Source organism: Sus scrofa, chromosome 5, assembly GCF_054392235.1.
Source record: "Sus scrofa isolate SSC_HxYL_T2T_F1_AM1 chromosome 5, Sscrofa_HxYL_maternal_Yorkshire_Landrace_v2.0, whole genome shotgun sequence".
NCBI classification, from domain to species: domain Eukaryota; kingdom Metazoa; phylum Chordata; class Mammalia; order Artiodactyla; family Suidae; genus Sus; species Sus scrofa.
This window is the reverse complement of record NC_139387.1, coordinates 68,615,039-68,675,986: the sequence shown is the minus strand read 5'-3', so window position 1 is coordinate 68,675,986 and position 60,948 is coordinate 68,615,039. Positions and strand designations below refer to the sequence as shown.

The window sequence follows — 60,948 nt, the reverse complement described above, 5'->3', positions numbered from 1 at the left end:
CCAGTCATACATATATAATATATATTCCATTTCTTATCTTCTGTCATGGGCTATCCCAAGAGACTGGATATAGTTCCCCGTGCTGTACAGTAGGACCAAGGTTATGACTTTGAAGAAGCAGCTGTAGATGTGTCACCTTGTCTTTTCCTTTCCAATGGCTACAAGTAGGAGACTGCTGTTTTACAGAGAAGAAGGAGTCCTGGTCCCATTTGAAGGGAAAATACCCTCTAACCAGGATTACTTGAGCTAAAATGTTACGGGATGGAAAAACAAACTTTGTGTTAAATGAGCAGTCTTTTGAAGTTTACTTGTCACAGCAACTGCATCACCCCAACCAATAAAGTATATCCATTTATCTTAGGGATGCAATCCCTTCCCACCTTTCTTGTTGAAGTATACACAGCGATCTACAACTCGTCACACGCTGGTGTGTCCAATGTGAGTTCTCCTGGTATCTAGGCTATCGAGGTCATCCTCATGCTTCATATTCTCTACCAAATATAAGCACATTCTTTGCACTTCTGGCCTTTCCCTCTTAACAGTAATCCAGCGCTATCCCCCTCAACATCCACTCCAGTTTAGAAACCAGAGTAACAACTTATTCTATCGCTGGCCATTTTCAGTTCAGTTTCTTTCTCATTTCCTTCTTTACCAAGTTATGCTTTGGCTTCCACTGCATAAACTTCTGCTTTCTGGATGAAGATGCATATCGATTCTATTCCTTAAACTCAAATGTATTTCCCCACCGGTGTGAAAGGGAAGCTGATTTCAGTTCTTTCATTAATCTGCTCCTGAGTACAAAAGGAGTTTTCTGTCTCAGCCTCTCACGGGCACTGCCTGACCCACTCAAAGCATCTCAGACATGCTGGAGGAAGAAAGAGACACTTCTTTCCAGTGGGATAACCCAACACAAAGCCCTTACCAAAAACATCTGTTTCCTACCAAAAATTCAGGTAACCAGTTCTAATTATTTAGACCAAGACCTTGTGATTTATGGGTTTTCTTTTTTCCTGTTCTATGAAGAGCCCAAGGTGATCTTTCTAATCTGAGATAACCCACTTAAGAGTATTATAATGTGCATAATAGGCTAACATTAAAAAATGAAACAAAGTGGAGGAAGAATAAGTCAAGGTGAAAAGGAAAAAGAGCAAATGGGCTTGAGAAATATGTAGTACATTGGTTTTTGGTTTTTGTTTTTCTCTTTTTCTTTCTTATTGGAAAGATAAAGAATTCCTGGATTGGGAACATAAGTGAAAGAAAGCATACATTTTGTATAATATCAGTTCCCACATAAAAACGCCCTTCAAATTATCTGATAAATACCAAGAACAAAAAGATTAAGTATAAGTTGAAAAAACTGGCCAATGCTCATCAGCCTCAATCAGTTCTGTCTTTATTATTTAATATTTGTATGCATTTTCTATTGTTTAGGTAATAAATTCCGACAAACCTGGGGGCTTACAACAACACCAATTTATTTTCTTATAGTTCTGGAGATCAAAAGTCCAAAATGGGTTCCACAGGACTAAAACCAATGTATTTGGGTCTAGAAAGGCTCTAGAGAACAGCCCACTCCCTGTCTTTTCCAGCTTCTAGAGCTGCATTTCTTGCTTTTCTTAGCCCATGCATCTGTTTCCATCTCCTGAGACAGCAGCATAACATCTTCAGATGTCTCTCTGCTTCTTTCATCACACGGCTGTCTGTTTCCCTGGTCTATGTTTCACTTATAAGGACTCAGATAAAACAGGATAATCTCCCTATCCCAAGATCTTTTACTTAATTTTGTAATTAAAGTCTCTTTTCCACATAAGTTCTCTTATGTAGGTTCCAAAGATTAGGCTGTAGGTATTTTGGGCAGAGCCATTTTTCAGCCTACACTATTCAGAGATACATTTTATGCATTTTCCCTGACCAGCATTCAGAATATGATACATCGCTTGTTCTTCCTTTTCTCCTCTTAAGTAGTGGCAAAATTACCTTTAAAGATGTTCCCCATCCAAAATCAGAAGTTTAAAGGGAAATGTCTTTGAACCAATCATGGTCAAGGGACACTGATAAGATATGGGGAGCTTTGAGACAGCATCTTTGCTCTCAAAAATTAAATCCAGCTGCCCAGTTTGTCAGTGTCTCTAAAAGACTGTTGGAAGAGAATATATCTACCTTGTTACAAAGTCTGTGAGAACAGACAAGAATAAGAGAATCTACTGTTAAATCTTTCAATTTGGCATTTTTTCCCAAATCAAATATTTTCCAAATTATAATTCGCGTTTCAAGGAATTTGAGTTTGCTCTTCCTGTTACACAGAGTTCCAAGACCTCAATGATTCTCTAGGAGGACTGCCCAATGTTAACTCCTTATTGTACTCAGTCCAGCCCTGTCCTGACCCACATTTTTCACCTACTTCCTCTAATTATCCCAATTCCTTGTTTAGGAACATGGTGCCTTGTGGTGGTGATTTCGTGTATTTTTTGCATGGACTCATTAGCAACCTGTATTTTCTTGGGCATCAAGTGTAAGTACAAAAGAATATCTTCAAAATAATCAATAGATTACATACCACATATAGCTTTCTATACAATTACATGTATGTATATTATTATAACAGAACTTCGTAAGTAATAAATGGGTAAACAAATCAATTAGAAACATCTACATGCACATAAATGATATAAAATAATGGTTTCCTAATTTAAGTCATAGAACATTTATTTGCTATTACTGTCTAGGTACTTGGATTGACAACGTTCATTGTTCAATTACATGTTGTTTAACTCAAACCTAAAGCCATAGGTCTTTTTGGGGAAAATAATGCAAATAACTGCTTATGTTATGATTTCATTTGTGTATCATGATCTGATGCCAAAGTATGCAGTTTGAAATATTTCAGCATATGCCCTTCCTTTTCTAATACACATTTGTTCTACACTTGACTAATGACGATTATTTTAACGTGAGTTTTTCATTTTATAGTCGGCAAGTTACAATTTAATATGTTTAATGCAAACATGAAAACTTTACTCTGGCCATATTTAACCACATTTCTTTATTCTTTTCAGCCCCAGTTTGAGACATGTTTCTATATCTAGCAAGTGAATTTTTATAAAATGTAATGATTACAGCACTGTAGGTCCTAGAAAAAGGAATAAGACCCTTTATTATCACTCGTGCTAGCACTAAGAGATATGCTTAGAAAGACAGAGATGAAGATTATTGTATGGATAATTCTTATTTCTGGTATGCCTTGGCAAAACATTTTTCTATCTAGGAGGAATTATCTGGTGAGGGAGAATTATGAGTTCTGAAACGAGGCGGAGAAGGATTCAAGGTTTGCTTCCACAAAGTACAAGAAACTTGACCTTGCTTATGTTAGCTCCGAGCTTATTTTTTTGGTAGTTCCGAGAGGAATATTTTAATAGTTACTCAAAAAGGGATTGTTACCTTCTCTGTCTCCTCAAATAAAATTTCATAGCCTAGCATAAATGTTGGAACTTCCAGAAAGCTTTCCTTATCTCATCCTATCCTCCCTCTGTACTTTATTTTATATATATATATATAAAATGTATGGTGCATTTTTAAAGAAATTCACAAATATCCATTTATCAAACAGATATACTAGAAGCAGATTGGCAATGTTGAAAGCAAACTACCAGATAAGGCAATTAACATATAATAATTCAATTTCTTCTGTAAAACCTGGTGACTTCAAATGAGATATTTCCAAGTTCCATTCCAACCATAAGAATCCATATTTAACTGACATTGCAAATATCAAAAGATAAGGTTAGGTATCAACTCAACTGTATATAACAAATTTCAACATTAATTTATAAATATTAACTACTGGGGATAAGACGATAAAGGAAACGAAGTACTAAAAACACTTTCAATTTAAAGCAAAATCACAGAAGATGCAACATCTTGAGACAATGTTGTCAAGTGAATGGAATATAGAATTTATTTTTTACATAAAAATAAATCTATAGGAATTCTCGTTGTGGCTCAGTGGTTAATAAATCTGACAAGCATCCATGATTGTTCATCTGTACCTTTTATCATATCCTTTAATAAACTGGTAAACTCATTTCCCTGTCTGTGAGCCACTCTATCAAATTAATTGAACCCAGGAGGGAGTCATAGGCACCTCCAATTTGTAGCCAAATCAAACAGAAGTGGTGGGTAACCTGGGGACCTACTTCTTGCACTGGCATCTGAAGCAGGGAACAATCTTAAGGGACAGAGTCATTAATTTATGGGATCTGGTACTATCTCCAGGAAGACGGTGTTAGAATTGAATTAGCTGGTGTTATGGAAAAGGGGGATAGGGGGAGTTCCTGTGGTGGCTTAGTGGGTTAAGAATATGATGTAGTGTCCATGAGGATGTGGGTTCAATCTGTCACCTGGTTCAGTGGGTTAAGAATCGTCATTGCTGCAAGCTACAGCCGGCATAGGTCACAGATATGGAGGATCCGGTGTTGCCATGGCTGTGCGTAGGCCAGCAGGTGCAGCTCAGATTCAACCCCTAGCCCGGGAACTTCCATATATTACAGTGGGGAGATGGGGTGGAGGGACCATACATTTCATGACCAGAAGCATCAGACATGCGAGTGTGGTAGTGGTGTAAATGAAAAGGAGACTCACAGGAGAAAGCCTTATAAAAGGAAACTCGGTTTTTCCTATACAATCTACATCAGCATATACATAAGGTAATTTGGAAATATCTAATACAATTTAAAAGCACAAAAACTTTGGCCTATTAATATATCTTACATATATCCTTGCACACATGTGGAACCATGTATAACTAAGGTTCATTGTGGTATTTGTTTCTGTAATACCAAAAGATTACAAATAGTCTAAAAGTCCACAGAGAATTATATGAATACTTACACATATAATCGAGAGAATTAACTTTCTTCTAGTGGATACCATTCAAGTAATCATCAATGAGCGAGGTCAAAAACCTACCATAGCTCCTTCTCATTGAAATTTAGTCAAGTAGGGAGTTCTCCTTGTGGCTCAGTGGTTAATGAACCCAACTAGTATCTATGAGGATGCAGGTTCAATCCCTGGCCTTGCTCAGTGGTTTAAGTATCCGGAGTTGCCATGAGCTGTGGGGTAGGTCAGAGAGGCAGCTCAGATCTGGAGTTGCTGTGGCTCTGGCCACTGGCTACAGCTCCCTTTTGACCCCTAGCCTGGGAACTTCCATATGCTGTGGGCTTGGCCCTAAAAAGACAAAAGATGAAAAAAAAAGAAAGAAATTTATCAAGTAAATGTTTAAAGAACTGTAATGTTTTTAAATACAATAGACTATTGAAAGCATGAGTTAGGCCTGCCTGTGAGCCATCAACCTTAAATGAGTGACAATATCCATTGTGGAAACCATACAAATCCAGCAATTGTCATCCCTCAGCTGCCATTGTCAACACCACTTGAGCTAAAACTTTAATAATATCTGGGATATTGATTAAAGTGTATTTCAAATGAAAGATATTGAAGACCCTTAAGCAACCTGACATCTGGCCATGGAAACCGACAATGAACTATTTGTGACCCTAAGTAGAAGGCTTTTCTCCGGAAACTAGAGTTCTGAAAGTTTCAGTATCTTTCCCTCGATAAAACTGTGCCAGAAACATTTGGTGAAATTCTTTCCCTTTGGTTCTCCATTAATACATCTGAGCATCCTCCTTTTCTTTCTTAAGACAGGTTCCATAAAACTGGTTAAACATCATGGCTTACTTCTTTGTTATATCAAAGCCCTAGAATAAACATATTGGTCACTGGGTTTTTCTTCAATCTTCCTTACCCCATCATTTCAACTCTCTCCATAAGGTGCATTGTTTGTTCTGTTTTACGGAAAACATTTTCATGTTTAACTCAGAATGTTAACATCTACTTGAGGCTTACTATTCTACTCACCTAAAGTCTCAGTACATTCCCAATTAAATTTGGCCAGTGAGATTAATAGACATGAAACAATAAGCAAACAAATGAAGATGGTAAATGATGCAAAGTTAAAAAGAGGAAAGATTTGTAAAAATCGGATTTTATAATAAATTATAAAAAATAAATAGAATTTATTATAAATAAAAAGTTTTATTATGAATAAAATAAAAATAATTTGATCAAAATAATCAGATCAATTATTATAGAAGAGGAACAATTTGGGGAAAGACCTTCTAAAATTAATTTTATCTTAAGCTAATATTTAGAGACCTATTGCATTTGGAAAAAAGCATGTAAATCTTACTGTACTCAGCCTCAAAAGTGCTGAAATTGGCAAGTCTTGCATCATGTAAAACAGTGGGTTAGAGAATTCACCTTCACTGGGAGTGATGCAAGGGGTTCTTTGGAGGAGATGTGCTACTAATAGTTTTGCAGTAACTCTAGTAAAATGTTTATATTCAAAGCTTGTAACTGCAACCCTTGTCCAGACAATTGGATTCAGAATGAAGAAGGTTGTTACTATGTCTTTGAAACTGGAAAATTTGGCACACCAGTAATGAGGATTGTTTAAAAAAGGGCTCCAAGCTTCTACAAATAGACAACAAGGAAGAAATGGTAAACATTGTTTTACGGTTTCATATCATTCTGAAAATACCATATTACCCATTAAAATAAATGACCGATTCTTATAGAATTCCTTGATATTATGTAGCACTGGTATATTTGTAGAAAACAAAAAAGATTTAACACAAAGTAGGAATTAGCATGGCTTGTTTTCCTCTTAACTGAAAAAACAAAAAGTGGGATGGTTATTCAGAAATCAGTGATAATGTGTTAGCTCTATGTCCTTTGTTAATCAAAAATGAGACAGGGTAAGGGAAATACCATTCTGTGATATAATAATCCACTCCAAGCTATGCGTACGTTAGAATTATACATATGTTTTAAATGTATTATTTTCAGTGCTGTAGGGAAGCATAATACCCTTTCAACAATTTTGTAATTATCAAAGAAAAGTAGAAGTATAGAAAGTGAGGTGACATCATGAAATGGAGAGGTCTATGAAAATAAGAATTTTCTAAATAAAATGTTTAACATTAAACTTAGTTTACTAACATCTTAATGAGAAAACAAGAAAAGGTTCCCCTGAAATCATTCTACCATAAATTTGTGAACTGGAAGGCATAGTTACATGTGTCTAGATTTATTAAAAATATGTATCTGCTGTATTCAATAATGAGTCAACGTTCACTTTTATAAAAGTACTAGGAGAACACTTTGTTATGGGTATGCAGTAAAACAAAGCAACTTGGACTAAACTTATTACAATTATGGGTTTGTACTATTTTTGTCTGTGCACATTTAGTGACAAAATTTAGGAGTATTTCTTCTACCAAAATATGCCTACAGTTAAGTGGCTTTTGGAATCTTCTGAATTACTTCTCACCTTGAAATATCCTAGGAAAGACATATACCATCTGATAAATTCTGAATCTGTTAAAACTATTTCGATACTAGATGCTTATTTTTTCCACAGTCCTTAACATCACATTGATCATTTGGCAACAGAGGGAAAAAAGTATCCTTTCTTTTAAAAACTCTCTTTCTCTCTCATTTCTCGAGTTCCAATTATTTCCAAGTAGGCAAAATACTACACTTTATAGTTGATGTAGTTTATTGGTTTTTTTTTTTTTCTATTTTTCCGCCCCCTCCCCCCTGCCAGTTCACTATCAGGTCTTATTTCTTATAGAACTTTATCACTGGCAGCCTAAGGAAGATCAAAAGCAGCTATGGTTACTGGGTGGATCTGTCTCAGGACGGGCCCAGCCAGCCTTGACTTTGGCAAGATGGCTCCTCTCCTTCCCCTGACCTGTAAGTCTCTAAGGGGAGTGTTCCAAGAAGAATTAGACACATGAGGGAATCCAAAAGTTCATTTTATTCTGTACCTTACACTTCCTCCAGGAGACATAACTGGTGTGATCACTTTACAGGCTTCTGACTGGAACCAAGCCAAGATAATTTAAGAGTAGCCACATGGTGTATATGTAGCACATCTTCTTTATCCACTCATCTGTCAGTGGACATTTAGGTTGTTTCCATGTCTTGGCTATTGTGAATAGTGCTGCAGTGAACACAGGGGTGTGTGTATCTTTTTGAATTGTAGTTTTGTGCAGATATATGCTCAGGAGTAGGATCGCTTGATCGTATGCTAGTTCTATTTTTAGTTTTCTGGGGAACTTCCAAACTGTTTTCCATAGTGGTTGTACCAATTTACATTCCCACCAGCAGTGTGGAAGCATTCCCTTTTCTCCATACCCTCTCCAGCCTTTGTTATTTGTAAACTTATTAATGATAGCCATTCTGAGGTCCTGCTGTATAGAAAGCACAGGGAACTGTATCTAATCAGAAAATGATAGAAGATAATATGACAAAAAGAATGTGTGTATATGTATGACTGGGTCACTTTGCTATATATCAGAGATGGACAGAACATAGTGAATCAACTATACTAAGTCTTTCACCTTCTCAGCCCCACAGCCGTTACCCTGTAGCACATTCACGTCAACATTTGAGAGTTTGAATGAACAATATTATATGCAATTATCAAGTACATTTCCTTTGAATTGTTTAATGGATAGAGAGTGCTAAGTGCAAGAGATTATCGTAACCATTAAGCGATTTCCTTCGCAAGCTTTCAGAAAGAACTGGGGAGGCTGGTCAACTCAATCAGATGCCTTCATATTTTGAGAATTAAGAGTCAGAAAAAAGATTCAAAATTAGAGCCTATCTTTGTGTACCCAAGCTAAAAAATAGATGCTACTTGTTGAAATGATATTTATATATTTTATTAAGAGAAAACAGATTTTTTATTGTTTAATTTTTTTATTAAAGTATAGTTGATTTACAGTGTTGTGCCAATTTCTGCTGTACAGCAAAGTGACCCAGTTATACACATATATCTATACATTCCTTTAGTCATAATAGTTCTGTTATTGAAGAAGGAGGACAAAACTACTACAGGAGGGTGACAGACTGAACAAAACAAAAAGCTGTACACCTCTCATTTGATTGTCCCAAAGAAAATCAGCTCAACCTCACACCTAACCTCAGATGCACTGACCTGCTCTCCAGGTCACCAATGCAAGAATGCCAATCAATCAACTAGGCCTATGGAAACCTCCAAAACATATTCCTTTATTCCACAACTGCAGCCTTTGGAAATATTTTATCTGTGAGAAGTATGCATTAAGATCTTCTCTCTGAAAGAAATTTTGCTTGAAGTGATTTCCCTATTATGATAATATTTGCAACAGGTTGTTGGAAAACCTACCACCAGGAGCCAAAGAGCCAGTGCAGAAGTAAACCAGCGTGAGGGCTGTGAAACCAACTACCTGAGACACAAAACCTAGCCTTCATTTACGCTTGGTAAGATTCCTCAATACTTACCAAACATTCATTTGACATTGCTTAAATGAACTCCCACGAATAAAATTGATGTAGAGCGACAGAGGACAAAACCCTAAAGAGCTGAGAACATGCTGCAGAAAAACAATTTCCATTTGTCATTTCTCACTCTCCCTGTCTTTTTTTTTTTTTTTTTTTTTTTTTTTTTTTAATCTAGAATGACTGTAAATTCTACAGAGAAATCTATAAGACACTGAGAAGATGATGCAGTTTTATCTGGCTGATACTCTTAATGTAGGAGAAAATGTCCCAATAAAATGTAGAAAGGAGAGACCCCAGCCATGATGACTAAGCAAAGTCTAGCCAACTGCCCCAACCAGTCCTCCCCCAAGCATCTGCTTCTGTAAATTTGTTTCCGCATCTACTACCTTGCCTGGCGTCACTCCGGTCCAATTAGTCAAGCTTGGACCCGGAAGACGTAGCCCATAAAAGCCTTGTGAAACCCCTCTTCGGGGCTCAGACTCTGGAGAGCGATCTCCTCTGAGCCCGCCGGCGTAATAAACCTGAGTTCTCCAACTCTCCGAGTGCTCGCTTGGTTTCTCGCCGGGTAAAAGAGCTGATCCACTGCAGCCGCAAAGCTGCCGGAGCTGGTACACTACAGCCACGGGGCTGTCGCCAGAGCTGATACGCTGCAGCGCAGGGCTGCTGGGTATCTGCCGTAACATTAATAAATAAATAAATAAATGTGATCTTTTTAAACTCACTGTTTGCCAGGTATTTGTAGGCAGTTGCTGGGTTTCTGGGCATTATGCTATCAGGCCAGTAGGATGGGAGGACAGAGATGAGGACTTTCAAATAGGAAGGAAGACAAGCTGCTATCTGCTGCCTGTAAGACAATACCATTCTTGGAGTTCCTGCTGTGGCTCAGGGGTTGAGGACGTGACATTGTCTCTGTGAGGATGAGGGTTCAATCCCTGGCCTCGCTCAGTGGATTAAGGATCCATCACTGCCATGAGCTCTGATGTAGGTCACAAATTAGGCTCAGATCCTGAGTTGCTGTGGCTGTGGTGTAGATCGGTAGCTGCATTTCTTTCTTTTTTTTTTTTTTAATTTTTGTTGTTGTTGTTGTTGTTGTTGCTATTTCTTGGGCCGCTCCCATGGCACGGTAGCTGCATTTCTGATTCAGCCACTAGCCTGGGATCCTCCATATGCTGTGGGTGCAGCTGTAAAAAGAAAGAAAGAAAGAAAAGAAAAGACAACACCATTCTTAGGACTGTAGAGTTCTATTGGAGAGAGGAACAACCAGAGGTACAAGGAAGTGGAAGAAGTAGTCAGGCTGCTGATATTGACATGCCTCCAGTAAAGATGAGCTATGAGTTCCCATCTCACTGACCAGGCCCACCTCTCACAAAAAAGACTCATGACCTGAATCCTCAAGTTTAAGACTCCAGCACTTTTTTTGTTGTTGTTATCCCTGTGGCTGGTAGAAGTTCCTGGGCCAGGGATCAAACCTGCACCACAGCAATGGCAATGCCAAATCCTTAGCCACTAGGCCACCAGGGAACTCCGAGACTCTAGTACTTTTAACTACATCTCTTTGTGCCTGAATTTCCTCATTGTGAAATAATAACAGAGCTTACTTCAAAATACTGTTGGAGGATGAAACCATTAATATATCTAAATGGCTGAGAATGCACTTTGCATGGAGTTTCACATTCCATTCTCTGCTTGAGTAGAGAGTAAATCATCAGTCAGCTTTAGGCATCAACCTCCTTTGTGTGTATCAGATAAAAATGACCCTTTTCCCTGCTCGTGTTATAAGAATATTGGAAAGATAGAGTTCGTGCGTAAATTGTCATCAACTATCTGGAGAGAAGATCTGCTTTAAAGTTAATGAATCTGTAGATAATCTTCACCCTGGGTCTGCAGGCTCCTTGAAGGATGGACTAGCCTGTTCCCCAGAGAGAATGGATGTAAAAGTGTGTTGTGATTTATAGCAAGGAAAATTCACTAATTATTATTACAGTACTTTTCTAACACTTACCTACCATCTCTAGAACAACACCAGACCAAAGATTCTCATCAAATACATGCTAAATTCAACACAGTTTTACTTACTCTTTCATGTCTCACAAGGAGTAGCTAAGATACATTAGATTCTCATCTTTCTCTCCTTATAATAAGCACAGTGCTAAAAATAAATGAAATAAAATCAAACCTAATTCATGTAGGCAATACAAAGCATTTAATGGAACCTGGAAGTCTATTGTGAAAAATGACCTCTAAAAGGAGAAATTCCTTCAAGGATGGGAAGAGCCTGTTTTTGTGTTGTGTCTTTATTTACCCTTGGAGTTTAAAACATTGAGAATTTCAATAAAAGGGATTTTTCTTTAGTTTTCTGCTGAACCTATAAAAGGAAAATAGCAAGGGAAACACAGTATAGGTGTCTGCTCTGTTTGGTTTTTGCAGCTGTCAGCTGGCTACTCAATATAATAACCTGGAATAAAGGAGAAACAATAGCAAATTTTAGTAGTCGAGACTGTTTGTCTTCAAGATTCTTCCAAGTATTGTCATGGAGCTGTGTTTAGAGAAAGGATAGGAAGCATTTAAAAATTCTTTTTAAAAGAAGCACAATGAAGCAGGAGGCAAACATCCTTGGGCTGATGTCATCTGCACACATGGGATACAGTATTTACAAGCCCGAGTTTTATCTACAGAGCGGCTGGCGTAAACCTCTCCAGATCTCATCAGCAGTATTGCTTTCTACACAGATGGTCTGGGTGGAAGAAGTTTCCTTGCAGTTTGCTTTTGGCCCAAAATAGGAATGCATTTTTCAACACAGTGAGAAGAACCTGGACCTTAGCATTGAGAAAACCAGTTTCAAACCTTAGACTCATCAATAATGAAAGGGGTCTATTTGATCCCCCTCAATGAGTTCCAGATTTAGCTTTTTGTTTGTTCACTTTTTTCTATACTCAAGGCATGTGAAAGTTCCGGGGCCAGGGCTCAAACGCGCACCACAGCAGCGACCTGAGCTGCTGCAGTGACAATGCTGGATCCCTAACTTGCTGTGCCACAAGGGAACTCCCTAGATTAGCTTAAAAAAAAAAAAAAAAAAAAAAGGAAGGGATAGGAAAAATAAATCTCTATCCAACAAATGTAAAGATGTTATTTACCATGGTCTGTTCAAAGGACATTAAATGTATCAAAAGAAAAAACATAAAATAGTAATATTGATAGAATTGTTAAGTATCATTAGATTCTAAAAGTCTAGTCATACAATGAAAGTTGTAAAAGAAGTTATATACACTTTAAATCAGATCACGCTGCTGTCTGTAATCTTTAAAAACTGTAAGAATTCTATTAGAAAGGATTTGACTCCCAAATATTGAGGCCAACCCTGAGGCAACATTCTAGACCCTTCTCCTTATTTCATGATCAGCTTCTATCTGCAAAGTAAAAGCTCCCAGCACACTTCTCACATTTCCTGCTGTTACAGGGCTCCTGACCTGTTTCCTGTTGATAAGTTTTAAGAGCTGGTTCAATATCCTCAGGAAAAGAAATAGCTCATTGTGTACCCTGGGGAACTTCGATCTACCAGGAAAGGCTATGTTCCTCGTTTGACTTTTCCCCGCAATTTCTTCAGAATTACCTAACACACAAGAGCCTTGAAGAAAAAAGTCTATTCGTGATGGAAAATCAATTCACAGGATGCTGCCCTCTCTGCTTCGCAGTGGAAACTTGTTCTCAGAAAGTCCTATTTTCAAGTTCATGTTATGATTATTTCCTAGTCTTAAAAAAAAGTTTGTGGAGAGACTTCTGTGCCATCCTCCTTTTTCTGTTCTTTTGAAGTATTTGCTCACAGTGTGATCAGTATCGTGGATTTTGTTGGATGAAGGAGGGGAGTGAGGACAAAGATGGGGGAGTGGATAAACTTTAGACTAACCGATGCCAAATTAATGCTATTATCTTTCCTTCTCCACCATCTGAAGCGACACTTCCCCTTAGGTTGCAGATTTGGACAGAGATCAGTAGTCAACACTCACTAACTAGGCAGTTAGACTCATTAAAGCAATGGCATTTAGAGAGACACTTGTCACGTAGCCCTGAACTAGTCTGCTGTTGTGTCAGACACCAGGGGTCAAGGCTTAAAACATGCTGACTCATGTTTTGTTACTTAGTTAACAAAATCATTTGACTTTCTCAGATTAGCCTACTTTCTGCAGTAGCAAGGAAGGTAACACTTACTTAACCAAAGGCATGATCCATGTCTCTTGCTACGTCTTTATTATATAAACCACATTCATGATACATCAGTATCTTTCATAAGAAAATATCTGGTAATATCCACAGCTCCCCAGAGCAGGTGCCTCTCTACAATGTCTTCATGAATATGGAGCTTCAAAGAAAGCTGCGTATGCTCGTTTTGCTCCCCATTTAAAAAAAAAAAAAAAGCAAAAAAACCCCTAATCTTCTTCTCTGCTTTTTTAACATATTTTTAGTATCCCTTACATTTTATATTTCAATATAGATTTGCAGTGTAGATTATGAAACTAATTCCACATGGACCTCATTTCAGTTAACAGTATCACCATGAGAACATTGTAAATAAGTCCACTTTATAGTTAATGAAATAATTTTTATGAAGTAAAGGTATTTGCCTGATAATAAATTAGAATAAGGGATCTCAAATTCTCATTTTATGGCTACAAATGCAGTTCTATTTGCACAACACAATAAATCAGCGCAAAATTTGTTCAACACTGAATAAATTTCCTAACTAATCAGCAGAATATTGAAGAGAAAATTCTTTTTTGTTGTTTTTTCCTTTTCTTTTCAGGGCCGCACTTAAGGCATATGGAAGTTCCTGGGGCCAGGGGTCAAATTGGAGCTGCAGCTACTTGGCCTATGCCACAGCCACAGGAACACCAGGTCTGAATAACATCTGTGACCTATTCCACAGCTTGCTGCAACACTGGATCCTTAACTCACTAAGCAAGGCCAGGGATCAAACTTGCATCCTCACAGACATGGGTTTTTAACCAGCTGAGCCACAACAGGAACTCCTGAAGTGAAAATTCTAAAGAAATCTACAAATAGGGATTGATAAGTGATAGTCTTAAGACTATAAGCAAACATCTCCTCTTTATCATGTATTTGCTAATTTAACATCATTTCATCATCGATAGATGTTTACTGAAAATAAAACTGAAGCATCCCAGTTTTCACTTTTGAGAAATAAAGAATTATAAGAGGAGTTCCCGTCGTGGTGCAGTGGTTAACAAACCCAACTAGTATCCATGAGGATTCGGGCTTGATCCCGGGCCCCACTCAGTGGGTTAAGGATCCAGCGTTGCCATGAGCTGTGGTGTAGGTCGAAGACATGGCTTGGATCTGACGTTGCTGTGGCTGTGGTATAGGCCAGAAGCTACAGCTCCAACTCAACCCCTAGCCTGGGAACCTCCATATGCAACAGGTGTGGCCCTAAAAAGACAAGAGACGGAAAAAAAAAAAAAGAATTATAAGAGCTTATCCTTTCTTGTGTTAAGCCCCCACAAATGATTTATCTATAAGCCCACAAGGTCAGTGACTATGATGGTGTTGTTTGTGTGTGTGTCCTCCAGAGAAAGGGCATTTACATAAGAAGCAGCTGTGTATGCAGATGTCACAGTCTCTTTCACTTGCCATGACCTGACTGGATAACTCACCCTTCATTCGGGTAACTCATCTTCAGTCGTGTATTGATGACAGCATGCCTCCCAAGATTTAAAATTTAAAATGCTAAAACCATCCCCTTGAAAACAGCATGCCTCTCTGGCACCTGCTATTTTCCTCAAATAATGAAATAATCAGTACTCTTGTAGAGTCCCTACAAATTCTCAATAATTAGACACCCACAACCAAAACACTGATGGCTATCATATTTTGAGGAGCACCTTTACACTGAATTTCCTCCCCCTGAAATCGCAAGTCCATTCTAAAATCACAAACACTTCACATTAGTTACATTTATTATTATTAAATAGTCAGTACCTGGAAGGTATAAACAGGGATTCAATGGAAGAAAATAAGAACTGAGATCACCAGGTGCACCCAAAGAGATGGACTTTTGTTCCGCAAAACAAAATCTTCAGTTTCTCTGAAGGGAGCTTGCAGTTGTGGCTGTTGCTGGGGAATCATCCGCCCCACGTCCCAGCTCAGAGAGGCTCCTAGAGCCTCTGCAGCTTCACTGCAGCCGCTGTTCTTTCGCATGCACACCGCCTCAACTCCCTGCAGTCTTTGGAGAAAGCCTTTCCATTGAGGATGGTCACGCAGTCCCTGTTTCTTAGGCTGGTGATGTCTATTATAATCTCAAACCTCAAAAAATGGAAAAAAAAAGTAAATTTTATTATAGTCTATGTCTAAAGTGAAATTCTAAGTATCCAGATAATACATAGAGCGTGTCCTTAGCTTGACAAAGTTATAGAATCGACACCCAGAATGAGTTTACTGGAAAGATGGGGCCACCAGCCTCTTTCCTCTTAAGTCTTCAATTGCCGTATGCATTCTTAGAAGTTGCAGGTCACTCCAAAACAACAAAAACTCTTTCATTTTTTTTGGCTGCACCTGTGGCACGCAGAAGTTCCTGGACTAGGGATTGAACCTGCGCCACAGCTATAGCAAGAGCCACAGAAGTGACAACACCTAATCCTTAACCCACAGAACCACAAGGGAACTCCAAAAAAACTTTCTAACTAAAATTAAAGTACACTTTATGGAGTTCCCATTGTGGCTCAGCAGGTTACAAATCTGACTAGTATCCATAAGAATGTGGGTTTGATCCCTGGCCTTGTTCATTGAGTTAAGGATCTGGCATTGCTGGTGAGCTGTGGTGTAGGTCTTAGACACAGCTCAGATCCTGAATTGCTGTGGCTGTGGCATTGGCTGGCAGCTGCCGCTCCAATTTGACACCGAGCCTAGGAACCTTCATATGCCTCATGTGCGGCCCTAAAAAGACAAAAAGAACTTTTTAATAAAACACACTTTATAATCCAACTTATCATATGATTTTACTGCCATCATCTACCTTCTCTGTAACTCGGTTATTTAATTATAAAATAAAAATAATTATGTTGACTATGTACTATCTTCTGGTAAAATAAATCCTATATGGGTATATAGAAAGGTGTCTGTTCAAACATGGCTTTAAATTGTATACAGTTTGAGGAGTTCCTGTTGTGGCGCAGTGGTTAACGAATCTGACTGGGAACCATGAGGTTGCAGGTTCGGTCCCTGGCCTTGCTCAGTGAGTTAAGGATTCGGCGTTGCCATGTACTGTGGTGTAGGTTGCAGACTCGGCTCGGATCCCACATTGCTGTGGCTCTGGTGTAGGCTGGTGGCTATAGCTCCGATTCGACCCCTAGCCTGGGAACCTCCATATGCCTCGGAGTGGCCCTAGAAAAGGAAAAAAAGGACAAATAAATAAATAAATAAATAAATTGTATACAGTTTGATATAGATATTACATTTACCAATTTCAAAGGACACCATGCGCTTTCCTACCTAAACGCTCGCATAAGTAAAACTAATTTTTAAAAATATTACTGTTTATATTGTCAGTAAACCTATTCTCAGAGATTGTGTTTTTATTTTTTGTTTTATTTTATTTTATTTTTTTGCCCTTTTTAGGGCCGTACCTGAGGCATATGGAGGTTCCCAGGCTAGGGGCCTAGCCTATGCCAGAGCCACCAGCAACACTAGATCCGAGCTGCGTCTGCGACCTACACCACAGCTCACCGCAATGCCGGATCCTTAACCCGCTGAGTGAGGCCAGGGATGGAACCTGCAACCTCATGGTTCTTAGTCAGATTCGTTTCCACTGCGCCATGACAGGAACGCCTCACAGACTGTATTTTTAAACATGTGTTCCCCACGTCACTGCCCAGAAAGCCAAGAAATCAAAGTCTTATACTCTTTCTGGATACTGACCAGTTGTCAAGTTGTGTGACCTCAAGGAGGTCACCAGTACAACCTGGACTTTGGTTTATTCATCCATAACAAACACCTCCCTCTCTCTTTCTCAGTGATTTACAAGCCATTCTGAGGGTAAGTATTATGCTTTTTTAAAAATAGATCTTTGGATGGTGTCCTCCAAGCATAGAGATGTTCCATTAATGCTCATTGAGCCAAACTGTTGAACTCTTGTTACTCAAGCAAAACCTCTCTATTCAAAGCTTTTCCCATGAAACACGCTGAAGGCTTACAGTTCAGAGGAGTAAGGGGCTCCATCCATCCACAGCCAAGCTTTGCTGCTGCTACTGCGGGATAGCCCTGTCCAATAAGAGTAGAAAAACTCAGAGTAGCTCTGAGGCATGGCAAACTCCTGTGAAAAGCACACAAGAAAACCTTTAGCTTTAGAGGTATTATAACATGTACGTACAGAGATGTGTAGGGCTGGCCAGCACTTTTAATACCAGAGCAACACATGAGACCTGCCTGCCCTTATAGATGATCGTCCACTTGAGAGAGAGAAATAAAAAAGCATCTGTGCTGAGGCCAGTTAATTTGCCCAAGGTAAATAATTATTTTGTCTTAATAAGCATGGACTACATTCTGATGCTTTGAAACTGAGAGTCACATCAATCAAGATTTATAAATGACCCCTTATTTTCAAGTCACAGGGTTAAATGTTGGATTAAACAAGATTGATATAAAACATATGAGAGGCAGAGATGCGGAGTGATTCTGGGCCATGGGTGAATCTGTAGATCTTGACTCCTTAGAATCTTAAATATTTCTTTCTGAGAGTACTTCAAACACTGACCAAGCCTCAGGACCTTACCAGAACGTCTTGTGTGTTTATCTTCAGCATGGTTGAGTTCTCGGCAATGCAGAAATATTCACAGCCCTGCCAACTCTTGCTTTCTTTATAGAATTGGTAGCATTTGTCCCCATGCCACTTCCATTTTTCTGGACAAGGGCTGCATCTGTGCTCTTGAAAATAAATCACATTTAATAAGTTGCTTTATACCCAGGTCTGCTGTCTTTCTTCTCTTGAAATAATACAGTATTTGATGACCTAAGACATAATTGATTCCCTTTCTCTCGGCTATTTAATTGCCCAGGCAATGATAATTGCAAACGTTTACTGAATATCCATTCATTATACGACAGGAATTATAATTGGTACTGAGTATACAGTGGAAGTTAAAACAGGAACTACCTGCTTTCATGGATAGCGGAATCTAGGAGTGATTGGAGCATCAAACCTTTCTTGCCCTATGCAATTCTCAGCATACAGAGAGGATATTCATTTTCATAATGAACTTTTCATCTGTTAGAAACTCAATATGCATTGATTGCATTTTGAGAAGCAACCGAAGAGGACTTCCATGGTATAATTAATGGTGAGCACTCTGGACTCTGAGGAGCAATTGAAGTTTCTATAATTTTTTTCTTCAAAATCCTCTTAAATAGTAATAAAAAGATTTTTAATGAAATATATATCAATAGGATGTAGATTATTTTCTCATTCAAAATATAAGTGAATAAAATATTAGAAAAAAACTCCCGTAAATACTAAGCCACGCTAGGATTAGAATGGTAAATCTTCATATATTGGAAATTAAGATGGACATCGAAGTCAGAGAAATAAGTGCACAGGTCAAGGGTGAGATGCACTATGTGTGTAGTGGCTGTAAAGATAGGAACTAGGCTGTGAGATCCATGGTTTAACACCTATGTGGGTACATGGTCTTGGGCCTTTGATTGCTGAACACCTGTAATCAAGTCCCTTGTGGGTATACAGTGGGATCGGAATTCAATCATTCCATAAAAATGCCTTTTAAAAGCAATCCAGGAGTTCCTGATGTGGCGCAGTGAGTTAAGAATCCGACTGCAGTGGCTTGAGTCAATGCAGAGGCATGGGTTCGATCCCCAGCCTGGTGCAGTGGGTTAAAGGATCCAGCATTGCCATAGCTGCAGGCATAGATCACAGCGGTGGCTTGGATTCAATCCCTGACTGAGGAACTTCCGTATGTCATGGGTGTGTTCATAAAAGATAAAGATACAAAATTTTAAAATAAAAGCCATCCAGTGTCAAAATGGTAACATGTTAAAATCTGAGTGGTCAATACACAAATGGATACTACATTATTGTTTGTATTTTTCTATTTGAAATTATTGCATAAGGTAAAATGAGGTTTTAAAGAAATAATTTGGGAGATCTGTAAGTCAGGCTATATCTCTGGCCCAGAACTTAGTTCTTCTATCTCAAACTGCCTACTCATATCTCTGCCTGGATATCTAAGTTATAGTTTAAATTCAACATGCTCAAAACAGCATTCTTAATTCCTAGCCTTCTTCCTCACAACCACAGACTTCTGTCCCATTTCCCCTGATCACATCTCTATTCTCCTAGTTGCTTTCCCCCAGAATTCTGGAGTTATCTTCAACTCTTTATTTGTCTGGTTAGTGTGGGAACCAGTATGTAGATGGAAGACTCACAGGCTTCATTCTATTGTTGAATCTCTGAAAGGAAAATGAAAAGCAGGAACTTGGAAATGTATGTTGCTTCCTAAGCATGCATAATTAGAACAGCAAAGGAGACTGACTTGAACAGAGTTGGATATTATGAAAGCCAAAAAGGAGAGAAGAAAAAGAAGGCACGGGCCTGACATGAGGCATCTAGATTCGTCCAGTAGGGTTGACCAAAACTCAGTTCATCCAATATTAGTGTTGTCATGGTAAGTGGTCCTAATAAAAATGCAGATTTTTGGTACCCAGACCAGTCATACTACATTAAAATAATTAGAATTTGATTCCATTTATCTGTCTTTTTAACACTATTTCTGTATGATTCTTCAAATTCAAGAACTATAGTTAAGAGTTCATTAACTTCTTAATGGAGAAGGAACTGTAAATGCATTATGAGATGTATACTACTCTTAAGTATTTATGTGCCAAGATAAATCAAGAAATAACTGTACTTTATTTACTTGTAGTGTTGTTTTGGTTATTCGAAATTAATTCTATTTAAAACATCTGAATTTTTTTAAGTTTTATTGAAGTATGGTTGATTGACAATGTTGTGATAATTTCGGCTGTACAGCAAAGAGATTCAGTTATACAGGTATGCACATCCATTCTATTACAGGTTCTTTTGGCACATAGATTATCATAGAATATTGGGTAGAGTTCCCTGTGCTATTCAGCAGGTCCTTGTTGGCCAGTCATTCTACGTATCTCAGTGTGCATATTAAAATGCATGAATTTGGTGAATTCCTTCACATACTGTAACACAGACAGCTGAACTATAGGATCTCCATAATAGAAGACGATCTGGAGGTCCAAACTCTTTATTAAGTTTTCCAGACAACTTGTTAAATCCTACATGGTTCCCAGGCACACTGATGGGAGAATCAGCCCTATGGGGACAGATACCTGAGGGAAGAGGGGAGCGCAGCAGTCAGGACTCACCTCCAGTTTTGTTATAGAGCTCACGACAGAGTTTTTCAGCCACATGGTGGAGAGTTTCCGCAAGCTTCCTGTTCTGGGTTTGGAGAGATTGCAGCTGTTGGGAGAGATTCCCCAACCTTTCTTCCTTTTGAGAAATGCTGTCTTGCTGAGTGTTGGAGAGCTGGTAGAACTGAAAAACTAACCCAAGTTACCAAGTCAGACTGGACAGCTTATTTCTTCACTTGTATTTCTATTTCTATTTTCTATACCTAGGGAAGACAAAACAAGATGGTGTTTAAGATCCCAGATCCTGAGATCTCGTATTGCTTATATTCAAGGCTGGACTGTAGTACACAATAAATTGTATTGCCTTGGGCAAATTATTTTCTCTGCTTCCTTACCTGAAAGCGTGGAATCATAACAGCTTCTAACTTCAGGGATAAATTCCTTAACCTTATTTACTGCTCAATAAGTCTTTTACCATTACTCAACCTAAACTTATAAATAAATTCAAGTATCCCCTGATGATTATATTGAGTAGTGACAATGCACCATGCATTATTATCCCATTCAGTCGCTGAAATAGTCATATTATTATTTCTGTATTTTTATAGCTTTGCAATTGGGCTCAGTGAGAACAAGTGACTTTCTTAATATCACTTGGGTAGAAAATTTCAACACTTAGCTTTAAACTCCAGGTTTCTAAATTTAAGTAGAAAAATCCTTCATGAATCATGGGAATTACTTTATACCACTAAAAAGAATGGTGTTTGCAAAACAATACTTACATCAAAATGAAGTAAAAATTGGGGGATCAGGATAGAAACACTAAGAAATACATATTTTTTAATTTCAAAATTTAAGGTTACAAACAAGTTCTAAAATTTTCTATTAAAAAAAACTTTTACTTTAAAACTTGCTTTTCTATGTGATCTTTTACCTTGAACCATGTTTTCACCTGTTCAGGAAATATTGCTGTAGGGTCTCCATCTGATGAAACAAATTCACCCACTTCCTTTTTTTACTTTGTCCTTAACTAGCTTGAAATTTAAAGACTTTCATATGTGAATTCTTCCTTATTTGATTTTCACAAGTCTTTGCAAAATGATTCTATAACTTCCTGCACTTTTTGAAAAATGTAATCATGATTAAAGTCCTGGTCTCTTCTCTTTACATGGAGGGGGCGGGATATAAAAAAATATTTCTCTCTGCTTAGCCCACTGAGCTCCGAATGCTAAAAGCAAAAACCGCTGCCGCTGCACTCTTTTGTGAATGGAAGAGGGCTGAGGTATACATTCATTAAAAATTGCTGACGTTAAATATTGTCCTATCAACCAACCGGCAAAAACCTTTCAAATAGAATGTAAAAGTCTAGCTGGTAAGTGATTGGTGTATTTTTGTGCTTCTTCCATTATATTCATCATTTACTGAATTGCATTAGAATAAGGCGTATTGACTTATTCAGAGGCTCCAGAATTAAAGTAAAAAAAAAAAAAGAAAGAAAGAAAATTCATAACAAATATTTCTCATCCTAGACAAATCTTGCAACCAGTGAAACTGTGTACAAACCCCTGAGTTCTTCTGTTTTGAAGTAAAAGGCTTTTCCTTTAGCCTCCCGGGCCACCCCTCAGTCTCAGCTGTCTCCGTTAGGTCCTGCCTTGGCCGGCTAACTGGTTACTAATGGTTACTTTCTTGTTAGAGTTACATCGAAACTGGTGTTTTCGTTTCCTCTGAGACACTCCCTAATACCCTCTTCCTGTTCTGAGCAATCTTCCCTGCAGAGAGAAGGTCAAGGTGCGATAACCCCAAAGACCACCAGAAACTGGCACCAGATCCCCTGACGCCAGCCTTGATGACAATGAAATGATCTATGGAGGGAGAAAAGTGCAGGCACCCTAATCCTTATCAAAGCCCTGTTTATTTCAAGCTAACCCTATAAAACCCCCTGCTCTCCAGGCAGGACACAGTTTTGAGGGTATAAGCCTGCTGTGGCTTCCTTTGCCTGGCAAAGCCATAAAGCTGTTCTTTCTGCATCACCCCAAACTCTGTCTCTGAGACTTAACTGATGCCAGTGTACAGAGGCTTCGTTTTGGCTACACCAGGAGCCTCCCCCAAGTCAAGGCGCAGACTTACACACAAGCCCCAGAGCTGCCAGGCCAATCAGCAGCACCAAACACAGAGTCAGCAGGGTCAGGGCCACGGGACGCCAAGCAGAAGAGGGAGGCCGGTGCTCTGCAGGCACAAGACAAAAGACAGGGTTTCACTTTGTCTTCCTCTTGGATCCATGTCAGCAGCATGTGAGTGAGAGGAGCTGGTTCTGGGAAGACACAGAATTTGCCGGACAACAGTATTCATGAACTGGATAACACTCCCTCTGTCCTGGAAACGTGGCCACAGGGCTCCATGCCAAGCCTCACTTATCACAGCTAGATTCTTTCACAAGCCCTACCCTCCCCTACCCTCCCCATCCACCCAGTCCTACGTTGCACTGATTCAAGTTTTGTACACTATCTCTATAAGGCTGCGTGTATAACCTTCTTTTTGTCAAAATTAGAGTTGTGAAAGACTCTCAAAAAAATGGCTTAACAAAGAACAATTTTTCACATGATCAGAGAACAAGTGGAATTAATTCGTTGTTACTGCAAAACACCCCTCCCGAGTTCCCCAAATGTTTCTTCTAATATACCCTATCTATAATAGCTATAATAATATCTGTATCTATAATCAATCTCTATCTACAATATCTATATCTATCATTTATCTATAATAATATCTAATAAACTGGTATGCAAACTGCATATCGGTAATGGCAAATGATTGTTTTACTGTTTCTTTGGGGAATTTCTTTATAGGAAGATGCACTTTTATAGGGATTTTGTCTGCCCATTCTTTTGATCTCTAGCTCCAAAAATAGATTATAAAAACAGACTAAAAAATAAATATGGTTATCTATTTCCCAAGGATGGATCTAAATGATCTTCTAAGTGATCCAAGTGATCACCTGCTGCCAGCATCCTTCCCTTGCCCTTGCCTTTGTGCAGATTGCAAAGGCTCCTCTGAGTCCAGAGTAAACCCATTACCTAGTGAGGTCAGCTATGGATCTGAATGACCACAAATACCTGACAAGGAAGACCCCCAGTCAGGTAGTATCTGGGATTTGTGGTTAAAATAAAACAGAGGGATGGAAAACCCTGAAACAAATTCTTCACAACCTGTGAATTTCACTTCATCGGGAATTTAAGTCAAGTTCTCAAGCAGAAAAATTAAAGGCACATACATTCATTTCCTTTTTTAGCAAAGTTCTCTGCATGATATATTTCAGGTACAGAGATCTGTGCTAAACATTAGTTCCAAGTGGGGAATTATAACTAGTAGAGATAGTATAGGAATAGAAAATATGACCACTATCCTTTGAGACTTACAAGTTAACAGGGAAAATAAATAAAAATCTGGATGCAGACATTGATATATTTTAGAACGTGAATCTTTTTTATTTTCATTTTCATTTTTTTTTAATGGCCACACCTGCAGCATATGGAAATTCCTGGGCCAGGGATTGAATCAGAGCTGCAGCTGCAGCCTACCCTACAGCCACAGCAATGCCGGATCTGAGCCATATCTGCAGCCTACACCACAGCTTGCAGCAGTGCCAGAACACTAACCCACTGGTGAGGCCAGGGATGGAACCTGCATCCTCATGGAGGCTATGTCAGGTTGTTAACCCAAGGAGCCACAATGGGAACTTTCTTTATAATCATATCCTTATTTTTAGAATAAGATCTGCATTCCTTTTCCTAAAGACCCAGATTTATTTTTAAAGTGGAAATTTTATTATGTTACTTCATGACTTAAAAACTGGCAATAGTTTTAGTGCACTTAGAATAAAATTCTACGAGAATCTTTTCATCTGGACCCTATCTAGTGCTTTCATCTGTTTCCGAATTATTCTTCTCTCACTCAAATGCACTAGTCACTGTTTACCCTAGATCCAAGCAAATCTTAGTACCTTTGCATTAGTTCTGCCTGTATCCTTGTGCTGATCAATCCTCGGATATGTTACTAGTAGCCTACTTCCAGTGACCTAGCTTTCCGTTTTTTTGTTGTTGTTTTTTTTTTTTTTTTTGTCTTTTTAGGCTGCACCCACAGCATATGGAGGTTCCCAGGCTAGGGGTCTAATTGGAGCTGTTGCTGCTGGCCTACACCACAGCCACAGCAACGCAGGAGCCAAGCCGCATCTGCAACCCACACTACAGCTCATGGCAACGCTGGATCATTAACCCACTGAGGGAGGCCATGGATCAAACCTGCAACCTCATGGTTCCTCATGGATTCGTTTCTGCTGTGCTCCAATGGAAACTCCAAAAATCTATTGACTTTTCAGTAATACTTCTGTCAGCAGAAGGCAGTCTCAACTTAATTCATCTCCTGGCAATACTGGTTTCTATACAACAGCTTAATGTGAGATTCTGAAGCATATACAGATACAACAGGGATTTTCTTTCTTTCCTATTTCCTTCAATGAGCTGGCTGATCTGGTTTAGTCTAAATTTTTCCAGAAAGTGCTAGCTTCTCATAGCACTGTCCTTAAGAGTATCTCAAATCAGCAGAACATAAAAAAATAAGATCAGAGGGCAGAATATAGCTTAAGAGAAACATCAAACCCTGTGTCTTTTTAAAGTTCTATATGCCCCCCAAAATTAACGAGATAGATGTTTCTAGATTCCAGAGGCAAGCGCATATGTCGACCTACCACTGCAGTAGCTTGCTTTATTTTTCCCATTATCTACTATTACCATCAAATATATAACTTACCTTTTTTCTGGGGGGGGGGAAGGTATTTATATCTGTATTACTCCAGAAGAAAATAAGCTCCTTCTTGGAAAAGACTACTGTCTGTTTAGTCACTAGAACACTAAGTTCTAGCCCCAGGAACTTCCACTGAAATAGTTCAATTAAAGTTGAAGGAATGAGTCTCTTATATACAAATATCTGTTATGTGCCTGTTTACCTCTGCTCAAATCTATTTCTATTAACATACATATCAAAGGCATAAAATTTTTACAAATACTGTCCCTTTTATAATTAACATTTCTATGGCCAAAATTAGAAATAAGAAGGTAAAGGAGAATTATGGAAAATCAACTAAATTATTTGTGCCTCTGGAAACCCACTTTTCCTTGTATATTTGAGGTAAAGGAGGTGTTAATTTTCTGCCCAAAGGATCAACAAGAATGCTCTTAAATCTCTACTGTGAAAGGAGGGGAAGGACTTTAGGGATTAGAACATTATTTAATAATTGTATCCATGCAAAGAATAAACACATGATCATCCCCAGGGTTGCCTCTAGGATGGAATAAGAAAAGAAGTATAGATCCAGGGCTTCCTGTGGATGGGGCAGCTGTCAAGTGAGCTTTGAGGGGCGGGCAGCTGGGGAGGCCAGGACCAAGGCCCTATCACCCCTTAATTAGGGTCCCCAGGGCCAGAGAGAGCATTTGGAGCTGCTGAGTCTGAAAGCGCTGGAGGTCTAGGCCTTGAGGCGGAAGGGGCGACGAGCTTCCAGGGCTTGAAGGTTTTGGGCAACGCTGATTCCATCCGCATTCCTCAACTCTGCTGGCACCCCCCCATTTTATCAGTGCCCCCTCCACCCCCTCCTTAGGCTGCCAGAGGCTCCTCCAATCCTGTCCTTATCCCCAGAACTTCTAGGGATGCTCCAGCTTGTCAAGGCCCAGAATTCTGTCCATGGCTCTCAAAGCTCTCAGCGCCTTGCAGGCCTCCCAGGACCCCTTCATTCTTTATCCTTTCAGGATACCCCCAATCCTTCTGAGCTCCACAATCATGCTGTTCTTGGTTTGCTAGGGTTCCCCAATCTTGCCAGGCTCCCCAATCCTGCTATGATTCTCACAACACTGTAAGATGACCCAGACTTGCTAGAGCCTGCCTCCCCCATTTTGTTAGTATGCCTCGCCTATTCCTCTCTCTCCCTCTTTCTCCCTCTCTCTCTCTCTCTCTCTCTCACACACACACACACACACACAATTATGCCAGGGATCCCTTAGTCTGTGTGGGTCCCTAATCTTATTAGTGACTCCTTGTCTTGCAAAGGTCTTTAAGCCAATTAGGTTCCTAGCCCTGTTAAGATTCCCCCATTCCTATAGGACTCTCAATGGTATGGGACCACTTCAATCCTGTCAGGGTCCCTAGTTCCCTTCTCCTGCTCCAAACATTAGAGCTGAGAATTGTACCCCCCCACACACACACCCACTAATCATAAATGATTGAGCCCCATTGCTCAGGTCAGCTTCCTCCCTCTGGATCTGCAGCAGGTCTGAAGAGCTTATTATCCCAGGGTGGGAAGTCCTCAATGGTGACCCTGTCCAATGCTCCTATTCTGTTGATGGGAAACAGGCCCAGAGACGTCCTTGACTTGTGATCCTACAGCTGAACTGACAGCAGAGCTGGAGGTAGAAATCAGATCTTTTCACCCTCAGGCCCTACTACTACTGGGATTTCCAGTGTCACCACTGGCCATTGGGACTTTTAGGCATGCCCTGCTTAGGATCTGGGCCAGTCCTCTCTCCTATCCCTTTGACATTCTGTCCTTCAGCTTCCCCATGAGCTTTGTGGGTTGAAGTACAGACATGGCAGCCCCACAGGCATGAGTTCAGATCCACGTCGTCTCAATTACCTTGACCAAGTTGGCTGTGTCTTTTAGTTTCCTAAAAAAGAAAGAAAGAAAAGGAAAGAAAGAAAGAAAGAAAGAAAGAAAGAAAGAAAGAAAGAAAGAAAGAAAGAAAGAAAGAAAGAAAGAAAGAAAGAAAAGAAAAGAAAGAAAAGAAAGAGAGAGAGAAGGAAAGAAAGGGAAAGGAAAGAGAAAAGAGAAGTGTAGTATCACTTCTGCTAAGGAAGCAAAGTTTTAAAAGTTCCCTTGTAAGGAGTTATCTTTCCCTGATCATCTGGAAATTTTTTTCACTTCAACTCTACTCTCTCCTTCAACATTCACAGCCCCTTCCCATTTTAACTAAAGGTCCAGAGAAACACAACCCTAGGGAGTTTCTGCAGCAGGTAGGACCATTTCCTAGGAAAGCAGGCTTCCGTGATGGAAAAACTACACTGTTGAAAGTTTTACTTTTTCCTTTTCTTTGATGCTATTTTTCCACCAAGTTTTTTTTTTTTCTAACTGTGGATTTAATGTTCCTGAGTTTTATTCCAAGTGCCCTGATCATAACGAGGCTCTCTCTCTAGGGACCCACTCCCACCCTAAAATAAGAAAAGTATGCTGCCTGGAAGGTGCTTCGGTTTGGCTTGGCTTTCTCATGGTTTTATTTTTTGGAAGAGAACCCCTATGCTGTCTCCTGAGGCATGTTTGGAAAAAGGTGTGGACAGGCCAAGGAATGATATAAACACCCCTAGAAATAATAAGATATATATAGAAAAAAACATCCCTTTCCTGTATCCTCTTACTGTAACTATACTATAAAAGGCTACAGTGGTAAGGTCAAGTTTTGAATACAAATCCCTTTGTGTTTATAAGCAACTTTGCAGATGAAGAGGGGTGTCATATTTGACCAGCTCCCCTTCATCAGGCATCAGAGGGAACACTTTGTACACCTCTATTCCCAGGGTCTTATAAAGAATGAAACAGACATTATCAAATGTAGGCTATTCATAGGCCTCTGAAAGAGAAAGGATCATAAAAGCTTGAAAAGACAGAAGGAATTTAAATGATTTGCACAAGTCTAGGTTGCAAACTAGTGGCAGAGCCTGGATTAAATTGTCATGTTTAGCAACACACTTTGAACACTTCCCCGTGAGCCAGATTCACAGAAACATGCAGCTTAACGGGTGGCAAATAAATGATATTTTAGAAGTGACATCCTTTAGATTCCTGCACTTTGAACATTTTTCAGTCATGAGACATTGCTGAGTATATATCTGACTTTTGCATACATTTAAAAATTTTAAATATTGTCTTTTTAGCTACTTCTCTTTTCTTCCTTAATCCTTGGATGTGGCACATAGTCAGCCTCATGGGAGAGGGTTCAAGGTTCTGTGCGCTGGAAGTATTTTAGAGTGTTTATGAAAATGCACGTCTCCTTTCTCTTATAAGTCTATTTCAAATATTTGCTTTTTCATTCTCCTTTAAAATCCAGGTTTTCTAGGAAGAACAAGACAGGCACAGGGTGAACTTTCCAGAGTGAGGACTGTACATGGAAAGATAGAAGCACAGAGATAAGAGCTAGCATGGCTCCTATAATTTCAAAAGAACACACCTCTAAAAACATACAAACTATTTCTAGAATATTGAGTTTCCAATTCACAGCAATCAGAAATCAATTATCTTTTTCCTTTGAAGCAAAATTTATATCCAATCAAGAAGTTTCATCCTTGAAACATCATTCAAAAATAACAGTACTTTAAATGATAATTGCTAACGTTTCTTGAGTTACTGAGATAAATGCTATGTATGGATTATCTCCTCTCTTCTTACAAATACCTAATGAGGTAAAGACAATGATGTTTTCTACTGTAACAGGTAGGAAACTGAGTCCTAGAGAGATTAGTTACCTGATCAAGGGCATGTAGCTACTGATAATAATACCTACTGAGTGTGTTATATATGTTGTAGTGTTTCACTTGAATCTTCCAACAATTATTCAAGAGGGCGCCATTTTTAACCTTTATTTGGATAAGAAAACTGCAATACCCAGGAGCTGCTTAATTTTCTTAGGGTTGAACAGCTAGGAAATGATGGAGCAGAAATGCTGTTCAAGCATTCTCATTCTAGACCTGATCATTGTAAATCACTTTCCAACCCTTTCAACAAGTCCCCCATTAATATGTGCCTTTGTACAGCAGCCCTGTAAGGAATTATAGAAAGACCAGCATTTTACCACTGGCAGCTTTTCATGTCTAGGCTGTGAAATAGCTCAGTAATGGCCACCTTATAGCATACATTCTCCACCCTACCACCAAGGTGACTCATTCAATTTAATCCGTCCCTTAAGGGAAAAATACTCCTCAGCATGCTATAAGAGGACTGCCATAGTAGAATCCCATCCTATTTTTCAGCCTCAGCTGCCTCCAAACCCCTCATCTATGCCTCTCTTTGAGGACTGCTCATTTATCAGCCCAACAGTCTACCTGGCCATCCTGTTTGACTCTGCTGATGATTCTCCAAATTATCTTCTCCTGACTTAAATTCCAATTCAAAAACAAAACACCTCCTCTTTTCCTCTGTACTCTTGTCTAACTTCTTTTACCCATGTATACATTGCACCATGCTAGTTCTTATCTCTGTGCTTTTATTTTTGCATAGGTAGTCCTCACTTTGGAAGGTCACTCTGTGCCTGTCTTGCTTTTCCTAGAAAGCTTGAACTCAGACTTACAGACTAAATCAAATGTCACCTGGTTCAAAAATACACATATGAGTAAACAAGGTCATAACTTATTCATTTGCATTTGCTTCTGGGGCCTCCTCAATAGCACTACCTAATATGAATAATATATTCTTCTAATCAGTGATTCAGATTACTACTTCCCCAAACACCAAAAAATAGAGTCTCCCCAGTGCCTACCTTAATGCTTAATACTTAGTAGGTATGAATTAAATATTTGTTGAATCAATTATGTGATTTACGCCACGATTCTTTAATGAGGGTTTGTACTGTGGTTGAGAAAATGAAGCTAAAAGTCTAGGAAAATTTTTGAGAATGTTGTAATTAATATGAGTAAGGGAAAAGTGGAACTCGGATTTTCATTAAAGGGTTTTTTGTTTATTTGGATTCTTTCCTTAAACGCAAATAGGTTTTCATAAATATATATATTTTTTTCCTTTTCTGGGGCCACTCCAATGGCATATGGAGGTTCCCAGGCTAGGGGTCTAACTGGAGCTACAGCTGCCAGCCTATGCCAGAGCCACAGCAATGCAGGATCCAAGCTTTGTCTGCGACCTACCCCACAGCTCATGGCAATGCCGGATCCTTAACCCACTAAGCAAGGCCAGGGATCAAACCTGCAACCTCATGGTTCCTAGTCAGATTCGTTAACCACTGAGCCACAACGGGAACTACATGTTTTCATATTTTTTGATAGGATTACATTTAGTCTTCAGCGGGAAATTGGCCCATCAGTTATTTCATTCCCTCTCTCTCCTGCCAGCATAGTATTACTGTGAAGTGCCATAGATGCACTACTTTTCAAGCTACAGTTGAGTTAGAATGTCCTATACCTTAAACATAATTTTAAAAATTTAGCACTCACACAACGACCCATCACCTCAGCTATATCACATCACTTTACCTTTTCTCTTTATAGCCAGGCGCCTCAAAAAAGAAAACAGAAAAAAAAGAAAATGACTTAAACTATTTATTTTGCTACTTACCTATTAATCCTATTAAACCCCTCCTATGAAAAAATACCAATAATATATTTTTCTTCTTATTGCTTAAATAGCATATTGTTTTTACCTTTCCTCTTTCTTGACCTCTCTGCAGGGTTAAAGGTTATTTTTAAAATTCACTATTTATTACCTTTGACTTGTCCATTTCTCTTGATGTTATTGTCTCTTGGCTTCCTAGAAGCTTCTCTCTGCGGGTCCACATCTGTCACTTTTTACCACTCATTATTCCTATTGGAATATTCCCATTGGAATCTCTTTCTTAGCCTGCCCTTCACTGAGGTATTATCTAAGATTGTATCCTCGGCATTCTTTTGCGGTTTGTTTGTTTATTTTTGGTTTTTATTCTTTGCCTTTTTATTTTACATTGTCTTCCTCCGTCATCTCACTCACCCTTAGAAAGTTTAATTCCTACCTAAATGCCAACACGGCTCAGATGTATATGTAGCTCAGGATCCTCACCTGAAACCCACATGCTGTACATTCAAGTGTCTTTGGGCAACTCCAATTGCATGTCCTTTCTCTTATGGACATTTTAAACTCAAACTGAGCCCATCATCTTTCTTATTCCTCCAGGAATTTCTTTCTCCGTTAAGCATCTGCTTACTATCAGATGGGACCTAGTCAACCTATGTTCTCCTTTCCTTGTCTTTCACCTTGTAACCAGTCACCAATTCTTTAAACTCTCCCCCATCAATAGCGTTTTCATATCTGATTCCTCCTCCTCATCCCTATGTCATTTCAGTTCTGGTTCTTCTAATGTCATGCTCTGACTAGTGTAAAGTCTGGGTCTTAGCTCATTCAGCTACTCCTTTAATCCATCCATCTCATTGCAGTCTAAACTGTCTTCTAAAAACACAAAACAGATCAGGTTATTCCCTCTTTAAATCCTCAATGACCTCATTTCACCGACAGGATAGAATCAAAATACCACCAAATGACATAATAGGCCCTCTGTAACTTTTCAGACTTATCTCTTGTCAAGCTTCACTCCTCCAACTCCACAACTCAACTATAATGTATTTATTAACAATCTCTAAAGAACAGTCACATAAGACCTCCACGGCTCTCCTCTTGTGTGTCTGCCTGCTTGTCGTGGTGCCCACCACTCAAAGCCTCCCATTTTTCCTCCTGTATCATGTGGAACATCTCAAAGTCAAACTCAACTCAATGGTCACTTCTGCTTTCAAATCTTTCCTGATCTCCTCTACTCCTACCAGACAGAAGTGACTGAGCTCTCCTTTGTACCAAGAGCATGCCCCATCAGGCATTGTATCCCACTGATTGCTCAGTGGACAATCATATTAAATTTTAAGTTTCCTCACAAGCAGGGATCATGTCATATTTGACATTATATCCTTAGTACTTTGCAACATACCTGGCATAACATGACCAGAGCATAAGTTTAGGGAAAGGTCTGAAGGTGTTATCTTTCATTTTTACTTCTTATCCTCCATGATGGCATTTTAAAATACAAACATACATTTTATATCAAAGATTGAAAACTGAAAAACTGAACTCTAGAAATAAGTAAAGGTGTATAACTTATTTTTACTAATTCTAAAGAAAACATGAAAAATTTCCAGTTATAACTGTCCCACAATATTCAATATTAAGTTGAATCTGAATCTTTTGCATTGCTGACAAATTCTCAGAGTAGTTGTTGCTGTTATTCTTAGCCACAAAATGACAGCAGATCTCTTTTTTTTTAAATAAATTGACTTTTTTTTTTTCGCTTTTTACAGCCATGCCCTCAGCATATGGAAGTTTCCAGGCTAGGGGTAGAATGGGAGCCACAACTGCCAGCCTGTGTCACTGCAATGCAGGATCCAAGCCTCATCTGCAACCTGCACCACAGATCCTGGCATCCAGATCCCTGACCCACTGAGTGAGGCCAGGGATCAAACCCACATCCTTATGGATACTAGTCAGATTCGTTTCTGCTGTACCACAACGGGAACTCCGTGACTTCTACAGTGACGTTCCTCTATTTGCATTATTACAAGATGGAAATAAAACATCAAACATCTAGGATAAGATAACCGTTTTCAGATGTTTTCCTCCAGGACACTTCTTTGGAACCTCCACTCCTACTGTTCTTACAAAAAAGGTTGCCAGATGTTTCAGCCAGATGTTTTATCCTGCTCAACCTCCTCCTTCACCCTCCAACCTCAGCAGAACTTCTTTGTACTCCCTGTTCCTGATTATGCTGATCACCAAGTCCTGTGGAGAGTTCCTGGCTCTAGTCAAAGGTGAAAACAAAGTTGTATACAAGCCACTTGAAACCACAGCCCTAAGCGTTGACTCTTCAAGGATTTGATGGAGGAAACCATACCGTATCCTATTACTCATATCCTGTGGCTACAGAAACTGACATTCCTATGCTTCATGTCAAGGAGGCTGGAAATCCCCAAGACCCCCTCACAAACTACTAGATAGTCTAGTAAAAATAAATAAATAAATAAAAACTTAGAACGCTGACGCATCATTGGGTCTCAGGTCGAGGGCAATTCAATTAATAGAAAATGAATGGAAAAGTTTAGTAAGGGAAAGAAAGAAAACCTAAAAGGTATTTGATAAAGGAGAAAGGAGAACAGTAAAAAAAAAAAAAAAAAAAAAAAAAAAGTGTGTGTCCCGATTTAATTTAATTAAATTAATTAATTAATTAATTAATTTTTGTCCTTTTGCCTTTTCTAGGGCCACTCCCACAGCATATGGAGGTTCCCAAGCTAGGGGTCTAATCAGAGCTGTAGCCTCCGGCCTACGCCAGAGCCAAAGCAATGTGGGATCCGAGCCGTGTCTGCAACCTACACCACAGCTCACGGCAATGCTGGATCCTTAACCCACTGAGCAAGGCCAGGGATAGAACCCGAAACCTCATGGTTCCTAGTCGGATTCGTTAACCACTGAGCCACGACGGGAACTCCAGATTTTATTTTATTTTTTATTTACTTATTTTTTGGCTGCACCTGTGACATGTGGAAGTTCCCCACCTCAGTGACCTGAGCCACAGCAGTAACAATGCCGGGTCCTTAAATGCACTGAGTACCAGGGAACTCCCAGATTTCCCTGAAGAAAATCTGGGAAAATCTGGATATGGTCAACAAGGAAGGACATATTCAGATACAGACACTACACAAACCAATCTCTGAGGCAGACCCATGCAAAGTTTAAACAGACCACTTTGGGAATTTTCAAGGAATGGAGTATTGAAAAGAAATTCACATTTTTTAATATGCCTGCAACTGACCAAGGACTTTCCTAGCTATCAACCTTAGTACTTATAACCACCTTATAACAGAGATTTTGTTACTTCTATTTAACATTAGTTCAAGTTACTATGAATCCATGTGCATAAAGTGCTCACAACAGTATCGGGCATGTGATGGGCACTGTATACATGATTACCATCATTAACTTTTACAAAGGAAGAAGCTGAGGCCCAAGGATGCTTCAGTAATGCTTGTCCAAGATCACACAGTTTGTAAGTGATACCCTTGGTAGTGCAACCTTGTCCTGTCTCTAGAAGAGTTTAGGGTCTTTTCACTAGAACTCAAATCATATCTGTGCCTTAGATTAGAGGAGTTTCCTAGGAAACAAAATCTTTCTCTAAGTATGTGAATTATCTCCTCTAGGGACTGAAAGAAAAGTACATATATGTATAATAATATATATATATATATATATATAATATAATTACCATGTCAGAAGGTGAATTATTGGAAATAAAAGCATAAGGTGGAAGCTAAAGGTAACTAAAATTAAATGCTTGTATAATTGAATCCAATCATTTCAATAATATTCTAGGAGTCAGTAGAACAAAATGAGACAGATTGTAATTGCATCTAGGGCCACTCTTTTTTTGTTTTTGTTTGTTTGTTTATTTGTTTATTTATTTATTTATTTTGCTTTTTTAGGGCCACACCTGCAGCATATGGAAGTTCCCAGATTAGGGGTCCAATGGGAGCTTTAGCTGCCCACTTATATCAAAGCCAGAACAATGCAGGATCTGAGCCACATCTGCGAGTTACACCACAGCTCATGGTAATGCCAGATCTTTGACCCACTGAGCAATGCCAGAAATCAAACCCGCATCCTCATGGATACTAGTTGGGTTCTTTACCGCTCAGCCACAGTGGGAACTCCCTGGGGCCACTCTTTATGTCACTGAATCATAGAATTTCAGAGCTAGGGGACCTTAGAAAGCATTTAACTCCCTTTCATTTCACAGATGGTAAAACCAAACACTCACTGTTAGCCCTCTCCCAAGCCCTCACAACATCAGGATGCAGAATTACCATAACAAAATATCAGGGTTGGTATGTCTGCTTGGAAATCTCCCTCTAAAACCATGAGCTCGGAGTTCCCGTCGTGGCACAGTGGAAACAAGTCCCACTAGGAACCATGAGGTTGCGGGTTTGATCCCTGGCCTCGCTCAGTGGGTTGAGGATCTGGCATTGCCCTGAGCTGTGGTGTAGATCGCAGACGCGGCTTGGATCCTGTGTTGCTGTGGCTCTGGCAAAGGCCAGCAGCTACAGCTCCGATTAGACCCCTAGCCTGGGAACCTCCATATGCCGCTGGTGTAGCCCTAAAAACATAAATAAATAAATAAATAAATTAATTAATTAATTAATTAATTAAAATAAAACCATGAGCTCAAAAGTAGCAAAAAGAGAATTCTAAATCTAAATTTCCAGGTCAATCACAGGCTGTAAATGAAACAGCATCGGGTCTGGCCTCCATGGGAACGCAGGAAGGGGAAGGGATGTTACTGTATTTGTACCTACAGTCCCACCTCTGCATGCTACAGCTACTAGGTAAAGTGACACACCTACAACAACAAACTGCTCTGCTAGCAATAGAACCTTAGAAAAACATCTCTGCCTATCCTTAATGTAATTTTTCACATGTTCATGCCTGTAGCACACAAGTCATAGAAAGTGCACAGTGACACATTATCATAAACCGCAAAAGCATTTTCTCTCTCTCCTCCACGTTGTACACTCCCGGGAGAGGTAGTTCCTCTCAGGCATTTCTCAAGGGTTTGGCCAGTTGGAGCTGTGGGACACAGGGTACCTGGGTGGCCAGGCTCTGGCCGCTGGGTTGTGGTAGAGGTTCGAGGATGCAAGCTCATGGTGGTGTCTCCATCGGCATCCAGCATGTCCCGCGTGCTGCTGAACTTGGTCTGCATCCGGATTCTTGCAGGGGTGAGGGCGAGCGGAGGTCGGACTTTTCCAAGGGAGACGGTTCAGGAACCCAGGCGCTGCAGGGCATTCCTACTGCTCTTCTCTCTGAACCCGTTGCAGGGAAAGCCTCTGACTCCAGTTCCTGTCCCGGAGAGGAGAGGCCCACCCCCTCTCCTGTGAACTTGAACTCCGAATGCCAAGTTGGTCAGGCGGAGGGGAAATAGCATGTGTTTTCTATTTGGGCGGTCTCTCCCTGAACAATTCCTGAAGGGATTGCCCTTCTCAGTTCTCTTCTGTTGATTCGTTAGTACTCACTGTGTAACTACAGTGGGGGGAAAAAAAAAAAAAAAAAAGAGAGAGAGAGAGAGAGAGAACTTACAGTTACCTGAAGGTTCCTTCAGCCTCTGCAGAGCAATGATCAGTCAGAGGGACCTCATGCCTTAGCCACCACACACTCAGTCACTCAGATTACGTTTAACCTCCCCTGGAAGAGTCCTCGAGGGGAATATTTAAGCGATTCTGCTCTTTCATATTACAAAAAGGGAGACTGAAGCCCAGCTCCAATCTCCTCTTTAGAAGTGATGGCTCTAAAGTTGCATAGCTGGTTAGGGACAGAATGAGCCTGGAAAATGCTCTCTGATTGTCAATTCAAGGATCTTTCTTTCTACGGTACATGGACTCAACATTTTATGTATATTTGGTACACGATAGTCATGTAGAATCACACACTTTATTGGAAGTCAGGAATTTTGGGATTATTACTATTTATAACTTTAGAAAGCCAGGTAACAATTTATTTGTCTAAATTTCCTAAACTGAGAAGAAAATAAGAAGATTGCTTAGATAATACCCCCCCAATTTTTTTCTGCATCAGTATAGTAGAATTACATTATTCTACCAATGTGTTTCTATATTTTGAGAGAGAGCTCTACTAAATCAAACATACTAAACACAAATGGAAGATGCTTGGTCTGGCATAGCCAGGCCCTGGGAAGTATGGGTCAGGATGCATATGTTATAAATTTAATATGTCTCAAGCTGTGTATTGTTCATCAGGTTATTCCAAATAAAGCAAACCGAATAAGATCTTTCTCTTTCATAATGCTTTGTAAAAATAAAAAAATTAAAAAACGATTTGGTCATTTGCAGCGGATTGATCTATTAGAAAATGTTACAGGAGGGAAGGCGGTAAAAAATTTGGAGAGGTGAGTAAATCACGTATGAGAATGAAGCAAGAAGATAGAGTATCAGAAATTACAAGAGCTGGGGCCTGAAAAAAGCATTTAGGAGATGCTGCTAATTATGATTCTAATGAAATAGTCAGAATACTTTATCAAACTTCATTCAAGCATATCATTGATAATTTTTGCCAAATAACCTACATTAATAAGTTTACTACTTGCCCTTAAAATGCTTATTTTTTTGCAACCATGACAAAGATATTGTGGTGACACCTCCTTTGTTGCAGGTCCTATTCTCAGATTCTGAGATACATCAGTGTAAGACAAAGCTCTCTGTACTTAGAGAGCCTCCATTGTATGGAGGAAGACAAATGATATGTAAGAAAAATAAATAAGCATATAGGTAGAACATATAAGAGCTATGGAAGTATGCAAAGGGTGAAGGAGAGTAAGAATGTACAGGAAGGTGGACTGGTAATTTTTAATTACGTCAGCCTCATTAAAAATTGATCTTTGTGCAGAAATTTGGAAGAGATAAAAGAGTAGGTGCTGCAGATACCTGGGTTAAGGAATTTTTCAGGTAAAGGGAACAGGAAAATCAAAAGCCCTGAGATGGGAGAATGCCAGCTCTGGTTGAGAAACAGCAGAGAAACCAGCATCCTAAATAGAATGAGTGAAAAGGAAAAAAAATAGCTTAGCTTGTAGAAATAAAGTAGTCACTAGTAATTGTCTTTAGACAATTGTAAAGGTCTTTTTGTTTTGACTTTTTTTTTTTTTTAACTCAGATATGCAGGAGAGTTAGTAGCTTGCTGGCCTGATTTGTCTTAAATTTAATTGAATCGCTCTGCTATGTTTGTACCTGGACTGTAGAAAGATGAATGTAGATACCAGGAAACTACTTTGAAAGGAACTGCAATAACTCGGGCAAGAGAAGGTGGTGGCCCTTGAATGGGTGACTGTTTCCTCGAAGATGATCATTATTTATCTTGAATTTATCCTTTACACGTAATGTCAGTGAGCAGTTATTTTCCCTCTTCTGTCCCTCAGAAAAGAATGGATGTTTTCTGTTCATTCCTATGCCCGTTTCCACATGCTCTGCGGTCTAAATATGCATTAATATGGGAGGTATGGTACGCCTTGGACAGCCTACAGCACCCTTACTTTAGACCATCCATTATGTCAAGGTCACATTTGAGTCCTAGGTTATTTGTTCCCTAGCCTGCCTGTTCTACATAAGTACAGCTGGCCGGTCCACATACAAAATTATTTCCCTTGATTAGCATCATGTCTTCAAAGCATCCACTTCACCCCGTGGACTCAGGAGGGACCAACTGAACCAAACACAAAATGAGACCACATGGCATCTCATCCAAGTCCCACTTGGTGCCTTAACGCTCAACCTGAATTATCTTTTCCCACCCACGTTTCTTTTCAGATAGTGACAAGTTAGTATATTAAAAGACAATAGTCACCTTCATCAAAAATCTCTATGTTCTCCTCTTAGATGTTTACATTGTTAGGATGCAAAATTGATTCTTCAATACAAAACTACCTAGTACACACCCATCTCCCCAGTTCCTTAATCTGTCATCATGTTGGGGGAGAGGGCAAATTACACAAGGGCACATAATTTAAAGGCTGGAAGTTCTTTAACTAACATTTTTATTAAAGCGAAATTTACAGAACATTAATGATTTTAAAGTGAACAATCCAGTGACCTTGACACAATCTCTGTTCACATACTAATTGATTTGATTAGAATGCGATTAGAGGATTAGAGACCGAATAGAGGCTGTAAATGCCTCTCCAATAATATGGAAATCCCCGTTGGAAACATAAATCGCATCATGGGGAAAATTTAAAAGAAAGTAAGAGAGACAAATCATCATATGAGGAAACTTAGTTATGTTCCAATAATGTCTTTTCACATAATTACTGAGGGAAAACCCCAAAACAATGATGAAAAAATAATGATAAAATGTGTTTTGCATTACAAAATGTCAAATGTCAGTAGGACAGGTTTTTTTAATACTCATTATCAGATTTTTTGATTGATCATATTTTAAAAGGAGAACACTTTCTTATAAGAGCAGATTCCTTACAACTTCATATTGTACAAGATTCTCTTAGTCAGAGATACGCTCTGCTATTTGAGGAAAAAAAGATGAAAGCACGGATTTTTTTATGATGCTTTCAATCATAATCATGACTATATTGATGAATAAAATAATAAAATGGCTCTGGTTGTAGTGAAGTGTTTTTTTTTTTTTTCCCTTGTCTTCATTTAACCATTCAAAAAAGATTTCCGCCTGTGTGGGACAGACTGCTAACATGGAGAAGCAAGTCATGGAAACACGCCATATGTGCACATTTCAAGAACAAAAAGAACACCACCACCACTCTGGGTCAGTCAGCAATTAGGATGTCCTTGAAACACCAAGAATTTGTGGCTAATCCTGTTGCTGGAGTTTGGCCTCTGTCTGCTGGTGCTGAACTGAAATGCAGAGACAGAGTTCTGGGGAAGGGAGGAAAAAAAATAGCTTTATTGCTTTGCCAGGCAAAGGAGGGTCCACAGCAAGCTGATGCCTTAAAGACTCTGCCCACTCCCCACCTTAGAAAGAATTGTGAGTTTTATAATAAAAAAGGAGAAAAACAGGTTTTCAGATAGGAATCAGGGTTGGGACAAACATGCATTCTTCTTTCTTTGGGGGGATCTTAGTCCTCAGAGCTGGAGTCAGGAGATGTCCACGACGGTGGTCTTCTGGGTTATTGCCTCGAATAATAATACTTGTGCAAAGGGCATATTGATCAGCGAAGAGAACAAACTAGGAAAGTTCCTGAAAAACATCATGTGTTGATAAATCTTTAACCCACAGGCAATTATGCTCAGGTTGTCTAAACTTCCGCTTATGGGTGATTGCGTTTAGGGTGATATTAAGTCAGGGCGAAGGACAAGGAAGGACCCTAAGCTGTTTAGTTTCAAAGTTTTCATTTCAAAAAGAAGCATAAGGAATATAACTTTTCTCTCAGAGGTATGAGGTGCCTGCATCAATCCCAGGTAAACACCAAGTCAATGGGAGAATGAAAATTCAAGTTCAGCTGCCCTATCTCCGTTTTTAGGGCTGTAATACTTAGAACACGATACTGGGTTGCCCAATAGAGTTTGGTGACACAGCCTCCCCATCCTGTTTTGCAGCTGAGATTAAAGATGGCTGGGCTCTCTTGATATTTTCAGCCTTTATTTTGAGCTCAAATATCTCCCCTTTTCTCTTTTGTTTTCTACTCTCCTTACTTCTCTCGGTTCCCCCACAGCAACATCTTCACCGTTATATTGACAGCTTCTTCTCACAAATACTATATGAAGGCACACTGCAAAGTTGGTCATAAAAGTCTGACACATGAATCCATACACAATTGTGAGATGACTCTTTTTGGGTAACTGTGCTTCTGATCTGAAACCTGTTAAAATATAATACAATAAGGTTAGGATAAACTTAAGGAATACTGTTTACTATCTGCACAACGCTGGAATAAATTGGGAAGGATATCAGCGAAAAGAATTTCTGAAGTGTAAATATTACTGAAAAAGGAAACTTGCATTTAGATTCTACTTGCTGCTAAGTAGCCTGCATTATGCAGGCATAAAAATGACTTAAAACTTTTTAAAGAAATACTATTAGTGGCATGAAATTAAACTTCTGACAAGAAGTAAAAACCATTTAATAGTTTATAGCTAGTTCTTAACTGTCAACATTTTACTTAGAAGTGTATTTACTAAATAAAGCAACAGTTTGGTAAAATTTTCATTGGGTGTATTTACTGAGTAGACCAAGTAGAATTCTTCTTGAAAGGGATCATGGGTATCAAGGGAAGGATCATAGATAGCAAAGCTATTTAAAGGCAGTTCAAACAACTCCATATTTTTAATGTATCCTGAAGATTGAACTGTATTGCAACATAATGACAGACAATTCTGAGAATACCCATGCGTACACAGAAGCCTGGCTCCATTCTATTTGCTCTTTGGATTCCTGTAGGAGCAGCATTATTTAGTCACGCTCAAAGGACATCACTGAGTGAGCCTCAGTGTAAAAGCTATGATCGGGTACTCTTTCATCTTGTGTGTTGACCTCGTCTTAGCTCTGAGGTTGAGGACTGAGCAAATTCTTCTATTGAAATGAGTAGGCTAAGGCAAGAAACTATTTTGATCCTGCTCAGGGTGAATCATGACCAGTGTTCTCCAAAAATATTTTCTTGACATCTAAAAGATGTTGGGATATGTTCAGAGCCAAATTAAATTACTGTCACCAGCAAGTAGTAACATATCAACACATTGATTTGGATCCACCCTTAGGACTTTAGTAGAGAATCCGCTAGTCATATTTTATTTTATTTTATTCTATTTTATTTTATTTGTCTTTTCGCCATTTCTAGGGCCGCTCCCGCGGCATATGGAGGTTCCCAAGCCAGGGGTCTAATCGGAGTCATAGCCGCCAGCCTACGCCAGAGCCACAGCAATGCAGGATGGCAGCTGCATCTGCAACCTACACCACAGCTCACAGCAATGCTGGATCCTTAACCCACTGAGCAAGGCCAGGGATCGAACCCGAAACCTCATGGTTCCTAGTTGGATTCGCTAACCACTGAGCCACGATGGAAACTCCTCCGCTAGTCATATATTAAAACGGCAACAGAAAACTTAAGACAAGCAAGTGCTATAGAAAAGTAAGATATATATTTTGTCAAGATTGCCGATACATTCCCTGTGCTTGGGCTAAGGGAAGTGAAACAAGTGGTATAACATCAACATGTGATCCTAATCAGCAGTTTGTGCTATTCCCAACCAATAGTGCCTACCGACAGCAAATCAAAAGCCACTCTGTAGATTTCAAATTAATTTTACAAACGTTTAAGATGTAATGTTAAGCACACTATCGGAAATACTCGGGGACATAAGAAAAAAAATCAACATGAACAAAAAATAGAAGAAAAAGATAATAGAAACAGGTACACACAAGTGTGAAATACTGGTATAATCAAACACAAATCTTAAAACGACTAGACAATGTATTCTAGGAGTTAAAAGAAAATGTGGGGAATGTTGGAAGAAAGCAAGAAATTATAGCGAGTGGGTAGATTTGAGGAATTATAAAACAAAAACTCACTAACAAAATTAAAAACTAAATTGAGGCTTTTAACAGCAGACTAACTACAGATGAGGAAAAAATAACCGGAATTATATGAGAATTATATGAGAAAAGTAAATATAGATTAAAGAAAAAACCGATGAAAATATAGGGTAAAAAGGGGTATGTAGGATATTGTGAATGGGGCTGTAATACATATAACTAAAATTTCAGAAGAGAGGAAGCAACATTTGAAGAAAATGTCAAAGCTGAAAAAAAGTATCAGATTTAAAACATATTACTTTCAAATAGCTGACCTTTCAAAAACAGAACGCATTGTAATGATACCTTTGAATGCCTGAGAGAGAAAACTGCAAATTTCTAATTTTAACTCAGAATATTTGTAAAACTTAAAATGACAGTTTTAGACGAGCACAGAGAACTCAATTTTAAAATTTCAACTCTAAAAGAAATACTAAAGGGTATTCTTCAGATTTAAGAAAATTATTCAAAAGCGAAGGAAGGAGAAGCAGAAAGGAATAAGAAGCAATGAAAACCATTAACATGTGGGAAAATCTAATCAACTGCTTAATATATTATGCATATCTACAGTTTTCTAGAGCTGCATTTTCAATGAAAATGGCATCCAAGACGCCATCAATTGTTGGGATACCGTTTATTCAATTTAATTCTATGAAATAAGTGCATTCAAGATGGAAATGTAATAGAAAATCCTACAGAAACTGGAAAACAAAGGACGATTTTGGTATAGGAGTAAATGGAAAAGGACGCTACCAATAGAAAAGAATAGCAATGAAAAGTGCATGTCTCAACCTTGCCACCAGGTGGCGAGTGAGAGAAAAAATGTATCCCCGTGATGTTGAACACGAGCTGGTACTCACGGTTTTTCTATCTGAACCTACAATAAGAGTGTATCCATATATATAGTCTTTTTACTCGATGTATTTATAGATGATAGACAGGTAGGTAGGTAGGTAGGCAGATAGATAGATAGATAGATAGATAGATAGATAGATAGATAGATAGATAGATAGACAGTAAAAAAACAAAAGTGGAGTATTTAAACAGTATCAGGTTTATGGTGCTCCTCTTTGACTGGTAGGATCAAATAGTAGGATTTGACAGAGTTTAATTTCAGTATGGAAAATTAAGGAAAAAAGAGAAAGAAAGACACAGAGAAAGAATTAACAAAGCCACCATTCTTTCTTTGAAAACTGCATCCACTGAGGTAGATGGGAATAAAAAAAAAGGAAAGAAAAAGTAAAATCACTTAGCATTGCGATTATGTAGGCACACATACACACACGCATATACACAGAACACACCAAGGATGGAAGTTTAAAAGGGGAAATATATGTTCATACTCTACAGATATTAAGAAGAAAACGAATGACAACTGCAGTGAAGAAGACTTCAACACTCTGTGACAGTTGATTTCATGTGTTGATTCTACTGGCCATCGCCAGATCCAACATTATTTCTGAGTGTGTCCTTTGAGTCAGTGACCTCAGTAAAATAGATGACTTTCCCCAATGTGAATGGATATTATCCAGTCCATCCAGGGGCTGGACAGAACAAAAAGGCAGAAGAATATATTTGTTCCTTTCTTCCTGCCTTACTGTGTGAGTAGAGACATCTCATGTCATCTTGCTTTCTCCTGCCCTTGCCCTGGGTTTTACACTGCTGCCCCTCTGCTTCTAAGCCCTTCATACTTGGGCTGCATTACACTGCCAGCTCCCCTGTGTTCCCAGCTTGCAGACGCCAGATTGTGGAAATTCTCAGTTTTTATAATCAAGCAAGCTGACTCCTCATCATAAATCTCCATATAGAAATTTTCCTTCATTGTGTGTATATTAGTGTATACACATGCACTGAGGAAGAATTTATAATCTTGCAAATGCAAAATCTGTTTAAAAGATCTTTATAAAATATGAAATGTGGTTGCTCTTCAAATTAATAATAAAGCATGTATTGCACATTAACTATGTGCATGGCACTGTGCTAAGGGAGTTTACTTTTCTCTCCTCTATTTCAAAATCCTAAGTGGTAGGTACTATTTTTATTTTCATTTACAGATGGCAAACAGAGGCTCAGATAAGTTAAAGCATGTTATCCAGTCTCACACAGTGAGTGGGCCAGTCACTGACCCAAGCCGAGAACTGTGTTCAAAGTCATGCTTTTAACCACAGTTTTACACCACGTCACAGTGACTGCTCCTGGTTGGACAGCTTCAAATACATGCCCTCCTCCTATGAAAGCTGAGGAAACACACTGTATTGACAGTTCACAGTGACCACTCAGCTCCTTTTGACTCTCAAGTCTTCCTCTACCCTCCTGTTTTCTTTTTTCCTGGCTCCCTCTTTCTTTCTTCCCATCACTATGTATCTTTTTCTCTCTCTTCCTTATTATGGTCAACAGATCAGATTCTTTTTTTTTTTTTTTTTTGTCTTTTTACCATTTCTTGGGCCGCTCCTGCGGCACATGGAGATTCCCAGGCTAGGGGTCGAATTGGAGCTGTGGCCACTGGCCTACACCACAGCCACAGCAACGCTAGATCCCAGCCACGTCTGTGACCTACACCACAGCTCACGGCAACGTTGGATCCTTAACCCACTGAGCAAGGCCAGGGATGGAACCCGCAACCTCATGGTTCCTAGTCGGATTCGTTAGCCACTGAGCCACGACGGCAACTCCCAACAGATCAGATTCTTAACTAATTTTTGCTGAGAAAAGGTATGAAACTTTGTATCTTCAGATACTTACAAGTTAGACAGTAACATGGAGCCATCCTCCCAAAGCCATGGCCCTTCAGTCTGGCTGTGAGAAAGCCCTATCCAAAATGAATGATCAGGTTGGGAAGACACATGCCTTGATATAAATTCCTGTAAGAAAACATGAATACCAAAACATGTCAAGAAGAGAGAGAGACAGAGACAGAGATGCTATAGACAAAGAGAAGATGCAGGAAGATATTACAGATTTTGAGAGACAACAGAATGAGTCACCTTAGTAGAAGATTATGCATATGCTGGTGTCAGCCTAGAGAAAAGTGCCAACTCTTGAATGCTCTGAGTGTCTCAAAGTGAATCTCTCATTTTTTCAGTCATTGTTGTTGAATTTTCCAATAAAGAATAGAGCCATAATGTCAAAATTGCACTACCTTCGCGTTCAAACTACCTGACAAAAAATCCAAAGAGGAACCTCCCTCTGGCAATGTCCATGGATGAAAGGCCACTATCTTCTCCATAATTTTAATTAAAAATATAAATTTGTAAGATCTTTGTCAATAAATGCTTCTCAAAGTTATATGACAATTTTAAAAATAGTTTAGTCTACTGCATGTTTTATGAATATGTAATCCGGGGTTAATGATCATATCTATGTGTTTTTTACTGAAGTATAGTTGATTTACAATGTTGTGTTAATTTCTGCTAAACAGCAAAGTATTTCAGTTGTATGTATATAGTTACATATATATGTGTATATATATGTATATGCATTTATACAGTTACATATGTGTGTATACATATACATTCTTTTTATATTCTTTTTCTTTATGATTTATTATAGAATATTGAATGTAGTTCTCTGTTACGGAGTAGCACCTTGTTATTTATCAATTAATGATCATATTTGAATTATTGACAAATACAGCACAATATAGTGGCAATTACAGAAAGGTCTATAAGCCAGACACACTTCCAATCCCTTGGTCTTTCTTTATCATACATTTACTTCTATTAAGTTTTTTTTTTTTTTTTTTTGGTCTTTTTGTGTTTTGTTGTTGTTGTTGCTATTTTGGGCCGCTCCCGCGGCATATGGAGGTTCCCAGGCTAGGGGTCGAATCGGAGCTGTAGCCACCGGCCTACGCCAGAGCCACAGCAACACGGGATCCAAGCCGCGTCTGCAACCTACACCACAGCTCAGGGCAACGCCAGATCGTTAACCCACTGAGCAAGGGCAGGGACTGAACCCGCAACCTCATGGTTCCTAGTCGGATTCGTTAACCACTGCGCCACGACGGGAACTCCTACTTCTATTAAGTTTTATGGGAACTACAGCTGTTGTGTAAGACAGGTCAGAAACCAAAAAAAAAAAAAAAAAAAAAATTGGGATTAATAAAAAGCAAACATAGAAGTTATAGATTATTTAAATTAATAGCATAAAATGTTTCCTGATTATTAACCCCTTCTCATCTCAGCCCGTCTGAGTTCTATCCTTCATTCATGATGTATTGTTAAGTCACACTTATTCTGTAAAATGTTTATGCTGAAAGGGATCTCTCTCTCTGAACTTATTGATTTATTTTTTCTTTTTAGGGCCCCACTCGTGGCATATGGACGTTTCCAGGCTAGGGGTTGAATTGGAGGTACAGCTGCTGGCCTACACCACAGCCACAGCAATGCAGGATTCGAGGCATGTCTGCTACCTACACCACAGCTCAGGACAACACCAGATCTTTAACCCACTGAACAAGGGCAGGGATCGAACCTGTATCCCTCTGGATCCTAGTTCTGTTGAATACTCCTGAGCCACAAGGGAAACATCTCTCTTAACTTCTATATTTGTTGCCAATACTAGACATTTAACTTTTAATAGCCTTTGAATTGTTTCTATTTTCTTACTATATACATGAACATTGCTATTGCAAGCTACAGTTTTAAACCTCTTTGCCTTTCCCAGTATCTTGCAAGGAGTAAATGATTTATAAATGGAGATTATCATAGCTGACATTTCCTTGTTAATTATCATGACAAAGGAAGAATTTTCCTTTTAACTCTACCAATTTAAAAATTGAAATCCAAACCCGCAAGAAATGAGGAGTGGCCTGCTTATTATAATCATGCACACTGGGAGTTGTGGTAGAAGGATTTATTTTGAAGTAAAATGTGCTTAGTTTAATTAAAAAGAGAGGGAATATATACTTTACTCACTTAATCCATGCTATTATTACAATTATGAATACTATGTAAAAGGATATTCTCTTAGGGAAAAATCACTGTGACCTGGAATCTATGTCCATTTTTCTGCTCAGTATAGATCATAGGTAATTATAGCTGAAATCTACACTTACCAGCTCTTTGGAGCTGTCTATCTTCAGGAGATAAGAACCCAGTTGAGAGCATTGTCTTTTACTTCTATTCCAGGAAGCTAATGATGTGCTAAATAGATAACAGCTATTCTCATGTGTGATCCAGTTAGGGGGACAAGAGCCAGAAAGAACTCCTGGAAATAAAAGATAAATACAATGAGGTCCATCCTATGCCAATACCTCTTTCAGTGCAAGCACCATTCATCCTAAGGACACTTAAAAAATAATCAATGAGTTGTCATTAATTCATTTCATGTTCTATTCAGATGATAGGGATATGATTTGACAGAAGAAACCATATTAAAAAAAAAAAAACCTATTCATTTCAACTTAAAAATTGACCTAAGTAACTATAAACTGTGTTTTAGACCATTGACCCTCCCTCCCTTCTTAATTTTCTTCCGTTCCTTCAAAGTCAGCCCAGAACTCCCTTTCTCCATGATAACTTCTAAAATAAATCAACACAAAATCAATCGTTAAGGTGAACTGTAATTTCATGTTAACTTATTTTACAGGTGTGAGATCCATGTCAGAACGCAATTTTCCAAAAAAAAGAGAGAGAGAGATAAAAGCATAAAGCCATTATTCACTTACAGAGAGTATTGTGATAAAATAGTGAGGAGGTGTGTGCCCAGAGATGAAAAACTGAAGTCAAAATATCATCATAGTCAATAAAGATGCAATTAGAAATTGAGGTTTTGGAGTTCCCTTCGTGGCTCACCAGTTAGCAAATCTGACTAGCATCTATGAGAATGTGGGTTCAATCCCTGGCCTCGCTCAGTGGGTTAAGGATCCAGCCTTGCCGTGAGCTCTGGTGTAGGTCCCAGATGCGGCTCAGATCCCACGTTGCTGTGGCTGTGGCATAGGCTGGCGGCTGCAGCTCCAATTGGACTCCTAGCCTGGGAACCTCCATATGCCTTGAGCACAGCCCTCAAAAGGCAAAAAGAAAAAAAAGAAAGAAATCGAGGTTTCCTGTATATAAAATAGTAATTAAATCAATGAACTTGTAAAAACGCATTTAACCAGAGTTTTCAGAAACATTATCTTAGGTCTCTCTCTCTCCTGTGCATGTTTAATACAGCATCTTAATTCTTAGCAGCATTTTCCCTTCTATCGCTTTTTTTCTTTTCTGATGTCTGATTTCCTACTTTAACTATGCCACTTTAAAACATCAATCCCCTTAGGATCTTTTGTCCCTTTGCATCAAATTATGCAATCTCCAATGAGCCTCCATACATAGTCTGTGATGAATGAGTTACTGATTTGAAAAAAAAAAAAAATCTAATTTGGAACCGATCAACGAAGTTCAGAAGGTCTTTAAGATATCAAGTTATTGTATTTATGACAGAGGCTTCTAACTGAGGTAATACTGCTGTGTGCTTTCCTTTAATGCACAATCACTGCATGTAAACGCACTTCTGCAGCCCCGTTCCAAATCTTAGCACCAACAATTAATGCTTCTTAAACAAAGGTTCTATTAATCCTTTAACTCAGCCCTTGCCTGTGGTTGGGAGAGCCTTGGTGGTATCCTCACCCTCTTCTAAAGATGATTGTGTGGGTTGACTCTGGTTGTTTTTATTTCTTGATGGGAAGCTGTCATTCTTCAACATGTTGTTCCCTGAACTTGATCTCCAAATAGCTTCATAGCCCAACAGCAATAATGAGAGGGAAAAAAGTCATTTTACTATGTTTGAGAATTAAAATCCCATAACCATATATAAAGGGGTACATTCTTAATTAGTGATAAAGAGATAATACATTGCTGATGGAGAGCTAAAGATAGACAAAAGATAGAGATAAAGTAGATGGTAGATTAAATAGATAGAAAAAAGAAATAACTTCCATGAAGAAGGTATAATACAAAAGAGAAAAATGAAGCTGATAGAGAAGAAAGAGTGTGAGGGAGAAAGCAAGAGGCAAACGATATACAGTCAATTGGAGCCATGGTCAATTTGAAATAGTAATAAATCTTCTTTCTTTCATCTATCATTTAAAAATGAGAGCTCCAAGAGGAGTTCCCCAGTGGTGCAGCAGGTTAAGGATCTGGGGCTGTCCCTGTAGAGGCTCGGGTCACTGCTTGTGGTGCAGCTTTGATCCCTGGCCTGGGAATTTCCTCATGTAGCAGGTGCTTCCAAAAATAAATAAAAAAATAAAATATAAAGATGGGACCTTCTTGAGAACCCGCCTATAACACAGAATGTACTCAATAAACACCTAATTAAGAAATCTTTCATAAAGACTCTCTGAAGGCACAAAAATATGGACAATAGAATGGGTGAGATATAAAATCTAGGTAAATTTATTTCTCCATCAAAAGATATCCACTTAGTACTTGGTAAGTGCTGCAAGTATTTCCTGGTATTATCCAAAAAAAAAAAATTCAGATTAAAGGACCAGGTACAAAACACTTTCTTTAAATCATGAGATATAAAAATGTCTTATAGTCTTTTTAAAGAATTTATTTCATTAGGAAGATAAGCACTAATTGTACTTCCTTCTTCACCTCCGCTGGTTTCCTCTCATTCGTTTACCCTAGGAATTCCACAGCTTTGAAACCAGCTATTCAAGAAGGTAGTAGATCACTGCAGTTAAAAGTATGAGTTTTTTAGACATACTGCCTAAACATCCAATCACGTTCCTACCATTAACTGGTTTATGATGCCAGGACTAAAATAAGAACTAATAGCACTAATTCAATAAGGTCAATATGCAGATTAAATAAGATTATGTTACACTCTTAAAAGAGTGCCTAGATCATTACACATTTTTAATTAAATATCTGCCATTGCTCATCTCCCCCAGTACTCACCCATGGTACCCAGGACCACAGCTATCACCAGCATTAACAAGCATAAAATTCCCAAAGTCACAGTAATGGGTCGCCAATAAGGGGATGCAGCACAAGGTCCTGAGGAGCCAAAGGGAGCAGAAATTGAGTAAAGTAACTGGATAATGGATCATGGAACATTTCAGTTCTCTAGTTCATCAAAATCTGATCCCCGAAATACCTACTCATCTGGGAATAATCTGAATTTTTCTCCCCTTTTAGCAATACCTCTTCATGTTTCTGAAACTGTAACTTGAGTGCAGTGCCTTGGTATTTGTGCACTCTAAATTTCAGCTCCACATTGATGTTTATATGTCTTGACACTATCAGGATTCCTGAAAGCATACTCCTTCTTGAGACAGCTTCATGGAGCAGAAATAGCACTGGTTTCTAAGAGTAATCTTCCCCTTTCTCTTATTTGTTGTATGCTCTTGGGAAAATTATGCCCTCTGGCTTTTGTTTTTGTTTTTTTTCAATTCTCTTTGTGAAAAGTGAGGGTACTAATACATCAAAATGTTATTATGAAAATAAAATAAGTTAACACACATAAAGGCACCTAGACTACTAGCACAGTCTAGATAACCCACCGTTTAACCACACATACATGTAAACACACACATACCTCCCTATCTTTTGCATAGTTTTTCCACTCTCCCCCAACAGGTTACCCAAGGAAAGAATTGCACAAGCGATGAGAGGAAAATAATTGTGCAATATGAATGAGCAGAAAGCAGAAGGGAGCAAATTCTGACGTCAAAACCTGTGAATAAACTCTCCCTTGATAACAAGAAATTCATTTTCTATTAATACCCCTACACCAAGATTGAGAATAGGCATTAAGAGCATTTCAGAGAATTTTCAAATAGGAGAATTACAGGGGAGATTAAATGGCTCATTCAATGAAGAGAGAGGTCTCTGCCGGCCTACACCACAGCCACAGAAACGTAGGATCCGAGCTGCCTCTGTGACCTACACCACAGCTTAGGGCAACGCCGGATCCTTAACCCACTGAGCGAAGCCAGGGATCAAACCCGCATCCTCGTGGATCCTAGTCAGGTTTGTTAACGCTAAGCCACAAAGGGAACTCCTAAAGAGACAATGCCCTTGTCCAGGTTTCACTTCTTTTACATTTGGTTTAAGACTCGTATCCTGATAATGGGATATTTTTATCTAACACATATATTTCTTCACTGACATACAAAAAACTCCCTTTACAAAAAATAAAAAAATAAAGAATATCAAATCAACCTCATTATCACACATACAAAAAATTCAGATTTGGGCTTCTAAGCCCTAAGACTTCTGACTTATCTTTGGCCTTTTCCACAAAATCACAAGTTGTTTTTTCCATCTTTTCATTCTTCTCCTGATCTCCAGTATCTTGATGTTGTTCATATCCACTGCTTTGCCTTTCTTTTTTATTTTTGTCTTTTTTAGGGCCATACCCGAGGCATATGGAGGTTTCCAGGTTGGGGGTCAAATGGGAGCTGTAGCCACTAGCCCACACCACAGCCATAGCCACGCCAGATCTGAGCATCATCCGTGACCTACACCACAGCTCACGACAACACCTGATCCTTAACCCAGTGAACCAGGCCAGGGATCGAACCTGCGTCCTCATGGGTGCTAGTCAGATCTGTTTCTGCTGAGCCACGACAGGAACTCCCTGCTTTACCTTTCCTTAAATCCCATGCTACAATTTACTCATTTCTATCAAGTAGGTCACTCCTATCAAAATTCTTTCATCTTTGCATTTCACCTCACTTAGTACAACTTCTTACTTTGGAAGTGCCCATCTCTAGAGAATAGAGAAATTGTAGGTATTTTTCATCATCATAATAATTAACTTAAATAAATTTGACACTTGAACATCACTGGGGTTAAGGGCATCTACCCTCCCACAGTCAAAAAAATTCCTGTATAACTTATGGTGGACCCTCAGTATTTGACGTTCTCCATATCTACAGTTCAGCTTCCACAGATTCAGTCAACGTCAGATGGTGTAGCACTGTAGTATTTATGATTAAAAAACCTCCATATATAAGTGGACCTGCGCAGTTCAAACCCCTGTTGCTCAAGGGTCAACTGTACTAATGATTGGTCACTGAATGGTTGCTGAGAGAAAAGGCTTCGTGCACATTCAAAGAATCTTCAGTGATTTCTGAAAATCAACATTTAGTAATAAAAGCCCAACAAATCACGTCTCGCCTCTCTTTTCCACTTCCAATTTCAGTTGATGAGATTGACAATGTTGAAATCAGAAAGAAAAAAAATACCTTTCTCGGAGACCACAGATCTCCTGGTGAGGTTGTGAGAGCTGAAGTCTAACTGAGTGTATCCATCTTCATCCACATTTTCTAAAGGAGACTGGTATTCCATGGTTCAAGTGAGTTTCTAAACTGACACAGCATTTGCGAGCTCATCCCTCTCTTCTCCTAAGACAAGTGCCTCTAGACAAAAGAGGATCTAGGAGTCAAATCATGTGGGATTGGTATTTACTAAGCATTAACAAGTAGTCCGACCAGCTACCCAAAAGCAGGAAATGAAAACTAGGCTGTGGTAACTTCCCATTGGTACCTTCAGATCCTGTTTCTGAGACTGATGTCACATAAAAAATGAAAAGGTAGCACACGAAATAGATCTTTGTTTCAGGCCAAATGTAAGACAAATGACACCATTCATGTCTTGGGCTGCTTTCATCAGTCTCACAACTGAATTGGACATCATCAGTTGACTTGGCCTAGGTAAACTTAAAATAATTTTGATACCTTGAATTCACCAATACTTTGCTAGACCTATACATTCATTCATTTACTCATGTACTCACGCTTCTAGTAAACACTTAGCAAATATCCATCTTTTCATCTGGCCAGAGCTGGGGTTAGAAGAACAAAATGATTACCTGTGAAGAATCTCATTGACTAACAGAAGAACCCAGAGACATGTAGCTAAAGGAAGGATGCCATTAGAAGGTACACTGTAACACATCTCTTTGGGATTTGTCAGAGGTTGGTAATCCAAAGCAGTACATTATTTATTCAACAATGACTATGAGCTAAGTACTACCCATCTTACGTGTTCTCTCAAACAATCTCAGTTTTCCAACAAGTCTGTGAGCTAGACACTACTGGTCCTATTTCTTTTAGTCCTATGTATTATTTTTCATATAATTTTCCATTATTATTTATACAAGATTTATACGCACCCATGGCTTATATAGAAGTTCCCACGCTCGGGTCAAATTGGAGCTACACCTGCCAGCCTCCCCCACAGCCACAGCAACACAAAATCTGAGCACTGTAGTATTTATGATTAAAAAACCTCCATATATAAGTGGACCTGTGCAGTTCAAATCCCTGTTGCCCAAGGGTCAACTGTACTAATGATTGGTCACTGAATGGTTGCTGAGAGAAAAGTCTTCGTGCACATTCAAAGAATGTGACCTGCATCATAGCTCACAGCAAAGCCGGATCCCAGACCACTGAGCAAGGCCAGGGATCAAACCTGCATCCTCATGGATATTGGTCAGATTCATTTCTGCTGTGCCACCACAGAAATTCCCACAAAACATTGAATATAGTTCCCTGTGTCATAGTGTAGGAACTTGTTGTTTAGTCCTATTTTCAAATGACAAAAATGAGACATAGAAATTTTACCCACTTGCTCAATTTTAAGAAACTACTAAAAATATTGCAAGGAATCAAACCAAAGTCTACTCTTACTGCTAAACCCATGACCTCTTCTGTTATGCTACCATTCCATACGCTTAAATGGCAAGTAACAGCTTATAGAGAATTCTGGGACTGAGTATTATATTAAATACTTGATGTTTCCTCTTTTCCGATTTCCATAGTAATGCCCAAATTAATGAGATATGGAAAACACTTATCATTGCTGGAAACTAGAGGTACCCAACCCATTCACAAGATTTCGAAGCAAACAGAGTGAAGGAGATATCTGGCAGTTGTCGAAGACAAAAAACCCCAGGCCCTCATTAAAGCAGCAAGGACAGATTTTGTTCAGTTATATGATTACAACAGAAAAGAAGGCCCCAAATAAACTGAACTCGACTTCCCCAAAAGAGGAGACTAGAGACTTTTTAAAGACTGGGGTGTGCTAAGGGAAAGGTACTGAGTGGTCTTGAGAGGGTTAATCCATGTGATAAGACCATCTAGATTTATTAATTGATCTTTTTTCCAAAAGAGAAACAAACTTCTCCTTTTTTTTTTTTTTTTTTTGTCTTTTGTCTTTTTGTCTTTTGTTGTTGTTGTTGTTGCTATTTCTTGGGCCGCTCCCGCGGCATATGGAGGTTCCCAGGCTAGGGGTCGAATAGGAGCTGTAGCCACCGGCCTACGCCAGAGGCACAGCAACGCAGGATCCGAGCCGCGTCTGCAACCTACACCACAGCTCACGGCAACGCCGGATAGTTAACCCACTGAACAAGGGCAGGGATCGAACCCGCAACCTCATGGTTCCTAGTCGGATTCGTTAACCACTGCGCCACGACGGGAACTCCTCTCCATCTTTTTTGATGGGAGACAGTGGTGCATGTTGAAGCAAAGTGGTGCCCCCACTGACGTTAGAGGGCCAATTACATCCCTAACTCCCTAAATGTTTGCATTCAGAGATGTCTTTCCGGACCTTGATGAAAGTTTTAGGCGGTCAATTTACATCTCAAAGGGCAGAGAGAGGATTTTAGTTGCAGGCTTCAGAAGTAATTGCTCTAAGAGGAAGATTCAGAGGCTTATCTGTCTATCTCCAAGTTTCCTCTGGAACAACCAATAAATTCTCCTGGAAGCTCTGAGCTTTCTCAGGCAGGCATTTTTAAGAGGGTCTAGGGTCACCCCAGGGACATAGCCTTAAACTGCAAGATTCTGTTACAGTTTGTTAAATCTCTTAGTGCAGAAGTTTGGATGGAGTTGTTCTGTGCCAGGGGTTCTGTGGTTCTCGCAAATACCTATCAACATGGAAGGGACTTCAGTAGGAAAAAAATTTCTCCCTTTTACCTAGCTGGCTGCAAAAATTTTCCAACTTTTCATAGACATGTTGCAAAGTGGTGGTATGGATCTAATCTTAATCTCTATCAGTCTTCTAGTTCCATAATGCAACCCTTGGAAAAGCAGAGGATAGCTGGAAGCAGGGGATTGTCCTCAGTTAATAAATTAGCTCAAGGAAGAAAGCCCCATGGACTAAATAGAACTAGAGAATAGTAAACAGAGGAGCACTTTCCAGGCGGTAACAAAAAGCTTTTTACTGCCAATTCAGACCCCACCCCCACAGTGGGAGAATCTTCATGCAATAACTTTTGGTTTTTTTTACTTTTTAGGGCCATACCCTTGGCATATAGAGGTTCCCAGGCTAGTGGTTGAATTGGATCTGCAGCCTATAGGCTACACCGCAGCCACAGCAATGCCAGATCTGAGCCGTGTCTACCACCTACACCACAGCTCACGGCAACGCTTGATTCTTAACCCACTGAGCAGGACCAGGGATTGAACCTGCATCTTTATGGATACTAATCAGATTTGTTTCCACTGAGCCATGATGGGAACTCCATGTAATAGCTTTTATTGTCTATGACTGCCATTCTCTTTCTAATTACAGTTGTACAAAAACAATTGGCTAAGTTTTCGAAGAAAATTTTAAATACGAAGCAGGTCAGAGAGAGGAAGACAAATCTCATATCACTAATATGTGGAATCTAATCAAAATGATACTAAAGAATTTATTCACGAAACAGAAAGAGACTCACAGATTTTGAAACCAAACTTACGTGTAGCAAAGGGGAAATGTTGTGGGGAGGAATAAAGTGGGAGGTTGAGACTGACGTGCCCACACTACTACATATGGAAGGGATGAGTAGCAAGGACCCACTACATAGCACAGAGAAATGTAATCAGTACTCTGTAGTGACCTACATGGGAAAAGAATCTGAAAGGGAATGGAATATACACACATATACCTGAATTGCTTTGCTAAACACCTGAACTAAAACAACCCTATAAGTCAACTAAAAATTTTGACTGTTAACTCCAATACAATTACATTTTTTTCCAATAAATGTAAACTTTTTAGTCTTCTCTTTTGTCTGGGACTAAAACAGTTAAACAGTGATTACACAAATCTTTGACAAACTAAGAAAATAACCCCTCAGTATTTTAAAAGGCAGGAGGGTGTGGGGAGAGATAGTTTGCATATTCAGAGAAAAAGACCCCTAGTTAAATATTAATGTAAAAACCCCCCGAGTTAACCAATAAATAGACAGACAAAACCCAGCAAACAGCTATCTAATTCACAGTCTCAGTGAGATTTGATGAAAAATTGCATCTTATATAGCAAGTTTGTTCTCCAAAGAAAAATGAGAAATCTAAGAAAAGTTCTAGAAGTGAAAATAAATTTTATAAGCTAATAGTACAATTAATTGAATCGTCAGATTGAATATTATATCAATAAAACCAGTGAAAAGAACGGTACTGAGGGCAGCCCAATCAACCTGATCACGCTCTCATTTGCATGTAACAAATGCAAATGCAAATTTGTTTTGTTTTGTTTTGTTTTGTTTTGTTTTAAAGGGCTGCACCCAGGGCATATGGAAGTTCTCAGGCTAGGGGTCCAATCGGAGCTATAGCTGCAGGCCTACATCACAGCCACAGCAACACCAGATCTGAGCCATATCTGTGACCTACACCACAGCTCACGGCAATGCCAGATTCTTAACCCACTGAGCTAGGCCAGGGATTGAACCTGAAAGCTCATGATTCCTAGTTGGATTAGTTTCTACAGGAACTCCTCATTTGTACGTATATTAAATGGTTGTTAACAGTAGTGTTTGCTTCCAGAATTAAATCTTAAAGATAATATCCTCCCCAAATAAATATTTATATTAGTAGGATTAGCAGAGTTAGTAATTATTAGGAAAAGGAAACACAGGAGATACTGAGGCATAACATCTAATGGGATTTTTTGGAAATTTTACATAAATAAATGAATAAAGAGAAATAAATATATATATGAATTAAATAAGATTATTAAAAAATAATTTAAGATTCACTGAAGAACCATTGTAGAAAAAGAAAATGTAGGTCTCAGACTTCCCTCTATGGTGCAGCATGTTAAGGATTTGATGTTGGCCCATCTGTGGCTTAGAGTTGACCCTCTGCCCAGGAACTTCCATATGCCCTGGATGCAGTACCTCCCTCCCCCAAAAATATAAGTCTTCAGGAGACAGAAACATTCTAAAGTAATGTCTCCTTTTATGTTCATAAATTAAAAAAAAAAAAAATCCTCAAATTTCACCTCTAATTTGAATGCTCACTTGGGTCTTCTTTCCTCCTTCCATCCGTTAAGCAATTAAACATTGACTGAACATTTAGTATATCCTCAGGAGCTTGGATACAAAAGGGCATGAGGCCCAGTCCCCATCCCAACTGATTTCACATTATATTTGGGGGATAACCCCCCCAAATTACCTAAATTGTTCAGGTACGCCCTGGTTTGGGTAGACCACAAAAATTACTTAGCTTTAGTCACAATGTTCTATGCTTACTACAAATGACAGAGAATCCTTTCTTAGAGCCTCTAAAAATTTTAAGTAAACCAAAGGCTCTCTTTGTTACATTCTTCATGGTGAATATGTGCTCATCACTATCTTTTACCTATGACCTTCTCTTTTCTGAATCTGTTTATGGTTTCATGGTTTTCATGTACTATCCTGTTCATATTCCACATAGAACCTCTGCTATCACTCTAACTCAAGCCCCTTTTCTTGCATTTCATTGGGGAGAAGTGTTTACAGCGCATACAAACTTCACTCTCATGTGGCACCTGTGTTTGAAACTTCCCTGTCTTCCCAAGGAAGAAACATATTTATGTGTCATTTTCTTTTTGTTAGATGCTTGTAACTGCTTTCCTCACTAATCCATGAGTTTCTTGAGCAGTGGTGTACCCAACATATTTTGAACAGTTCACTTAGCATTATTACTTTTTCTTCCCTCTTCCCGTACAACAAACATTAAATAAAATTTAAAAAAAATTAATAACAACAATGAAATAGAATGAATGATAATAATGTCTGGAAAATAAAAGTAGGCAGTGAATTTTTTTTTTTAAAGATCTTTGTTATGGGAGTTCCCGTCGTGGCTCAGTGGCTAACGAATCTGACTAGGAACCATGAGGTTGCAGGTTTGATCCCTGGCCTTGCTTAGTGGGTTAAGAATCCTGTGTTGCCATGAGCTGTGTTGTAGGTTGCAGACACGGCTTGGATCCTGCGTTGCTGTGGCTCTGGCGTAGGCCGGTGGCTGCGGCTCGGATTAGACCCCTAGCCTGGGAACCTCCATATGCCGCGGGAGCGGCCCAAGAAATGGCAAAAAGACAAAAAAAAAAAAAAAAAAAAAAAAAAAGATTTTTGTTATGACAAAATCACACCACTAAAAAAAAAAAAAAAAAAAAAAAAAAAAAAAGTACACATAAATGTGTACATTAAAATAAAAACAAATATTATTGTACAAACTACTTTTAATTATAAATACAATATTTTCAGTTATATTAACACCCTGTGGAAAAGGAAAAGAAATTTATACCTACATATAGGTATGTCACCAGTAATAAGTAACAATATTACTGTTTTGGATCCTTTCTCCAAATTTGTCAAAGATATGGACAAAATTAATCTTTTTCTTGGTTTCATGTGGAGTAAACTGCATTCTAAGACATCAATTTAATTACTCACAATTGATTTGAATGCTTTTCATTTCAATTTTGAAGTTTTTTTTTTCACTGAAGCAACGGATGTACAAATGGGAAAATTTTTATACATAGGATATGTGTGGCAAAGGTTTATTTAAAAAAATCCCATTTTACAATTCCAGAAATTACAAGATTTCCTATATCTTCCTTTCTTCAGGATCAACTTTAGAAGCCTTCCAATGTCTCTGCAGGTTGAAAAATTGATTAAGTACAAATAATAATTGCAAATGACCACATGGAATGACAATGAAGTTACTCAAGTTGTTTCTTTGACTTTATAATGTCTATGAAATCCTATCACTGTTTATTTCAAATCTACTTTCGAAACTCTGAAATATTCCAAAATGGGCAATTACAAATAATGTAAACCAGGTGATGCTCTGAGTGAACTTGAGCAATTCCAAACCATTCCAATTTGCTCCCAAACCACATATGTCAATCAGCACAACTGGGAATTCTGTGAATTAACTTCCATAAAGAATACGATTTTTACTAGAAGAAAAGTGACACAGATCTGCTAATGGGAAATATATATATAGTTGATCCTCATTATTCATGGATTCCAGAATGTCAATTTACCTACCTATTAAAATTTATTTGTAGTCCCCAAATCAAGACTCACAGCTCTTTCAGAATCAAGCACAGGCATGCACAGAGTAGCAAAAAAAAAAAAAGTTGATTCACAAAATATGCATAATCCCCGATGAGGCTGAACAAGGCAATATTCTGGTTAAGGCTTCTTGTTCCAGCTCTCATGAATAAATGCTTATGATATATATATGAAGAAAATGAAAACACTTTAAAAATAATAATATATGTGCAAAATATATATCAGTGCCTTCAAATATTATAGCCTAAAATTCCTCAATGTTATTTTCTGGTTCAGTTTATAAACTCCAAAATGCTAAGAATTTTGTCTCTATAGATTTTTTTTTGTGCTCATTGTTTCAGCCAGTGTCTCAATAGTTCTGTCTAATGATGGAAATAGGCAAGAAAACAAATATATACTTCTTATGCACTAAGAGATGAACTAAACGTAATTTCAATTTCTGGTCCCAGTTGCAACAAAAATGTCTTCCAATTGCCTTTGGAGGCCAGGAGAAAACAAAGAAAGGTGGGTGTTATTTTCAAGGGTGCTATTTTCAAGTGGGAGGTGTTTCTTGTATGCATGTTCATTTTAGGTGACAGATGGCATTGTCCCTCTTTTTTCCACCCACAGTGGCTTTTCTTTCTCCACTTCATTTGCTTTTGTTACTGTATCGGCCATCTATATTTTGGTCAAATATGTTAACTATATTTTCTTTTTTGGCTATAACTTTAAACTCAGTATCATTTTTAATAGGGAAGAAAACTATAGCAAAATGTGATACAGTACAGGCCAAACAGGAAAGTGTTTAGCTCACCCCAGTACTGATACAACCATAGCATCCCTGGTTTTGCTGTTTTCTATATGGGCATTTCACACCTAAGTTTATTTAGGAAAAGAAAAATTGAACCCATAAGACAGTTGAAAGTTATTCACCTGGTATATGCCACTCATTTTTTAAGAAGGGAAACTACTTGAGATAGGACAATTTAATTGCATAGGGG

The 60,948-nt window shown here is 38.8% G+C and overlaps 3 protein-coding genes across 15 annotated transcripts; 1 reads left to right on the top strand and 2 right to left on the bottom strand.

The window, feature by feature from the left end:
* The first annotated feature begins 756 nt into the window (after window positions 1-756).
* On the top strand, window positions 757-9,207 carry CLEC9A (C-type lectin domain containing 9A). The gene is given in 7 exon segments (XM_085024885.1): window positions 757-953; window positions 2,432-2,518; window positions 6,408-6,473; window positions 6,476-6,558; window positions 7,694-7,815; window positions 9,076-9,143; window positions 9,146-9,207. Coding segments are annotated over 7 exon segments (579 nt in total). The 5' UTR covers window positions 757-862.
* Window positions 9,208-11,668: 2,461 nt separating this feature from the next.
* CLEC1A (C-type lectin domain family 1 member A) lies at window positions 11,669-36,564 on the bottom strand. Of its 3 annotated transcripts, XR_014803849.1 has the most exons (7): window positions 36,257-36,564; window positions 22,918-23,016; window positions 20,806-20,982; window positions 18,170-18,321; window positions 17,592-17,710; window positions 15,382-15,705; window positions 11,669-11,845 (listed from the first exon to the last, which is right to left on the bottom strand). XR_014803849.1 is itself a non-coding variant. In XM_003126483.6 (6 exons), the coding sequence occupies exons 1-6, from the start codon at window positions 36,369-36,371 to the stop codon at window positions 15,558-15,560; spliced, it is 810 nt and encodes a 269-aa protein (XP_003126531.4). In that variant the 5' UTR covers window positions 36,372-36,564; the 3' UTR covers window positions 15,342-15,557. The 3 variants fall into 3 exon arrangements, 2 of the variants coding, with proteins under 2 accessions (XP_003126531.4, XP_084812909.1); XM_003126483.6 differs by lacking the exon at window positions 11,669-11,845 and having other exon boundaries at window positions 15,342-15,705; XM_084956783.1 differs by lacking the exon at window positions 11,669-11,845 and having other exon boundaries at window positions 15,342-15,705; window positions 17,592-17,658.
* A 2,628-nt stretch (window positions 36,565-39,192) lies between these two features.
* On the bottom strand, window positions 39,193-53,106 carry CLEC7A (C-type lectin domain containing 7A). 11 transcript variants are annotated; one of them, NM_001435334.1, is given in 7 exon segments: window positions 39,193-40,384; window positions 40,840-41,006; window positions 45,458-45,576; window positions 47,769-47,920; window positions 49,288-49,425; window positions 50,596-50,694; window positions 52,890-53,106. In NM_001435334.1, coding segments are annotated over 6 exon segments (744 nt in total). In that variant the 5' UTR covers window positions 52,993-53,106; the 3' UTR covers window positions 39,193-40,384; window positions 40,840-40,873.
* Window positions 53,107-60,948: the final 7,842 nt, after the last annotated feature.

Excerpts from the sequence above, each read along its gene's own strand:
- CLEC7A (XM_013988356.3), bottom strand. The coding sequence starts at position 52,992 with ATGGAATACCAGTCTCCTTTAGAAAATGTGGATGAAGATGGATACACT. Across the intron at positions 47,921-50,595 it reads TGTGGTCCTGGGTACCATGG|GAGTTCTTTCTGGCTCTTGT; the intron begins GTGAGTACTGGG and ends TTTTATTTCCAG. Across the intron at positions 41,007-47,768 it reads TAGACAGCTCCAAAGAGCTG|GTTTCAGATCAGAAGCACAG; the intron begins GTAAGTGTAGAT and ends ATATTTTAACAG.
- CLEC1A (XM_003126483.6), bottom strand. The coding sequence starts at position 36,371 with ATGCAGACCAAGTTCAGCAGCACGCGGGACATGCTGGATGCCGATGGA. Across the intron at positions 17,711-18,169 it reads TAAACACACAAGACGTTCTG|GAGTTTGCCATGCCTCAGAG; the intron begins GTAAGGTCCTGA and ends TGCTTTTCACAG. Across the intron at positions 15,706-17,591 it reads GCCCCTTACTCCTCTGAACT|GTTTGAGATTATAATAGACA; the intron begins GTAAGCCTTCAG and ends CCATTTTTTGAG.